Source organism: Nuphar pumila, chromosome 6, assembly GCF_984573655.1.
Source record: "Nuphar pumila chromosome 6, dmNupPumi1.hap1.1, whole genome shotgun sequence".
In the NCBI taxonomy this organism is placed as follows: domain Eukaryota; kingdom Viridiplantae; phylum Streptophyta; class Magnoliopsida; order Nymphaeales; family Nymphaeaceae; genus Nuphar; species Nuphar pumila.
In genome coordinates, this window is record NC_143254.1 from 99,779,120 (window position 1) to 99,851,208 (window position 72,089).

The 72,089-nt window shown below is 39.3% G+C and overlaps 2 protein-coding genes, 1 long non-coding RNA gene and 1 pseudogene across 7 annotated transcripts; 2 read left to right on the forward strand and 2 right to left on the reverse strand.

Annotated features, from left to right (window-relative positions):
• Positions 1 to 12,273: 12,273 nt before the first annotated feature.
• LOC149835391 (receptor-like protein kinase 7 pseudogene) lies at positions 12,274 to 15,788 on the reverse strand (annotated as a pseudogene). Its single transcript, XR_016432446.1, has 2 exons — positions 13,241 to 15,788; positions 12,274 to 13,106 (listed from the first exon to the last, which is right to left on the reverse strand). The product of XR_016432446.1 is annotated as a receptor-like protein kinase 7 pseudogene (transcript).
• A 14,492-nt stretch (positions 15,789 to 30,280) lies between these two features.
• LOC149835392 (malate dehydrogenase, glyoxysomal) lies at positions 30,281 to 42,128 on the forward strand. 4 transcript variants are annotated; one of them, XM_090008465.1, is made up of 10 exons: positions 30,636 to 30,708; positions 30,775 to 31,065; positions 32,118 to 32,432; positions 32,676 to 32,765; positions 32,900 to 32,983; positions 41,268 to 41,303; positions 41,431 to 41,520; positions 41,599 to 41,693; positions 41,850 to 41,924; positions 41,955 to 42,128. In XM_090008465.1, exons 2-9 carry the CDS (start codon positions 30,850 to 30,852, stop codon positions 41,920 to 41,922), a joined length of 999 nt encoding a protein of 332 aa, XP_089864591.1. In that variant the 5' UTR covers positions 30,636 to 30,708; positions 30,775 to 30,849; the 3' UTR covers positions 41,923 to 41,924; positions 41,955 to 42,128. The 4 variants fall into 4 exon arrangements, with proteins under 4 accessions (XP_089864592.1, XP_089864589.1, XP_089864591.1 ...); XM_090008466.1 differs by having other exon boundaries at positions 30,281 to 30,712; positions 30,847 to 31,065; positions 41,850 to 42,128; XM_090008463.1 differs by having other exon boundaries at positions 30,384 to 30,708; positions 30,847 to 31,065; positions 41,850 to 42,128.
• Positions 42,129 to 57,451: 15,323 nt separating this feature from the next.
• Positions 57,452 to 58,616, forward strand: LOC149835393 (uncharacterized). The gene is made up of 2 exons (XR_016432622.1): positions 57,452 to 57,599; positions 58,422 to 58,616. It is a non-coding gene; the product is annotated as an uncharacterized LOC149835393 (long non-coding RNA).
• Positions 58,617 to 64,689: 6,073 nt separating this feature from the next.
• LOC149835394 (uncharacterized) lies at positions 64,690 to 68,131 on the reverse strand. Its single transcript, XM_090008458.1, has 2 exons — positions 65,456 to 68,131; positions 64,690 to 65,313 (listed from the first exon to the last, which is right to left on the reverse strand). Exons 1-2 carry the CDS (start codon positions 68,040 to 68,042, stop codon positions 64,856 to 64,858), a joined length of 3,045 nt encoding a protein of 1,014 aa, XP_089864584.1. The 5' UTR covers positions 68,043 to 68,131; the 3' UTR covers positions 64,690 to 64,855.
• Between the last annotated feature and the right edge of the window lie 3,958 nt (positions 68,132 to 72,089).

A 72,089-nucleotide genomic window follows, 5' to 3' on the forward strand; every position in this document is an offset into this window, starting at 1 on the left:
CTCATCTTTGCAAGCTGATAAATATCCTTCTCGCCCTCTTTGGTATCCAACTTTTCATAAACCTCCTTATATACCTTATCCCTCGCGTTTCGAACTACTTTTTTAGATTCCTTCTTTGCTATCATATGCTTCTCTAAATTCTCATTAGCACGACTCTTACTTAAATTTCTATAACACTCTCTTTTAACCTTAATAGCTAATTTGACATCCTCGTTCAACCATGGTGTATCCTTACCTAGAGGTGCACCGCCTTTAGACTCACCCAATACCTCCTTAGCCACCTTTCTCATGCCACCCGCTATCTTATTCCACATTTATTTTGAATCCTCCTCGAGACACCAATCAGCTTCCTTAACTACCTGCTCTACAAATATTCCTTGTTTAGCTCCTTTCAGTGCCCACCATTTAATTCTAGGATCTATCCTATGTCTATCCCTTTTGCGGCATTGTCTAATTCTAAGATCTAAAATTAAGACTCTATGTTGTGTAGCTACACTTTATCCCGGTATAACCTTATAATCGATGTAACAACCCCTATCTCTCTTTCTATAAGTTGGAAAAAATCAATGTGACTCGTATTAACCCCACTTTTAAATGTTACTAGGTAAGACTCCCTCTTCCTAAACCAAGTGTTTGCTAAGATCATATCATAGGACAAATCAAAATCTAAAATCCTTTCTCCACTTTCGTTTCTTTCTCCTATACCATGGCCTCCATGGATACTCTCAAATTCATCCCTACTAATGCCTACATATCCATTAAGGTCACCGCTGATGAAAAGCTTTTCTCCATAAGATATCCCTTGTACTACTCCATCTAAATCTTCCCAAAATTGACGCTTAATGAAATCATCTACACCTACTTGAGATGCATAAACACTAAAAATATTAATAATATCCGTACCTAATACTAATTTAATAAGTAAAATCCTATCACCCTTCCTACGAACATCAAATATATTATCTATAAACTCACGACTCATAACAATCCCTACTCCATTCCTATTCATATTTATTCTTGTATACCAAATCTTATATCCCCAAGGTTCTCACTTTTGCTTTCTCACCTACCCATTTGGTCTCTTGTAGACATATTATATTTTAGTTTTATATTTTATTTTATTATAAAACTTTGTTGCCCCTGGATATATTTTAGTTTTATATTTTATTTTATTATAAATTTTTTTTTACCTTAAGAAAGTTTTGAAATTTTTTATTATTTTATTATAACATTTATATTGCCTCCCTTTATATTTTAATTTTATTTTGTTTAAAATTTGTTTGGCCCCTTTAAGCAAAATCCTAGATCCTCCACTGTTTCTGGTTGTTTGTGATTTTGTGTAACCCGAGTATTTGATTCCGTTTGGTGGGACGACTGGTGCTCTCACTGTAACACACGTACACACATGCATTTTTGTTTGTTATGTTTGGTGTTCTCACATCAATTTCAACGCTTTTCAGATCTTAAACAGATAAAAAGTAGTCTTATGCTCTTTTTGGCAGGTCCAAACCATCTTCAAACATAATCCTTGATCCCTCAAATTGAAAATAGTCAGATGTGTTAGAAGACAAAAATAAGTTGAATCTGATTGACAAAATACTTGAATACAGTATGTTTGATCAGAATTAGAACTTAATATTATTAGTCATGCTATCAAGTCAAAGACTAATTTCTGATGCATACAGATAACATTGCAAACTCTATAACTTTTTAGCATTTGCTGGTGATTTACAGAAACCTGAAAGATTGGGAAGCTCCAACCATCTCCTGGCATTTTCAATACTATAGATTTTCTTTTGGAAGGTTGAGAGGGGAAAAGCCCTCCAGTTGGATTTGAACCTGAGACTCCTTTGATCTTATTACTTCATAGTGCAGCAATCACACTTGATGTTTGCAATTGCAATACTAGACTTTCTCATAGAACTTTAAAAAAAATCATATTTTTTTAAGGTAGTTGATGTGATTTTGCAGGGGGTAGTTGGAATGATTTTGGGGTGTTGCTTTCATGCCGGGTTCCTATCCTGATATTACATCTTCTATCCTGTATTCCTGGTACAGAATCTCCTTCAGTACATGGTGAGAGCTTCATCAGTCGGAACTCATGCAATTCTTGTTCATTTTGCACGTATCTCGAAAGATCAAATTCTGTTGCTATGTGCTAGCTATTTGTTGGACTGTTGAGCTATGGAACCAAAATGTAATTAATGATTTGGATTTGGGAGGATTTTGTGTTGCAGATTACATATTTGTTGGACTGTTAGGATGAGATGAGCTATGGAACCAAAATGTAATTATTGATTTCGATTTTATGCGTTGCACATTGCATATTTGCTTTTGATGTGGTCAGTTAGATAGAAACAACTTAGCATATCTGAAGTTAATTTGAGACCTTCTCGATAAAGTTCTGTATAACGAGCAAGATCACCCAAATAAATAAGACAACTGTGACAAGACATGGGACCTTTCTTCTTGTCAATAGACCTCTTCTCACCTTTCATTAAAGCCATCTGATCCTCTAGAGTCTACACCATCTGATAAATGGTCCAATGGCAGCCCATATTTTGACTTAATCTTAAGAATCAGATCATTTTAAAAGCCGGGTGGCCTCTGTAAGGAAGCTTTTGAAAAAGGAATGGATTACACTTCTTGATTCACGTCCAACATAGTCTTCACCACCATGTGCATGAATAGTTCTGTTGTATCTGTCTCCATTTAATAGGATCAGCAGCGATCTTTGAATGGACGGATTTCCCTAGTTTCTTTTCCAACTCAATATTCTGTAGAAAAGACAAAAGACAGAGCCTAAGTCGTCCATAACCAGTAAAAGGGAAATTAAAAAAAAAAAAACTAAAGTTTTGGAAATTTTCACATGCATTGGACATCTGTAATATTGTTTTAATGCTCTTTTTGACGAAGATGTTGTTTCAATCAAGCAATCGCCACCTTCACAACGGCAAAGAATCTTTGAATATTTATTTTTGTAATCCATGAATCTACACAAAACAACATATTAATATGCACTTTGTCTAAACAAGAGAGAATGTTGGATGGCAGAGTAATAATCCCCAAGCATAAAGGGCTATTGTTCCAGATGTTATGAAAACATAGAAAATCAACCAACAACCATCCAAAACCCAAGATCATTCTATGAGCTTTTAATGCCACCTCTGATGTACTTAAATAGAACATGTACTCTTTGGAAGCTTTTAATGCCAGTGCTTCACATTTGTAGTGAGGCACCCAATTCAAGACCTTTGTTAGAGGATGACCTACATTATAGTGAGGCACCCATGAATCTACATGTTTTACAAGGTGTCTGTGGTTCAAATTCACATTCACAATTTTCCAAGAGCAATTTATATGATACAATGACCACTTCCAACTTAGTAGTACACTGTGATTTCTAATATAACCTACATTTTGTTAAAAACCGACTGCTTACTGCTACATTATGATTTCTTATATAACATGCTTTCTTAGAATCCAAAACAACAATCTTAGGAATGCCAATTGTTTTGGCTGATTAATCTTCTTGAAGGTTATCAAACCACCACACTGGTGGAAGAGCGGCAAGTTTTCTGGCCAAAGTGTGAGTGGACAAGAGATGAGTCATAAAAAAATGCTTTAAGCTTTAGATCTTCGACAAGCAGACATTTCCACCACAGGAATTTTTTTATTAATGAAGCCTAAAGCTCTAAATATGAAACAAATTCATTTTCGAAAAAATGGGACTTCTTCGTTGAATGCTACCCAAAACCTAATGCCAATCTATAAAAGGAAAATAAATAAAATGCGTATTTGCAAGGAAAGGCAATCAAAGACAGGAACTTGCTGTATGATTCGCATACCAACATATTTGATGCAAAAATAATTGCAGAAGATTAGCTAGCAGAGATCGAGAGAAGATTAATAGGGTAACAAATTCATATGATTGTCAAGCAACTGTCATAAAAAAAAGGATCCTAAAGACAAAAAAACCCATTGATACACTAGGATCAGCCACACGCATAAAGTAATAAGAAATATCAAAGCAGCAAAACAAACATAATAATAGGTGTTCATCAAAATGCATGTGTATTTGTGCTCAACAAACAAAAATGCATGTGTGTATGTGTGTTGCAGTGGGAGCACCAGTCGTCCCACCAAACGGAATCAAATACTCGGGTTCCACAAAAATAATTGCAGAAGATTTATGAAAATCTCGCTATAATATCACGAGAAATTGCCTGAATGTCTAAAACGGCAATTTCTCGCGAGATTTTCAAAATATCACAATATTTATGAAAAAACATAAATACCGTGATTTAAACACGATATTTATGTTTTAAACGGCTATTTATCGCAAAAAAAATCAAGTATTTTTATTTTTAAATAAATTTTATTAATATTTTCTTATAAAAATATTTTTAATATTTTTTAATTAATTTTTTTATTGCCAATATTTTGCCAAAAAATTGCAAGATTTATGAATTTTGTTTAATTTCTCGAGAGTTTTTGAAAAACGAGAAATTGCCGATAAAAACGTTTGTCACTATGCTATCAATTTGCATGACCTTAACAGTTACTCTTGGGAAGGCGAGGACCGATTTGTAAAATGGCATACGGCAGGGATTACTTTGCAAATAGCAAATATGGCAAGGACCAATTCGCTAAAATCCATATATAAAACGAATTGCAACAAATCCCCATTGCATCATTTGTAGAGAATCATCATTTAGTGTTTGTTTCTTATGAAAGAGGATATCGTTCGTAGGAGATATGTAGAGCATGAAACAAACATATGTCTAAGATAAATATGTGGTGGGACCCACATAATAAATACAAGAGAGTAGTTTTCCTGTCAACATAGGTTCATACCTAGGGGTGTAGCTAGGTCAGCTCAGGTTTGGGTTTTATCATATCCGGTATCTAAAAGTAAGACCCAAACCTGACTCAATCTAGTTAGTGTACAACTAAAAATTATGGATCCCATATAGGTTAATGGGCCTGGGTATAATTGGGTTGGATCTTTAATAGACTCACTTTGATTCAGGTTGGGTTCAAGTCTGGGTATGGCTGAAAAAATTAGACCCATATGGGTTAATGGGTTTGGGTATGATTGGTTTGGATCTCAACGGGTTCAGGTTTTAGCTTGGGTCTTGACATGATTGGTATCCTAGATCTTTTTTTATGATACAGAACTCTAGGTGAGAACTAAGTCACTTAATGGGCCTGCCCCTGCGAGGTAAACCCCCCAATGGGGTCACCGACACCAAAGCCCCTACGGAGCCCACTAGTTAAAGACACTAAAAAATATGTAAATTAATAAAATTAACTATTCATTAATAAGATTATATTCTAACAAATGAGAAAATTATTAACTATTCTAAATAATGTCAAAATTTAAATATAAAAAAATTTACATACCAACCAATCATTTCAAGTTGAAATAAAAAGACATCAAAGATATATGATGTTCAAAATGTATTGATTTCAATGAATTCTTGAGTATCATACTTTAGAATTGGGATTCACATCAACCCAATAATTTTCACGCCATAAGGGTAATGGAAAGTATCCACAAAAATGAATTCAAGTTTTGATCACTGAAAGGTAATACATATGAATTCTAAGTTTATAAACTTCTTTAAATTTTAATTGATTATACATATAACATAATATTTACAAATTATTTTAGTTATTTTCTATTACTATAAACTATAAAATGGGCGGTTTGGGTTTGAGTCGGTTCATGTGCAAAGTAGGTTTGGTTCAAGTCGGTTCAAGAATAAAATGAGTTTGATTTCATAATCGGGTCGTTTCGGTTTTACAATGTAGAGAACCATTTGGGTAGGGTATAAAAAGTGGGTGGGATCAAAATGGGTTCGGGTCTTCATTTGCAATACCCAAGACCGTACCCGCCTTCATTATGAGTCTATATTTTGGACCTGACCTGATCCTGTGGGTCCACTAAAACTGGGCCGGGTTGGGTATAATCGGTTTGTAATGATGGTTCGGGTTGGGAATACCCAACCGTTCTGATGAATGGTTGGGACTGGATGTTGGCGCCCTAGCTTCTCTTCTGGGTCCAGATCTTAATAATTCAACATTGGCCCCAACGGGGGCTCGGCTTGTGTGGTAGGAGCAGCTAGTGCACGTCACCTTGTGTTCAGGTTCAAAACCCAATGGTGTAGTCGTATAACGGTAGGGTCTGCCTAACCCCAGCTTGCCTTTCTAAAAGAAAAAAATATCTAACATAAGAACCTTACTTGTGCTTGGGTGTTAAATTAAGTTAGACCTTTTTAAGGTCCGACAAAATCTAAATCTGTTAGATTTGAGATTTTAACCTAAAACTACAAGTTTAAACCATCAAATAGTATGTTTCTCATATCTCAACGCTTGGGTGTTAAATTAAGTTATTTTTTATTCAATGGATTTGTAAGAAACATATTTTGTGAAACAATTTCTAGGATTTTGGAGTTATAGTTACATACAAAAGTTGTTGCTGTTGCATTACAAACCCAACACATTTTTTTTAATTATTATGTACTACCTCGCGCGAATCCTTGGCGTCCCAAACATAGTGACAAATATTGTGAGATTTATGGAAATCTCTTGATAATATTGTGAGATATTGCTTGAAAGTTAAAAATGGTAATTTCTCGCAAGATTTTCAAAATATCATGAGATTTATGAAAAAACATAAATACCGCAACTTAAACACGATATTTACATTTTAAACGGATATTTATAGTGAAAAAACATGTATTTTTATTTTTAAATATTTTTTATTAATATTTTCTTATAAAAAATATTTTTAAATTTAATTTTTATTGCTGAGATTTTGCCAAACAAATGCGAGATTTATGAAAAAATTTCGATTTCTCATGAGTTTTTGAAAAAGAAGATTTTGCAAAAAAAATGTTTGTCACTAGGATCCCAAATATCTTAATCTTTGATCTAAATCCATCTTTCAACTAGCCTAAGTTATATTGTTGTTGCCACCAAAGGGGTGTAACGTAGTGGGATGGGACCTAGGCTGCTAAGCAGGTGGCCTAGGTTCAAATCCCATGGGCATCACCTCTTGTGTAAGCCAAAGTACGGCAACTCTTTGAGGGCAAGGGGTAAGCTCACAGAGTTTTACACTGTCCTGGCTAAGTCTCTGATCTTGGAGGTGGTCTCTCGGCGTAAATATAAAAAAAAAAAAAAGTAATTTCAGTGCACCAAACAACCAAAAGTAATCTTGAGAATCCTTGATTGTCAAAAACTGCTTTCTTTATCTCTATTTTCTTTCCGTTGAGTCCTCTTAAATTTTTTTCTTTGATGACTCAAAACCCTCATGGAAAACTGAGTCACTTAATGGGACCGCCCCCATGCAAGATGTTCCCTGGGTGGGGTTCACAAACACCTTGCCCTAGGACACACTCACACTCCAGTGGGGTTTAATCCAGTGTCTTCATCTTAACGACTTCATGCAATCCCTGCTGACCACATGGGGGACCCCATGGACCATGGTAATAGCAAGCCTTCATAAGTCGGGACACCCTTTCATGCCTTGGGGTTAGGCAGACCCCTACCAGTTATACAACTGCACCATTAAGTTTTGAACCTGTAACGTCCCAAGTACACAAGGTGATGTGCACTAGCTGCCCGTACCACACAAGTGGAGCCCCCATTGGTGCCCATGTTGAATTATTAAGATCTTGGGACAAAGCTTGGGCGCCAACATCCCGTCCCAACCAATCATCAGAACAGGAGGACAGATCAGTGCCATTAGGGAACGACAGCTGGATCCAGCTTCTAAAAGCAGGCCAGGTCTTCGCCCATCTTTAGAACAGAATGGATCCTGCCAATCAGTATTTGGATTTGATGAAAAGGGTCCAGTTACAAACTTTGGTGGCCAGAAGCCACCACCACTTGGCCAGTAAAGATAGAGAGCGGATCCTGTCAAATGCTAGGTGAGATTAGCAATCTTACCCAGCTTTTTACAACCACAAAACCCACCCCAATCTCACCCAGCGTTTGACAGGATCCACTCTTATAAAAAGAGTGAAACCAGGCCTCCTCTGTCAACAGGTTGAGCGAGGCTCACCTACCTCGACTCACTAAGCCGTTCCAAAGCCAAACCTTTATCAAGATCACTTATCTAAGTCGGTACCAATGCAACCCTCCCTCTGTCAAACCCCCAAAGCCCCCCTTCTCCCCCGACCAAAAAAATAAAAAATAAAAAATAAAAAATTGTGGATACTAGAGCTATCCATCATTTATTTTGCTCTAAAGTTTGGATGATCAAGCTAGGTTTAGGCACTTCGATGTCACACATATATATATATATATATATATATATATATATATATATATATATATATATGAAGCCACTGTAACTATCCTTGCACACAAATCAGACTTTAAGTAGCCAACAAGAATTGGTAACCCTAGATATTGTATCTCATCTTTCCTTTTATCCTTTGAGATAATTTTGATCTCTACATTACTCCCTTGAAAAATTAATTGCAACAAGTGCAAAGAGAATTTTCCTCATAATTCTATTCTTCACCATTTCGGTCTTATCTCTAATAGAAATGGCACATAAATGAGACGCAGCCTTACACCATAAAAAAACTTTGAAACAATGTTGTTAGAATCGGTTTTTGAACCGAGTCAATTTCTCCAAAAAAAAAAGCCCGAATCAGTCTGATCAAATCGAATTTAATCAGCTTGAATCAGTCTAAAACAAGCTAAAAAAAACAGAAAAAATTAAAAACTTATATATAGGCAGATTCACACTTGATTCACGCAGAACCGGGCTTGAATCATCCGATAAGGGGCCGATTTGATTTATTTCTAAACACTGCTTTGAACAGTTCAACGAACAATGTTTGGGCTCTTACCAACGGGGGCTCGGCTTGTCTGGTAGGAGCAGCTAGTGCACGTCACCTGTGTCGGGACTTTGCAAGTTCAAATCCCAATGGTATCGTTGTATGACTGTTAGGTAGTTTGCCTAACCCAGCTTGCCTTTCAAGAAAAAAAAAAAAGAGAATGTTTGGGCTCTTGCTGGCCGTCTCATCCCATATTGCTTCCCTATACTTTAACCATAGATGAGGGTTTCTCAAACCCCAACCTCAGCCCCTCTTCCTTGAGGAGAAAAGGTGAGAAAGAAGGCTACTCTACCGGCTTGGTTTTGAATTGGTTCAAGTGAACCAATCCCTTGCATTCTATAGTTTTAACCTAACCAGAGACCTGTTCTTATATGCAAACCTGGTTCCCACACCACAGGTAGCATCCCTTACCACAAGGCCAAAGCTGGGTGTATTACTTGGTGGGTAGGGGGACCTCAAGGGTTTTACCAACTAGAGGCCAGTCAATATGCAGTGGGTGATGGGGTTTTTCTTTGTCTCAACACACACACACACTCCTCGCGCACAACTCCCCCCCCCCCCCCCCCCCCCCAAAAAAAAGAAAAAAAAAGAAAAGAAAAGAAAAAGAAAAACACTTTGGACCTTAATTTCAAATATGAGTCACAAATTTTGAAATTTCTAAATTTGAACCAACCTTTAACTGAAAACTGCCAAACAGGGACCTCATGTTAACATCAATCATAGGGATGTCAGTGGACCGGGGCGGGGGCAGGGGACAAGGTCTCCACCCCCACCCCGTCTCAAAATCCCAACCTCCATTCTTGCCTTCATTCCCGCATGGGTTTGGATTTTAACCTCCATCCCTGTTTCATGTCCTCCATCCTCGATTCAAATGGGGGCAGGGCCCCGTTTCCCCTTAGTCCATTAACATCTCTTAAAAGGATGGGGGACAAGACGGGTACGTGGGGTGGGGGCAAGGCAGAGATCATGACGGGGTGAGGGAAAGCGTAAGTTCATCCATCCCTGCATGGGTTTTGATTTTAACCTTCATCCCCAATCTAAATAAGGTGAGGCGGGGCGGAGCCCAGTTTCCACCACCCCGGTCCACTGCCATCCCTAATCAATCATCTTGGAAAGCATGAGTTTTTTTTTTTGCTTTATGATATTGTCCCCTAAAAGTTAAAAAGCACTTATTAATCCTCATATATAAAAAAAATAAACAGTTTAAAGTTTAAACTCTTAATGATGATGAAGGTCACTATTATAATTTGACTTATAATTTAACCTGAGTTAAAAGACAACAATAAAGAATTTAAAAATGTGTAGCCCATGTTTGAAATTAAGGGCAGCACCCCTAAAGCGGATTTTCCCTTTTTATATCCTTTTTTTGCCACAAAACCCACCGTCAGTTTGCATTTTGGATGAATGCCACGTGGTTTTGTTGACGTTTGAGATTTTTAAAATGCAAATCGGATGGCCATGATGTCAGCATGACCTGGTCCGCTTTGAATCCAACTTATTTCAACTCAAATAATTGTTAATTCATCCATCCGTATCAACTCAAACTCAGGAACACCTAAGTCCATCTTTAGGACTACTTATAGCTGGACCTATTTCAACTGAACTTTTAACCCTTATGTCTGTTACATATGCAGATCTGCTATGGTGTATTCTAGGTCCAGCTAAACCTAATTGGACCTACAGCATCTTAAACTGGAATAAACTAATAAAAGCTTCGTTCCATATATGGATCCATTTGTGATCCCTTTATATCAACCGCCAAGCAATAGGAGCCAATCATTCATCTGCCAAACCATTTGATATTTAATGCCTAGCAAATCTGCATTAAAAAACTGCAATAATTAGATGGTTTGGAAGGTTGAATGAAATTAGAAGAAATGCAACAAAAAAGATGAAGTCTCAAGGTCAAATCCTTTTCCAACCTAGAAAGGATGACAAAGATCCAGAGCATGGCGTGCAATTTAAATAGAGGTTCAATGATGTAAATTAAGGACAATAATTGGGCCAATTGTCTTTGGATCCTATGTTAAGTTTCAATTTTATTTAAATATTTTAGTTTTCATTTAGATGTGTTCCATATTATTAGATTCAGGTTAAATTTTTTTATTTTTTTCTTTAGGTTTCTTCCCCATGGCTTCAGAGATCGTTAGAATTGAAACTTATTTATTTTTGCATTGATTTCAACAAGTTTTAGCCTATGGTAGATTGTTTTTCGTCTTATAGATCTTGGGTCCAGCTTTGATCCTTCATCAAATACTCAAAACACACGTTTCATTCTTTATTCATTGGCTTTAGGAAAATGGTGTGGAAATTAATTTCATCTATCTATGTCATACAAGACTAATCATTTTCCACGTTAAATGATATTTTATAAGAGATGTTTTGACTAACTTAAGCCATATATTGCATCACGTCAAAGTCATCGTCTTCCCGAAAATAGTTTGTCACACATCTTGAACAAATTTGGTAAGAATATAAATCGCCCATAAATGCCTTGAACTTATTGTAACTTAAAAAAATGATTTTTGCCCCACAAGGATTCTGCCTTCCTGGTTGTTGGCGACCATGGTTTGTGACTTTCACATATAAAAGCCGTGGATTGAAACTAGGGGTGTCAACCGGTCCGGTTTGGTTAGGACCCAAGTGGAACCAGACCTGGCCCTAATTTTCGGGTATGGTATCGAGTTCAGATTCCGGGTTAAATTGGACCTACCATAAGAGAAATCATACCCGGACTGGATAAGAACTACATGAACCAGACTCTGGCCATACCCAGTAAAACCATATTGTTTATCATTTTACATTGAAAAATTGCGGGTTCAGAAGCAGGTCTGACTTGTCCTGTTTAATATATTTTACAAGAAAATCAATGTATTTGGCCCATTTTTTTGAGGATCCAATGTTAGAGAGGGGCGTATCACGATATCATATCCAAATCAGAAACTCCACCATGTTTTCTGATTTTGGATCTGGATCTATAACGGGATGCACTCATGGAAGGCTGGATCCAATGTCGGGTCAACATAGATCCGATCCGTTTTTGCAACATTTTCTAGAACGGAGAACGGAGAACGGAGACCTACGATGCTCGTGTAGAAATCGCGAGCCACATCACCAAAGGAGACGAGATATGGCGTTGCACACGCTCGATTCTTTATAGTTCCCACAGTAGCAGGATTAGATGAGCATTAATTGCATGCACAACCCGAAGGAGATCAATGTCGAGAATTTATATAAAAAAAATACCCTTTAGTTCTTTATCCATTAAAGTAACGCTATCGTTAAAATAAGGAGCAAGGTAAATACCGGATCAGTGATAATAAATATCGAAAATACCCTCCGCAATTCTCACACTGAGCATGACACACGTTCCAAAGAGTATTGTAAAGCTTTTTAATGAGCCCCCCACTAAGTCTGAAAACTCAAAAGCGTCGACATTACATTATTAATATAATTCCGAAGGTCGGTCTATCTGATTCTGGTTTAAGACGCATGCTACTATGTTTTTCCTCTACCAATGGAAAATTCCAAAATTGGCCACCACCTGACGTAAGCAGCAATTTTTATTTTATTTTTTTAGTAGGGCCCGCGTTCCCCTCAATTGCTGTAGGGCCAAAGGAATGGCCTTCACTGTGAGGGCATAGTCCAAATGAGCTGATCCGGCTTGGTGACCTGACCCGAAATCAGGTACAATCACATTGCACACTACTTTTGAGTATGTTTTTGGACCTCAACTGACAGGCTGTCAACCAAAGATGAAGGGCGAGCTGAGATATAGGTAGAGAGAGGCTAAGTGGCGAGGCAATTGCACGACAAGTGATTGGCTAGCTAGTGGCACTATTAAGCGGCTCCTTTGCTCTCAACTTACAGGTGCAGCGGCTGACTCAAAGTGTGCAATGTGATTTTCCGGGTGCGGAGTTGGGGAAGGCTGGAGGTCTCCACCAACCTCCTCCAGCAATTGAACCACCCTCTTCATGCTGGGCCTCAAACTTGCATGACTGACCGTACAAAGGACTCCCACTCTCAGCACCTTGATGGCGTCCTCCCTAAACTCTTCTGGGATCCTGGGGTCCACCAGCCCCTCGATGCTCTGCCTGCTGGCGATTCTACCCAATATCCAACGAACCAGGTCTTTGTCCTCGCCGAATTCTGGCTGGATCGGCCTTTTTCCGGTCACAAGCTCCATCAGAACAACCCCGAAGCTGTACACGTCGCTCTTCTCGTTTATTCTGTACGTGTAAGCATATTCTGCAAAGAAGACACGTATATAATATTAGATTTTTCACACACAGCACGAGTGAGGTGAGCAACTGATCTTTTTCCCGAGACCGAGAAACCGATTCGGTTCACGATTCGTCTCGGAGGGTTTGATGAGGCTTTACCAGGAGCGATGTAGCCATGCGTCCCGGCAACCAGATGGGTGGTGGACTCATCCCTGGCGACCTTGGCCAGGCCGAAGTCGGCGATCCGCGCCCCGAAGAACTCGTCCAGCAGGATGTTGCTCGACTTGACGTCGCGGTGGATGACCGGCCGGTCGCAGCCGTGGTGGAGGTACTCCAGTCCCCTGGCCGTCCCGACGGCGACCCGGTAGCGGGTGCGCCAGTCGAGTCCGTCCTTTCCCCGGCCACCGTGCAGCTGGTCCCAGAGGCTCCCGTTCGGCAGGTACTCGTACACCAACAGGCTCGACCCGTACTCGCTCGTGATGCTGCAGAAGAGCTGCACCACGTTCACGTGGCGGACCGAGCTCAGCACCGCTACCTCCGCCTCGAACTCCCGCCGCTTCCTCGTATCGGTCCTCCTCCGCAGCATGGCCACCACTGCGCTGCTGCTGCTCGTCTCCGTCTCGGGGTTCGCGAGGTACTTCACGGCCACCGTGCTCCCGTTAGCCAGGTTGACCCGGTACACCTCACCCGATCCTCCCATACCGATCAGGTTCTCCTCCTTGATGGCGTTGATGATCTCCTGCTCCGTGAACGTCAGGACCCGGAACGCCTTGACGTCCCACGAGTCGTCTCGGGGAGGGCCGCCCTTCGATCTGCCTAGCTTAAATTGGAGGAAGAAGCCAAGAGACACGAGGAAGGCGGTGCCGACGACGAGGCACGTGATCAGGATCCGGTACGAAGACCTATGGGAACCGGAAGAGCACGGCCGGAGTATCCCGACCTTCTCGTCGCAGAGGCCGGGGTTTCCCGCGAAGCTTCCGTTGTACGCCTCGTTGGCGAGCCCCGGAGGGATGGGTCCAGTGAGTCGGTTGTCAGAGAGGTCCAGAATGCTCAGCTTCAACGACGACAAACTCGCCGGGATTTCGCCGGAGAGTTCGTTCCGCGAGAGGTTGAGTGCGTTCAGTCCCTGAATGTTTCCCAAGGTGGACGGAATCTCGCCAGAGAGGCTGTTTCCTGCGAGATTTAACTCGTCCAAGGCGACGCATGAGCTCAGGGCGTCCGGCAGGCTGCCGGAGAACCCGTTATCCTGGAGCACGAGGCTGTTGAGGTTCTGGAGTTTGCCAATGGTTGCCGGAATCTCGCCGGAAAAACGGTTGAAGCTTGCGTCGATCGACATCAAGGACGTCGCTTGCGAGATCTCTGACGGGAGGCTGCCGGAGAAGTTGTTGTTAGAGATGAAGAGCTGAGAGAGTGACAGCGCGTTCTTGATATCCGAAGTCACCGGCCCTTCGAAGGCATTATATCGGAGATCGATGATAACGATTTTCGGCAGACCCCAGATTCCGGCCGGAACAGTGCCGGACAGCGAGTTATTCTGCACTCGGAAGCGGATCATCGAGCTACAATTGGCATAGTTCTCCGGAATCCCGTCGGAGAACATGTTGTCGAGGATAAGCAATTTCGTCATCTTGCCCTTTGCACACATGTCCGGAGGGATCGGGCCGGTGAGGAGGTTGTCCGAGACGTCGATGAAGTCGAAGTCCGACCAGCTGCCGAGCTTCGTAGGCAGAGTACCAGTGAGCCAATTCGAGAACAGAGAGATGTTCAGGAGGTTCCTGAGATCACCGAATTCTGGCGGGATCGGGCCGGAGAGATTGTTCTGATAGAGCTGTAACGATTGGAGCTTCGTTAGGTGCCTCAACTCGGAGAGATCTCCCTCCAAAGAGTTTACGGAGGCGTCGAAGTACTCCAGATTCGAGAGGTTTCCGAATCCCGTCGGGAGTTTCCCGGAGAAGTTGTTGTTATAGAGCTCCAGACGCCAGAGGTTCTTCAGCTTCGTTATCTCCACCGGGATCTCGCCGGAGAGCCCATTACTGGCGAGCTCCAGGTTTACGAGCTCCGTCAGGTTGCCGATCGCAGGCGGGATCCTACCTCCCAAGTTTGTTTCCCCAAGGTAGATCGAACGGAGCTGCAGGAGGCCGAGGATCTCCTCAGGGAAGGGGCTCCTGTCGAACGGGTTATCTCCGAGGCTCAGCCATGCGAGGGTCGTTTTGTTCCGCAGGGATCTAGCCGGAAACGGGCCGGAGAATCCGTTGTCCGAGAGATTGAGAACCCTGAGGCCGTAGAGGTTCCATAATTCCGGCACCGCACCGGAAAACTGATTGTAGGACAGGTCGAGATGCTGGAGACCGCTGCAGTTGTTGATCCAAGGGGAGATGCCTCCCCACAAAGAATTCTTCGACAGGCTGAGCTTCTCCAGCGTGGTAATCCTGCACAGCGAGTCCAGTGCGAAGATTCCTGTGAGGTTCCGGCCGTGAAGGTCGATCCCGATCACGTATCCGGCGGAGTCGCAAGAGATTCCAGTCCAATTACAGGGAGAAGCATCCGATTCCCGCCACGTGTCGAAGACCTGGGTGGGTGAGGAGGCTCTGAGAGCAGACTTCAGGTCGAGCAGGGCTCGGGTCTGTTGGGAGCTTTCGACGCCGGAAAAGCAGCAGATAACGAGCAGCGCCGGGAACAACCCTCGCCGGAGGAAATCGGCGGTCATGGTTGTCGGTGGTGGGGGTGGGGAGCAGAGTCCGAGAGGAGTGCGAGAGTTGTCCACTTTTTAGCTCCCTCCCCTCAGTCTCGGTTGTCCTCATGCGATCCGTTTTCTCGGGCACGGTGGGTCCACTGCCGTCTTCTTTTTCTCCGAGTCCTCGTCCGTATCGCGGGTGGGCCATCACCGAAAGGCCCGTTTCGAAAGGATGATGAGTCGGACGGGGGAGAACGATTGGAAGTTTGTGGCCTCCGTGGTTGACCCGAACCAAAAGAAAACAAAAAAGGGAGATGGTAACTCCGACTTGACTTTACAGAGGGCAAGGTCTGAACGTTCTATGGTGTCTCTCTCAGCGTAAGGGGTTTTGCCTTTTTACTGTTGTCTTTTTTTGTCGGGCAGGAAGGGCCAAGCCTTTACTTAATGGTTCTTTTGCATACAGGAGGAGGGGGCTCTACCTCCTGTCGTGTTTTTCTTTTTTTTAGAAAGGGCGAGGTGAAGCCCCTTGCCTGTGTCTTTATCTTTTTTTAGAAAGGGCGAGGTGAAGCCCCTTGCCTGTCGTGTTTTTCTTTTCACATGACAGTCTTTGTCATTGCAGGTGCATAGCAGAGCAAAATAAGTGATGCTTAATGCTAAGCATTGTATGCAACTTAAAATGTCATGTAAAACGAAAAAAGAAAAATGCAAATGTAAATGCAAATGCAAATACATGTAAATCGAGTAAATACTCGTGGTGAGTAAATGATGCAAACACATCACATGTTATTTACTTTCTTTGATGCAACACTTTCTTGCTCACACACCCACTTAGTTGTGGATATCTAAAACTGTTTTGCTAGAGTTTGGAAATCATGCTGAGTATGATTTGAATGCATGAGAATAGAAGTGCTCTTATTTGTGTAGTTTGGATTTCATGTTAGGCATGATAGTAGTTAGCGGGATATTGGAGTGTGTTTGTTGCAGGTACATGTTTGACATTATTGTGATATGAATGATTGAATGTATTATAATGTTTGACATGATTATCCATGCTTGCATGAAGTTATTTTGGATTTGATTATGCATTCTATATAAAATTGTATCATGAAAATATGCTTAAATTGAATGTATCATGTTTATGAATGTAATTTCATCTTTCTAAATATTTCTCTCTCTCACACATATTTTGTCGTAGGCTTGGCCGCTCTATTTGAGAACGTGAGCCTCTTTCTCTTTATCTTTATGGTTAATGGCTGAAACGGACTCAGAAACTTTATCTCATTTTTCTTTGAAGGGGCCAAGAAATATTTTATTTATTTTTATTTATCTATGTTGGGAGCAGGTAAGGGCTCCAACGAGAGTTTCAAATTCTTGGGGGTGGCTCCCCCACTCTCTGGCTAACGGGTCGGGTTTTGTTCAAATTCAAGTTGAATAAAACCTGGCCATGATTTTTTGGTGTGATATTAGTCTGAATTTTGGGTCTAATCAGATCCACTATAAGAGAAACCATATCTAAACCCGATAAGAACTACATGAACCAAACTCGGGCCATACTCGATAAAATAATATTTTTTTTATTATTTTTATATTGAAAATTTGTAGATAGGGCCTTGGTTTGGTATAAAATTTCACAAAGTCGGGTCCACACCTAGATCTTAATCAGATTTTTTTATTTATAACCATACCTGAACCCTATAGGGTTTGGTACGGGTCGAGTCTGGGTAGACGATATATATATATATATATATATATATATATATATATATATATATATATATATATATATATATATATATATAGAGAGAGAGAGAGAGAGAGAGATGAACACTTTGGCTTCTCCGTGTGGCACTCGTCCGTAAATAGTCTTAACTCAACTATATTAGATACCCTAAATTAAAGCATGTGTAGGTGTATGTTTAATCTTATAGACATATATTAATCGCTTGGTTGAAAGCATCCATTCATGCATTTTGACACAAAATAAATCTTTCAAGCTTTGAGGGATTCCCTATTTTTATGGTCATGTTGTTTAGAATATGCAGTTTTTAACCTGAACATCCATTTACTGCAACATTTGGTAATTACCACATCACCCTGGTGGTACTTACCCCAAATGAAGAATTGGAACAGGCAAAGGTTAAGGTCATGCTAGTTACTTTTTTTTATCCTTTTTCTTAGCTTCCAAATAATTTCGACAGTGGGGATTCTACACTTACCACTCTGGTGACCTTCGACGGCCACTTTCTAAACAAAGCCAACCGTTGTAGTTAAAATTGATTTATTATCAATTTATGGTTTAATTAAGATTTGATAAGCATTGATAAATACATATAAATGTTTAAATTATGCAAAAGATGCTGATAAATTCCATTTTTTGAAATGGCTAGGATGGTTAGGAGATAAAGCTGTCTAACATCTACCTATATATATATATATATATATATATATATATATATATATATATATATATATATATATATATGAGTGAGTGGTAGCTGGGCAACCCTTAGGTGCGCAGGGTGTGATGAACAGCAGAAAAAAAAAAAAGGGGCAAAAATGTGATATTTACGCATTTTGTCCATTTAGGAGCTGTTAAAATAAAAACCGGGACCTTTAGTGGTGGTCAAAAACAGCAAGTAAAAATGAACAAATAGCACATTTTAACATTTTTTTAGAATTTTTTGCACCGGCGGCCAACACATTTGTGCAGCTACCACTATATATATATATATATATATATATATATAGATATATATATATATAGAGAGAGAGAGAGGATTCCTAACTCTTAACTTACTTGGCGCAAGGTGAATAAGATAGGATCAAACAAGGTTAGAAAGGAAGGAATTAAAAGATAACAAAAGACTTGTGGACAAAGAGGGGAAGCATCATAACTAACTAAATGATATGATTCAAACTGCATGGGTGAGAGCTAAATCTGACTTATTTGAAATAATACCAATATATACATATTAGAAAGTGGATTGTCCTCCCACTAAATGGTCTGCTCACTTGTTTTCAAGCACCCTTAGAAATTATATTTAGATATGTTTTTTTGGCAAATTTGATCATATGGACGTGATATCCATGGTAAAAAAACCTATCAATAAACTCTTTTTGTCAAAAATTTTTGGTGTAGCTCAGAGTTTTATGCTAGACAGCGATAGTAAGTAAAACAAGCAAAGCCAGTGCGATTAGGTCTCTGATCCTAGAGAGGTGTTTCTTCCAGTAAAAATTAGAAAGGTAGAATTTTATAATGTAGAAAATTTCAGAAATGTTAAAACTATTGATTTTTAGATTATTGTAAAAATCCTATCTATATATAAAAAATTGATTGAAGAGTCTTCAGTCTGTTTGTAGGTTTTCAGACTATGTAGATCACATCTCTATGGTCAGATTTATCAGAAAACATCTCAAATTGAAAATATTGAAAATATGCAAGATGGGTGGACTATCCTCTCTCTCTCTCTCTGCATGGCTGGTAACAAAAAGTCTGCCCCACGATGAGGAGAACAAATCCAGGGATCGATTGAGTACCTTGCAAGGCAGGTATGTGTGGCATCCATTGATTGGATGGAGTACCTTTCTTTTTCTGTCTTCGACAAAGAAAGCTGGGGTTAGGCCGAGCTCTATCAGTTATACAACCATGCCATTAGGATTCAAACTTGCAACTTGGCAACACAAGGTGACGTGCACTAACTGCTCCAGCCAGACAAGCAGAGCCCCCTTGGTGATTAGGAGTATCTTGTATCTGCTATCCGTGGTGAGAATTGGGGTTTTGTAAAGATTTGGGTAAACCAAGTGCGGATGCAGTCTCAAAAGGGTTAAGCCCGGTCACCTTGTAAATTATGCAATGGAGAACAGGGAAGGACAGTCTTTTTTTTTTTTTTTTGAAAGGCAAGCTGAGTTTGGCAGACCCCCACCAGTTACTATTCAAAGTACCACTGGATTTTGAACCTACAACATCCCACAATAAGGAGACGTGCACTGACAGCTCCTACCAACCATGCTGAGCCCTTGTTGGTATGGACAGTTCTTAAGGCCGATGTTCAGACCCGTGAATGGGTCTGGGGGAGGGAGATTCTCATTGATGATGTAGATGTACGTCTTATCGTGAAAAGCCATATAAGAGATCTTATGTGATGGATGAAATAACATGAATTTGATCAATCCTAAAATGGTTATATACTTCCCCAGTTTAGATCGGTGCTTTCATTTCCCGGTGCAACTAGAGAAACCCGGCCCCCAACGCGGGCTCCGCTGTTAGGAGCAACACCACCTTGTGTTGGGACATTGCAGGCTCAAAACCCAATGGTATGCTGCCTAACCCCAGCTTGCCTTTAAAAAATGCATTCAAGTAAAAACATACCATCAGGGGGCTCCGCTTGTTTGGTAGGAGCAGCTAGTGCACATCACCTTGTGTTGGGTCATTGCAGGTTCAAAACCCAATGGTATAGTTGGAAAACTGGGTAGGGGTATGCCTAACCACAACTTGCATTTCAAAAAAAAAAAAAAACTAAAGAAACCCGGGTACCTTGGTAGTGGTCATTTGATAAGCCACCTGATTGGTTTTCTTTGTCATTATAGTGTAGGGATGGCAGTGGACCGGGGTGGGGGTTAGGTGACGAGGCCTCCACCCCCACCTCATGTAAAAATCCTACCCTCCATCATCACCATACGGATTTTGATTTTAACCTCCATCCCCATTTCAGATCCTTCATCCTCAGGTCTAAACGGGGCAAGGTGGGGCAGGACCCCGTTTCCCCCCGGTCCACTGCCATCCCTATTGTAGTGTGCTCATGAATTACCCTTTTTTTTTAACTGCTCCAGCCTAACCCCAACTTGCTAATAATAAAAAAAAAAACCAACCTTGGCCAACTGTATTTCAAATGGGCCTAGTTCAAGTTATCCAGTTCTTGAAACAGTCACGTTTTGAATTTATCATGAAAAATTATAAAAACACTAAAATCTTCATAAATTTAAATATCATTGTTTACAATATTTTGAGATTTTAGTGAGTTTTTCAAAATCGGCTGGTTCCATTATACAAGTTGCACATAGCTCATAAGCACTATTTCTGCTTCCTGGATGGCTATTCAGGATACAATTAGGTGGTCGTTCACCCTGAGAACCAGGAGAAGACTACCTTCACTTGTCCCTATGGTACCTTAACATTTAGGAGAATGTCGTTTGCGCTCTATAATACCCAACAACATTTCAGATGTGCATGATGATCATTTTCTTCCACATGGTTGATGACGTCCTGAAGATATTTATGGATGACTTTTCAGTTTATGGCTCTTTATTTGACGATTGTCTCTAAAAGTTAGCGAGAGTGCTAAAATGATGCATGTAGACAAATCTATTGCTCAACTGAGAGAAGAGTCATTTCATGGTTCGTCAGGAGATTGTTCTTGAACATATTGTGTCTGAGAAAGGGATTGAGGTCGATAAGGCCAAAGTAAAATCCATTGCCAAATTATCTCCACCGACCTCAGTGCGGCAGATGCGATCATTCTTAGGATATGCAAGTTTCTATAGGTAGTTCATTAAGGATTTTAACATAATTTCTAGACCGTTATGTAACTTGTTCATGAAGGACCAATCATTGCCTGTCTGAAGGCATTCTTATCTCTGAAAGAGGCCCTAACCACAACTCCTATTCTTTGATCTTTCAATTGGTCATTACATTTCAAAATCATGCATGACACTTCTAATTATGCGGTCGGAGCCATTCTTGGCCAGAAGATCAAACAAAGGTCTTATATCATCTATTATGCTAGTAGGACCCTCTCTGATGCTCAGATGAATTATATGACCACTAAGAAGGAACTGTTAGCTGTAGTATTTGCCTAAGAGAAGTTTCATTCATATTTGCTGAGTTTCAAGGTTATTGTTTACTCAAATCATGTTGTATTGCAGTATCTGATGAGTAAAAAGGATACTAAATCACACTTCATTCAGTGGATCCTTCTGCTATAGGAATTTGATCTCGAGATTCGAGATAAGAGTGGATGTAAGAACCTTAGAGCAAACCATATGTTTAGATCGATGGTGGAGGCATCCACTGATCAAGGATAGATTGATGATTCATTTCCAGATGAGCAACTTCTTAATGTCAAGCATATGCCCTGGTTTGCAGACATCATCAACTATTTGGTGATCGGAGAATTCCTTGCGCATTGGAACAAAAATGAGTGAGATCGTTTTATGGCATAAGTGAAACATTATTTTTGGAAGGATTCAGAGTTGCTTCGATTATGTCCCACCAAATGATTCAAAGATGCATCCCCGAGGAGGAGTTCGCATCCATTCTCGAGTTTTTTCATTCCTTGTCTTGTGGAGGTCACTTTTCTAGTCGAAAGACCTCTTCAAAGGTCCTCTAGTCTGGATTTTAATGGCCAACACTGCATAGAGATGCTCATGATTTCTGTAAGAGATGCTTATGCTGTTAGCAAATAGGGAGTATTTTCAAGCGTGATATGATGCCTCTTCTTTTCATTCTTGTCATAGAGATTTTTAATGTTTGGGTTATCGACTTTATGGGTCCCTTCCCGCCTTTGTTTGGTTATGTCTATATTTTAGTGGGGGTCGAGGTCGTGGCCACACGAACCAATGATCACAAAGAGGTGCTTCGATTTATCAAGCACAATATCTTTAGTAGATTTGGTGTCTCGAGAGCTTTGATTAGTGATGGAGGTAAGCACTTCAAGAATATGCATGTTGCTTTACTTAGGAAGTACTCTTTACATCATCAGATTGCTACACCATATCATCCACAGACGAGTGGCTAGGTCGAGATCTCCAACAGAGAGATCAAACAGATTCTTGAGAAGACAGTCTGACCAGACCGAAAGGACCGGTCTCAACACCTAAACGATGCATTATGAGCATACATGACTGTTTTAAAGACTCTGATTGACATGTCCTCTTACCGATTGGTTTTTGAGAAGCCATGTCATCTCTCTATTGGTTGGAGCATAGATCATATTGGGCGATTAAGAAGTTCAATTTTGATATGGCCCAAGTTGGTGCAGAGCACAAGTTACAAATAAGTGATCTTGAGGAGTTACAAAATGATGTGTACGAGAGCGCCAAAATCTACAAGGCTCGAACTAAGCATTTTCATTATCAACATATTTTGAGAAAATAGTTCAAGCCTGGTCAAAAGGTTTGGCTTTTCAATTCGCGACTCCAGCTATTTTCACGAAAATTGAAGTCTAGATGGGATGGCCCATTTATAGTCCAGGAATTTTTTCTGCATGGTGCTATTGATATCTTGGACTCACGAACGGGCAACAATTTCAAGGTCAATGGGTAGCAGATGAAGCCCTACATTTTTTAGGTCGTTACAAGTCAGAACATCAAAGTCATTGACTTCATTGATGTGTGAGGCAATGCACAATGTATGTATGTTGTACCATTAGTATTTAGGTTGATGTCTTTTATAGTTTTTCATAGTCTTTTGCATAATTCTTTCTGTCTTGGTTTATGAGCATATGTGATAGATCATGTATACATTTCATTCTGTTTGAATATAGTTTATGAGGTATATGTGACATGACAAATTCCATAGCACGGATCAGGTAACTGCAAATCCTTTTCTTGCATATCTTTTGTGTCATAGTGTGCATTCATTTAGTTCCATTTAAGCATGAGGGAGTGTCACTAAGGACAATGTCATTCATGCATGAGGGAGAGTATAGTCTACACACCCAAATTTTTTTTTCTTTCTATGTATTTGCATTGATGAAAACTCATAAAAATTAAGCTTTTAAGGAATGAGTCTCAACCTATATGAATGTTTTACATAATCTAACATTTTAGAGAATTTTCAAGCCCCACGAAAAAATATTTTTTCTTAAAATAATCTAGAAAAATTTGGTTATTTATGTGGATTTCAAAGAAAAGAGGATAGATGCATGTTAGAGTTTTATTTTGAATCACAAGTATGAATATGCATGGTTTATTTTTGAAAACTAAGCAAATGAACAACATTGAAAATAAGAGCCCAAAAGTCAAAAAGATCATATGTTTAGTGATTTGATCTCTTCGTATTCTCCAATAACTAGACTCAGACACAAGTTGAAGTATTTGATTCCCATGTCGAAAAGGATAACGAAGAAAATCACTTCTTTGACTAAGTTGATATCTGTGACCTATTTGGTTCGAGCAAGTAGAGCCTGAGGGGTGTTTACACCTGGTGCCCTAAAGCCATCTGGTTTGGGAGCCACCGACCCGAAAGCCCATTGCATAAACTTTATAGAGAGCCTAATAGATGTTGATATTGCACATAACAAAAAATAAGTTATACGTAAAACTATGAAAATTGAAGATTTAATGACTTAAGTAATTAAGTTTGAGTGATACTTTGTATCTGGTTCCCTAAGGTCGTCTGGTTTGGGAGTCATTAACCCAAAGCTCGTTACATGGGTCACAAAAACTGAAAATTTGAAATAGTGCTCAACAAAAAAAAGAAAAAGTGTAAAAAATTGAAAATCTGAAAAAATAAAAAAAGAAAGAAAATCAAGAGTATAAAGATAAAGTTTACTACTTAGGAATAACTTGTGAGAAACTTGTGCAGAAAACATATAAGTGAGGAAAAATAAACAATGACATGCGTATATTTGATTTTCTGAGAATAAAGCATAAATGATTATGGTTTAAAGAAAAGTAAAAGAAAAAGTTTTACTCTGTGGTGGCATGTAAAAGACTCTAAATATGTTTTGAAAGTGTAATGACATGAAATATTTGTGAAAACAACTCATTAACTGCCTAATACTTCGTGAAGTTGAAATCTTTATGTATACATGACTGAGATGTTTGTGGGTAGCATCACTGCAAACCCTCATGAGACCTTACTCGTCCATTAGGGTAACCTAGGGGTTTGAAGAACTTGTTGTATATGCTAAATGCAACCACGATTCCTATAAAAGTTAGTTAGGTTTTTGCTTAATTTAGTTTGTTAGTTTGCTCTTTGTTATTTAAGGTCAGTTTGCTCGAGGACTAACAAACAATAAACATGGGAGAATTTGATAATATATAAATTTTGCATTTTATACATACAATTCTATACATGATCTATCAAAAAATTGCATTAAAAATCCATTCTTGTCAACATTTTCGAGAAACTACTTTAAATTAAAAAATAAAGATAAAATTACATATTTTAAGCGCTTTCCTGTGTTTTCAGTGTTTTGTTTAGTTTAAAACTTTTTAATTATTAGTCAAATTAGTTTAAAAGTTTTCAAATAATATTTTATTTAGAAGTGTCCTTTTTATGAAATACGTTTTTTTGGAGTGTGTTTTAGAAATTTTGAAAATTAATTGAGGTTTTTAGAAAACATGTTTTTGACCTAATTTTTTTAGTATAAAAATCAAATTTCCAGTCATAGGGAGTGTCTCCCTCTTGAGAAAAAAAGGTGTTCCTCTTCTCCCTCTTTCTCTTTTCTTCCTCCTTCCTCTCGTTTTCAACTGGTTCTCCCTTTTGCTCTTCCTCTTTCTCCCTCCGGCTCTTCTTCTTTCAAATCTCTTCTGGTGTCGGTTCTTCTTACCCCCCATCGATGGAGGCACGTGCAACTCAAAGGTAAGACCATTCTTTTTCTCAACCCCTCTATTGGAGATGGACCGTGAGGTTTGTTTCTTCTCTCTCTTCTTTTTATTTTATTTAGATTGATTGCAAGTAGTTTAGTTTATTTTTATCATTATAAGTAGATTTAGCCTAGTTTGATATTATACTTTCTCATTTATTTTGCATTTTATATGTATAGTTCTATGCATGATCTATCAAAAAATTGTATTAAAAACCTATTCTTGTCAACATTTTTTAGAAACTGCTTTAATTTCAAAAATAAAGGTAAAATAACATATTTCAAGCTTTTCCTGCATTTTTCAAAGTTTTGTTTAGTTTAGAACTTTTTAATTTTTAGTCTAATTAGTTTAGGAGTTTAAAATAATATTTTATTTAGAAGCATCCTTTTTATAAAATACAGTTTTTTGGAGTGTGTTTTAGAATTTCTAAAAATTAATTAAGGTTTTTAGAAAACACATTTTTGACCTAATTTTTTTAGTATAAAAACCAAATTTTCAGTCATAGGGGGTATCTCCCTCTTAAGAAAAAAATGTGTTCCTCTTCTCTATCTTCCTCTTCTCTTCCTCCTTCCTCTCATTCCCAACTGGTTCTCCCTTTTGCTCTTCCTCTTTCTCCCCTCGGCTCTTCTTGCTTCTAATCTCTTCTGACACCAGTTCTTCTTACCCCCCCCATCAACGGAGGCACGTGCAACTTAGAGGTAAGATTATTCTTTTTTTTAACCGTTCCATCGAAGACGGACCATGAAGTTTGTTTTTTCTCTCCCTTCTCTTTGTTTTATTTAGATTGATTACAAGTAATTTAGTTTATTTTTAGCATTACAAGTAGATTTAGCCTAGTTTGATGTTATACTTTCTCATTTATTTTGCATTTTATGCATACAATTCTATGCATGACCCATCAAAAAATTATATTAAAAACCCATTCTTGTCAACATTTTCGAGAAACTGCTTTAAATTAAAAAATAAAGGTAAAATCGCATATTTCAAGCTCTTCCTTGCATTTTTAGTGTTTTGTTTAGTTTAGAACTTTTTAATTATTAGTCTAATTAGTTTAGGAGTTTTCAAATAATATTTAATTTAGAAGTGTCCTTTTTATGAAATACGTTTTTTTGGAGTGTGTTTTAAAATTTCTAAAAATTAATTGAGGTTTTTAGAAAACACGTTTTTAACCTAATTTTTTTAGTATAAAAACCCAATTTCCAGCCATAGGGGGTGTCTCCCTCTTGGGAAAAAATTTATGTTTCTCTTCTCTCTCTTCTTTTTCTCTTTCTCCTCCCTCTTGTTCCCAACCGGTTCTCCCTTTTGGTCTTCCTCTTTCTCCCTCTAGCTCTTCTTGCTTCTAATCTCTTCTAGCACCAGTTCTTCTTACCCCCCATCGACGGAGGCACGTGCAACTCAGAGGTAAGACCGTTCTTTTTCTCAACCTCTCCATCGGAGATGGACCGTGAGGTTTGTTTCTTCTCTCCCTTCTCTTTTTTTATTTAGATTGATTGTAGGTAGTTTAGTTTATTTTTAGCATTACAGGTAGATTTAGCCTAGTTTGATGTTATACTTTCTCATTATTTTCAGTAGTTAGAATCACATATTACATAGAGTAGCTATTTCATATCATTGTATTGTCATTTTAGTAGTGTTTGATTTTTTTTTATAGAAAATGCAACACCTCGTTATTCTTATTGGTGCGTGAAACAAAGCCCAACGTGATCCTTCGTGTTTATGCAATACTTGAACCACAAGAAAATTATAATATTGCTTGCTACTAATGAGTCTGTCTATACAGACCCGACCTGCGTAAGCAACCTGTTAATCTGGGTTCACGGTTAGCATAATCAAACTCGGGTCTGCTTGCTTAGTTTATTCAGTTTAACTCGTTACTAGATGGGTTATTTAAGCCAACGGTTTTGTTAGATGTCCAACCATCGTAAAGTTTAGTTCAAGATTGTTTCCTTAGAGTTAACGTTTGATTATTTTTCTTTTTTTCTTTTTTTATTTTATATGTTTTTTTATTACAGTTGATTCGGGTATAGCCTCGTTCAAGTTTTTATTTTGTGATAGTGCATTCTTTTCTGGTAGTAGTTCATTTGTTAGAAATCGTTTATTTGAATAGTTAGATTAGGATCAGTTATGTTCATGCTTTTAATTAACCAATTTTGAATTCACGTTTTCTTAAAATAGAATCATTAATTTGCTATAGTTTATTTTATGGTTAGTTAAATTAGTGATATTCACAGTTCCTGTGTTTTATAATTAATTAGTTAAATAGTTTCTTTCATTCAATCAAATAGACTAGATTAATTTCTTTCATCCAGTAGCTTGATATTTATGTTTTTACTGTCTTTGTTGAGGCAAAAGTTTGTTAATCAGATTGTGCATGCTAGTTTTTTTATTTAGTTAGATTAACTTTGTTTAGTTGTTTTGAAACTAGTTAAACTTAGTGGTTAGTTTTGCATTCACGCATTTCTTTTCTTCTTCTTAAAGTAGAGTTATTAATTAGTTTATGCATTAGTGCTACCTACAGTTTTTGTAGTTTTTAATCAGTTAGTTGAATGGTTAGTTTTAGTTATTTCCAATTTAGTTACTTGTTCATAGTTGCTATTAATCTAGTTAGTTTGTTAATTAGTTTCATAAATTGTTATTAGTTGGTTACATTAGTTAGTTATTTATTGTTATTCAGTTAGTTAGTTTGTTATTTTGTCTTTTAGTAAATTTGTTTGTGACATGTTACTTTCAAGTTAGTCATATGTTAAGTAAATTGTTATAGGTTAGTTAGATTGTTGTTTTTGTGATTTTTGATCAAACTAACATTGCATTTTTGTCTAGTTTTTTTTTTTTTGTATTTTTGTTTTGCAAGGAAGCGGTTGGATCTGCGGTAGGCCCTCAAAAGTACCCCTTAAGAGCCCTCTGAAGTCTCCAAAAGGCCTCCTCAAATACTGAAGACCCTTTTTCTCTTTTCTTTTAACTTAGGTTTATTTATTTTATTAATTTGAATTTATAATAAAATCATTTATTTTTCTTTTTGAGCCATTTGCATGAGGGTAACATATTGTAATAGTTAGTTATTTTTATTTATTTTTATTTTAAAAGCAATAAAGCTTGCAATTTGTGTGGAAAATAAAGTTTTCTCCCGTTCCTTGAGTTCGTCCCGGATCTCACCCTAGTGTGAGCCTGTTTTTATTATTTGGTGTCTGGCTTACACAAAACATTTTTTATCAAAAATATATCTTTAAAAATTCATTTCATAAAACTTACACCATGTTTACTATGCTTGTGGGCAGGGAACTTCCTAATTAAAAAAACCATAATATTTTTTTATTTTTTACTTTTTTGTATATTTGACCCTTCAAATGTGATCTACATGTTCGGGTTAGTAAAATTTAATGTTTGGATAGAAATCGGTGTTTGGATCATGTTATTTTAACGTGCATGTACAATGTTGCAAGGGTTATAAAATCAGCAGCGTATAATATACCAATTTTTTAGCCTTCATAAAATAATATTTTTATGTTGAAAAAATAAGATCCAAGAGTGAATTAGATTTGTCAAAACAACCTCCCATTGTAAGCTCCAACTAAGAGGTTCCTTATCCACTAGGATACCAAATACTTTCCCAAGGTTATTTATGATATTTTACAGAATCATATGGTAGCTCAACTAGTTTGATCTATGCTTTGGAGTTCCATTCTCACTATGGGACCCTTAAATAAAAATGTTGTTTTATTTAAACAAGCCAGCTCGGGCTGGACTTGGCTTGCACGAGCCATAGGAGCAGAGTCCGTGCAGTATCTCCGGCTGTAAACAAGCCGAGCCCAAACAGCTCGGGTTGGTTCAGCTCGTTTACCAGCCCTAAATTTATGAACCATATGAGATCCCATATGGATCATTGTCCACATTTTCTACTGCAGATATGAATCTGATTGGATCCAAGTTAGGAATTTACTGTAAAATGAGTGATAACCATGTGAGGACAGAGCCAGATCCATGTCCACATCCTCTACTGCACATATGGATCTGACTGGATCCGGTTCTCCATCCAACAAAACTGGGAGGGGCCTTCGTAGTTTTAGAGAACTCAGCGTCTGTCTGTCAGCCCCCAAGAGAAACCGTTCCATCACTCATGTTTGGATGATATCCATTAAATCCCCAACTGAGGAGCTTGGGATAAGGAGAGCCACAACCACCGGATAAGCACTTTCGGTTCAGCCCCATATCTTTAAATCCACCCCATGGTCACCTTTGGGTGGCTAAACAATCCCCTCCATTGGCAGAAATCACAAAAAATTTTCTGTTTATTTTTTTCTTAAAATTCTTGGACACCAAAAATGCTGGCGCTAACTTACCCTCTTGCATCCGTTTAGCAACGCACGGACACGGATCATGATTCGACAGGTGATGCGAGTTTGCAAAACAGGACACGAGGACACATTTTTACTCTTTATTAACTAAGCTTTTGAATACTTTACTATATACAAATAGATTTATTAAAAAGAATTACTAAAACTATTGAAAATAATCATGCAAGGGGGTATATACTAGCTAAAAACGGGCTTTTGAAGGCAAGTTGGGTTAGGCAGACCCCCACCAGTTACACAAACATACCATTGGGTTTTGAACTTGCAAAGTCCCAATACATGGTGACGGGCATTAACCGCTCCAACCGAACAAGCCAATCCCTGGTTGGTAAGCCTAGTGAAAGTTGCCACAACGCTACTGTATGTAATGGTAACTGAAATACGTCTACTGTAGGGACCAAGATTTTTATAAGTGTTTTTACTCTTTTTTTTTGAAAATTTTAGCGTAAGAATATGATGTAGACGCTTAGTTTTATAGAAACAGACTCTTGGATCATCCAATTACGATGTATAAGAAGGATTTTTAAGGGTTGAAAATCAATGGTTTAGAATTTTCATAAATATTCAAACATAAAAATCACATTTTTTGATTTATAATCCAACACAATCAATTTCTAGCAAATGAACCACGCCCGAATGCCGGGTTAAATTTTTCAAAAAAACGTATGAAAATTTCAACGCAAACATATTTGGTTGGTAAAACATATTCCAATTTTCCTTGTACATTTGAACAAAGCAAATAAGTATGCATACGTATGTGTTGTGGCCATCCAATGGCAACGTGTCGTGTCATTATCTGAGTAGGCAACGAGAGCGGATCCTGCAACCACGAAACCCACCCCGACTGTACACTGGGACTGGAAGGACCGCTATAGTTTTAAGTGCCGTCTTCGCTCTTCACTCCTGAAAGAACGGAAGGAACGAACAAGGAGAGGAGGAAGGATGCAGCAGAGCGAAGAGATGACGCAACGCATCGCCAGGATCTCCGCTCATCTCAACCCACAAGCCTCCAGGTCCGTCCGATCCAATTCTCTTCAATTCCCCGATTCCCTCCTCTTTATGTTTGGATTCATCTTCAGAATTGGGCCAAAAATTCTTGGAATTTGGTTTCCGATGGGTGAATTGATCGGTGGGTGTTGTTTGGAGGGAAGGCGATGGGCGGATGGAGCTCGCTGCGGAGGGAGGAGTGCCGGGCGAAGGGCGGGGCGCCGGGGTTCAAGGTGGCGATCCTCGGCGCTGCCGGGGGGATCGGCCAGCCACTCGCGATGCTCATGAAGATGAACCCGCTGGTCTCTCTTCTCCACCTCTACGATGTCGTCAATTCTCCCGGCGTTACCGCCGATGTCAGCCATATGGACACCTCCGCTGTGGTAAAGTCTTCTGTTCTCCTCTTTCTTCCCTTTTCCTTTTTCAGTATTCTGAATTTGGGATGATGAATTGGATGTTGGGTCATGTGATTTTGAGGATGGTGGAGTGTGAGGTCGATGTGGTTCTGGTGTTTGGTTTGGTTTCATATGTTGGAGTATCCATGTTGCCTTCTTCTTTGAATTAATTGATGTATGTAATTGGAAAATTGGGCTTGTTTTTGTTTTTTCCCTTGTTTTGGATTGGGTTTATTTCTGTTTTTGTGTGAAAAGCTCCGAAGCTATCGGGTGTTGTGTTCGGTGTTGATATTTCCTAGTTAATGAATGCAGTACAACTTGTTCTTTTATGCATGGAATGGAGGAAGACTAAGAAAAAGAACACGCGAATTTTCACAAGTATTAATGATTTCCTCTCTTCTTCTTTTATGCATGGAAGGACTAAGAAAAAGAATATGCTATTTTTCACGAGCCACGGATTAAAGAAAATGAACTCTAGAAACTTAGAAATGGATTAACTGCCAATGGCATGTCGCAAGGTAACACAGTAATATTGATCTGCCAACAGCAGCTAGGATGTGTCAGAGTTATCAGTAGAAGGATGCAGTACTTCTGTTTAATGTTTAACAACGCTTCAGTTAGCTCCTTCTGAATAATTCTTGGTTTTGGGGATACTGCTCTAATAAAATCCTATAGCTTTTCTTTTTTACATTTGTTTTGGCTTCACATTTCAACGATTTGAGAAATTTTCAGATTGTTTCTTGTTGTAGTCTTTGTCGTCAATCTGGTTTTCCTTTGTGTTTGGTAGTAAAGTATGTGGACTTCAAATCCAGTTTGTAACTTTGCATATGCTGGAGTTTTAGAGAGTGGTACGTTTGCTGTTGTTATTCATTTTCGCTAATCATTTGAATTGAGTTTCATGTTTGATTGTTCTATATTTTGCACAATGTCTTTATGGGATTTTGATTGCAGGGTTGATCATCATTCAGGATTTGGATCTTTATTTTGGGGTTAAGAATTGAAATACTTTTTTTAATTCCCCCCTTTTTCTTGGATTTCAGGTTCGTGGATTCTTGGGGCAGGATAAGTTGGAAGCTGCACTTACAGGAATGGACCTTGTTATTATTCCAGCAGGTGTCCCTAGGAAGCCAGGCATGACTAGGGATGATTTATTCAACATAAATGCAGGAATTGTTAGGACGCTTATTGAAGGTGTTTCCAAGTACTGCCCCCATGCCCTTATTAACTTGATAAGCAACCCAGTAAATTCAACTGTTCCAATTGCTGCTGAAGTCTTAAAGAAGGCTGGCGCATATGATCCTAAACGTCTGCTGGGAGTGACAACACTGGACGTTGTGCGGGCAAATACTTTTGTGGTAATGTCTTGCTTATATTGACTTTTGATTTTTTGACTCATCAGCTGATGCTTCTTTGTGCCCTTTTCAGTTCTCTTGTTATAGATTCAATTGAGAATTTTGATGCACTATTCTTATCGGTGGTTGACGGAGTCAAAGATTGCTGAAAACTTTCTAGTTTTCTCTTGTGAAAAGCATGAGTCTTTTCTTTGTCCTTTTTATCAAAATGTTTTTTAGTCATCATTTGATGCTACATTTGCACAGGCTGAAGTCTTGGGTGTCGATCCCAGAAATGTTGATGTTCCAGTTGTTGGTGGACATGCTGGCGTCACCATTCTACCTCTTCTTTCACAGGTTATCAAGATTATATGAATAACCATGGATTGTTATTGTAGTTTGTATTTTATTTGTTCTATCCATCCAGTATTCTCTTTGTTGGTGTTGCTAGAGTGGTCTTTTCTAACATTCATTTGGAATGTCTTGTGCAGGTCAAACCTCCATGTTCATTCTCTGATGAAGAAATTCACTACTTGACTGACCGTATTCAAAATGGTGGAACAGAAGTTGTTGAGGTGATGTATCCTTTTAGAAATAGAATATCATAAAATAACCTTTTTTTTATCAAACATTAGTATCTAACCTTATACCTTTTTCAAGGTCTGGGGAAGTTATTTGGTGCCATCTACTTGATGATCTTAGTTCTTTGTACAGTGCTAGCTGCCATCTGTGACTTGTGGGGGTGACTCTTACACAATTAATGTGTGCACTGCAAGTCTGGAACAGTCTGCACGTTTTATAACATATTATTGACATGTTCCTTAATTGATCTGTTGATACTGGTTTTGAGCTTTCTTGTTTCAGTAGGAATGCATGTAAAAAATGAGAAAATATCTGATTGCCAAGAAAAGCAAAGAAAGAGATGGGTTGGAATTGTAGTATCTGATTAGTTAGGGTGAATGTGGGTTTACTTAAATTTCTCCTACAATTCTTTTTAGTTGAGTTTCTCGATCTGTCACTATACCTGTGGAAGTAGAAAGAAGACACCCTTAATGGACAGCAACAGTTTCACTATGAGAATTGCATGGTTATAAATGAAATATAAGATGACATCATTTATATTTTTAGAAGCTGGTCCAGTGTGAATAGATACAGTTTTTAAGTTTTCAAACTGCACTAGAATCTTCTTTTAGGTCATTGGTAACCTTTGCAAGGCAATAAACCTTCTATTTAAAATTACAGTTGTGGTTGCATGGATAACTCATGCAATAGTTATGAAGGGGGTCTGGATTTGAAAGGGCACAATTTCACCAAGTAAGGTGTAATAGTCCTATCCTTATGGTTCTTATAAATAGCATGGACATGACATGTGAAGGGTAATAAAATGAAAGAGACACTGAAAATCAAGTGAAAGCGAGGGATCATGACTACCTAATCTTGGAGATCACCAGAGGCTCATGCCCAAACCCTTATTTCAGCAATCCCCATCATAACAAGTTGAGGGACCTATGATCCTATCAATGGTAAATGATAGTGCTATGCAAAGATCAACTCGACACATTAAAGGATAAAAGAGACTTTCAACTGTCCGTCACCCTAATTTGCTTCAATGCAGACTGAAGGCTAAGTTGGCTGGAGTATTGTATTCACATGCCTAGAATTGAGCTCCAACTCCTATATATTTTTCCATAATTTAAACTTTCATCTATAAATAAGAGAAGAGATACAATTTTTAGTTTTGTGAAATTGGTTATATTGTTTCTTTTGTTTTTGTTATTTCCTGTTCTTAGTTAATTAACATATTTCTTTGAGTTGATTTGTAGATCTTCCCTAGATTTCTTTGGTATCATGGCTGAAAGTCTAAAGAATGATCTTCTTGATTTTTGTGTTGGGAGTGATACTTTCTCCAGAGTTACTGGTCATGGTAGAAGGTGAGTTTATAAGATTTGACCCACTTTGGTTCTAAATACCCCATGAGATCTTATGGAAAAAGGAGAAAATGCAATAAAGCTTGATTAATTATGGAAATGAGACTAGTGCACCTAAGGATACCTTATGATTCTCAATATAGTCTAGTGTGTGAATTTGCCTTAGCATGCATTTAGTCCTTTCAGCAAGCCAGAAGCCTCGCCTCATAATGCCACATGGATGGATGGATTGAAACGTCAAGCTATCAGAAAAACTATTTTGTGGATGACCTCTAGAGTTCCAAAATCCAATCTTTATTGCATACAATTGTTTGATTTGTGTTGTATGTTGAGACAGGTTTTCTCCCAAAATGTCTACCATATTCATTGTTCATTTCATACAACCTTGTTTTCCTGCAAGTGGCTGAAATACATTGCAGGCTTGCTTTTTAGGCCCTTTTCTCGGTTGTTGTATTGCTGCTATAACTAACATAAGGTATGCATGTTGCATTTAACAAGATGCAGTTCATTCATGCATGGTGATTCATAAGCATTTTATATTTAGTGACTTTTATCTAGATGATTATTCACATTCACCTGAGTGGCAATTTAGAGGTCTGGGAATTCAATTGCTTGAAAAATTAAATTTCATATGTCATGCATTAAAAAATGAAAACAACCAGAAAGTTAAAATGGGAAGTCCTAAATTAAATTAATAGAACAAGAACAATGATTAAGAATACTGGGAACACTAGAAAATGAAAAACTAGGTTGTCAACTTTATAAAGAATTATGGAAGTCAGTTTCTTCTTGTAATTTGACGAGTAATCAAGTTTTCAATATGAATTTGTTGAAATAAAACATATTAGTATCATCACTGATATCTGCCTTGGTCTATCTCAATGAGGCAAAACTTTTTAGGATATAAATATTTTTCTTTGTTCTTTTTTAAAATAATATTAGAAAACATGAAACTACAACAGACAAAAAAGGAGAAATCAAACAAAAATTTTTGATTAAAGTTTAACAAAATTTAGAAAAGAAAAACATCACATTTTCTCTCCACATGTTTATATCTTTTGATATTTTCTAGCATTTTGTTATGTTTTTGCTACAATTTCAAAGTACATACTGAGGAAAATACCCTTTTCCTATTATCTTGTGTAAGTATGGTACTATTTTTACAATTCCGACTGTATACTACTATGCATCTTAGGAAAAGTTTTTTGCATACTTGGTTCCCTTTTGGGGTTAAATTACACATGGCATCTTGTCTTATAACCAAGTTATGTTCTATTTCGAGAACAATGACACAATTGATCCTATTTCGCTGTTTTAATGATGTGTGAAAATTTTCCTACTGCAGTTCACCAAACCAAATGGCAAAGATATTCCCCTTATTTCAGTCATTTTGACTGTGTAACAGGGATACTCCAATAGTCCAACTATGTTCCAATGACATATCCCCTTATATATTTTTTAACGGAAAATTACACAAGCATGGCATCTCACCTTGTCCTTTAGCCATGTTCATGTGGCATGGTCTTTCCTTTCTAAGCATGTGACACATGATAGTCGTGAATGTCCAGTTATGGGAAATGCCTAGGAATGAAGCCAATGGAAGTCCAGATTGCTAGGTTGTGGAACTTGGTGAAGACAACCATGGTGTGAAAATGGTGAAAAGGGAATTAATGTTAACTAACATTTAAAATAGGAAGAAAATTACCACTTTATATTCCAAAATGAGATATTTGAGTTGTTGTGAAAGGGAGATGATTTAGTGCATCAAAAATCAAGGAGGCTAAAATATATTTCCGTGAAAAAGCTACTCAGCCAATATGGTTTAACCTTGTTTTTAATAGGAACAGTTATATATTTATTAGCAGTAAGTATAAGGTTGGGTGGCCCATAAGCCACAGGCATCCCAGCCTGGATGAGACAGGCCTGAATCTAATTTTTAACCTAACCCAGCTTTTGATGGGCTGGGTATGGATTGCCGCTCATCCTGGACTGGCAGCCTGCAGCCTCAATAAATTTTTAATTAAGAAAATTAGAAATAATAGATGGGGGATAACTAGGGTTCTTCCCATCCCCTTTTTTCCACCTCTTGTGTTCTCCCTCATCTGGCAATTCCCATGGCAACAACACCCTTCCTGCAGTAGCTGTATTTTCCAGTGAGTCATCAATACCATTGGTATCAAAAAATTAATAGAACCTCTCTCTCTCATTTAATTATGAAAACACTTCTGAAATGACTTTGCCTTCTTCATCATGTCAACCAAGACATTCAGGTTCTTTAGTTGCCGTCCAAGTGCACTTCATAATTAGTCTTGTTCATGTCATGTAGGACCCTAATTGTTGAACAAAAATATGTATTTGTGTGTGATATGTAAATATTGTGTGGTATGCCAGGTATAAACTGGGTTAGATTGGTCTGTATCTATATAGCAACAGACTTGGCCCCAATTTTGGGTCATATGCCAACTTTCCAAGCATCAAGTCTGGTCCAAATTGATCTCTCTCTCTCTCTCTCTCATAAGGCCAAAGGAAAAAATAAGAACAAGGAGTGATGCTTAGAGTAAAAGCAAGGCTCGTGGGCTGCCTGCACAGCCTAGGCCTATGGGCCACACAGGTGGGCAATCCAGACGTACATTCTAGGCCAGCTGCCATTTTTGGCTAGTTGGGCTTAACCAGGCCACAGCCCATCCAATTTCTGAGTAGGACCAGGCCAGCCTGTTGTCCACTCCTGATACGTGTCATAGAAGCTAGTATCAAATATGAGTATGTGTAATTATGTAATTTAATAGTTAAAATGTAGGATTCATTTTTATTTAACATTTTACAAGTCTATTTGCAAAAGTGATAGAACCTTGGGGATATAAGATTTGGTATACAGGAATAAATAGGAATAAGAATGGAGTAGAGATTGTTATTAGTCGTGAGTTTATAGATAATGTAGTTGAGGTCCGTAGGATGGGTGATAGGATTTTACTTATTAAATTAGTATTAGGTACGGATATTATTAATATTATTAGTGTTTATGCACCTCAAGTAGGTTTAGATGATTCCATTAAGCGTCAATTTTGGAAAGATTTAGATGGAGTAGTACAAGGGATATCTTATGGAAAAAAGCTTTTCATCGACGGTGACCTTAATGGACATGTAAGCATTAGTAGGGATGGATTTGAGAGTATCCATGGAGGCTATGGTATAGGAGAATGAAACAAAAGTGGAGAAAGGATTTTAAATTTTGGTTTGTCCTATGATATGATCTTAGCAAACACTTGGTTTAGGAAAAGGAAGTCTCATCTAGTAACATTTAAAAGTGGGGTTAATACGAGCCATATAGGTTTTTTCCTACTTAGAAAGAGAGATAGGGGTTGTTGCATCGATTGTAAGGTTATACCGAGAGAAAGTGTAGCTACACAACATAGAGTCTTAATTTTAGATCTTAGAATTAGAAAATGCCGCAAAAAGGATAGACATAGGATAGATCCTAGAATTAAGTGGTGGACACTGAAAGAAGCTAAACAATGAATGTTTGTAGAGCAGGTAGTTAAGGAAGTTGATTGGTGTCTCGAGGATGATTCAAAATCAATGTGGAATAAGATAGCGGGTGGCATGAGAAAGGTGACTAAGGAGGTATTGGGTGGGTCTAAAGGCAGTGCACCGCTAGGTAATGATACATCATGGTGGAACAAGGATGTCAAATTAGCTATTAAAGTTAAAAGAGAGTGTTATAGAAATCTAAGTAAGAGTCGTGATAATGAGAATTTGAAGAAGTATATGATAGCAAAGAAGGAAGCTAAAAAAGTAGTTCGAAACGCGAGGGATAAGGTATATAAGGAGGTTTATGACAAGTTGGATACCAAAGAATGCGAAAAGGATATTTATAGGCTTGCAAAGATGAGAGATAGAGAATCGAGGGATCTGAGTATGGTTAGATGTATCAAAGATGAAACACAAAGGGTTTTAGTCAAAGATGAGGAGATTAAAGAGAGATGGAAATATTATTTTGATAAGCTATTTAATAGAAGTCATGCTCAGGATCTTGGAGACTTCTCCATTCCTTTTCATGAGATGAATCGTGACTTCATGCGCAAGATTCAAAAGAAAGAAATTGCAGAGACTTTGAAGAAAATGAAATAAAGAAGGGCAATTGGCCCAGATGGTATACCTATCGAGGCTTGAAAATGCTTGGGTGAGAAAGGTTTAGAATGGTTGACAAATCTTTTTAACAAGATTTGGTAGACAAATAAGATGCCTAATGAGTGGAGGAAGAGTACTTTGGTGCCTCTATATAAGAATAAGGGTGATATACAAGATTGCACAAACTATCGTGGTATAAAACTCATGAGTCATACTATGAAACTTTGGAAGAGGGTGATTGAGTATAGGTTGAGGAAGGTTGTCATGATATCGGAGAATCAATTTGGTTTTATACCTGAAAGATCAACTATGTAAGCTATACATCTTCTTAGACGACTTATTGAGAGATATAGAGAGAGCAACAAGGATTTGCATATGGTTTTTATTGATTTGGAGAAGACATACGATAGAGTACCTAGGGATGTTTTCTGGTGGACAATGATGAAGAAAGGTGTTTCTCTCAAGTACATTAGTATAATTAAAGATATCTACGAAGGAGTAATAACCAATGTCCGTACTTGTGGAGGGGTGACAACCAATTTTTCTATAACGGTTGGGTTAGATCAAGGATCTGCATTAAGCCCTTTCCTATTTGCTATAGTGATGGATGAGCTTACGAGATCAATTCAAGAAAATGTGTCGTGGTGTATGTTGTTTGTTGATGATATTGTTTTGATTGATGAGTCTAAAGCTGGGGTTAATGCTAAGTTAGAATTATGGAGACAGACATTGAAAGCAAGAGGTTTTAAGTTGAGTAAGAGTAAGACAGAATATATGGAATGGCGGTTTAGTAAGCAACGAAGTAGTGATGGGAGTGTAGTGAAGCTTGGTGAGAAAGAAATACCGGTGGTTGACTGTTTCAAATATTGAGGATCTATCATTCAAAAGTATGGAGAAATTGATGGAGATGTAAATCATAGGATAAAGGTTGGGTGGATGAAATGGAAAAGTGCAACTGGAGTGTTGTGCAATCGTAGAATGCCATTGCAGTTGAAGGGAAAGTTTTATAGGACCACAATTAGGCCCGCTTTACTATATGGTACAGAATGTTGGGCTGCGAAGAGACATCATATTCAAAAAATGAGTGTAGTTGAGATGCGTATGCTTAGATGGATGTGTGAAAATACAATAAAAGATAAGATTCGAAACGAGGAGATACGTAAGAAGGTAGGCGTTGCATCCATTGAAATTAAGATGAGAGAGAATCGTTTACGGTGGTTTGGACATATTCGGCGAAGGCCTAATGATGCTCCAGTTAGAAGGATGGAGAAATGAGAAAATATATTAGTTAAAAGAGGTCGGGGTAGGCCTAAGAAGACTTGGATGAAGATGATAGGAAAGGATATGAATGCTTTGAACCTCACCGAGGACATGACATTGGATATAAATGATTGGAGAAGGATTCATGTGGAAGACCCAGAATGATTTTCTTTTTTGATTCATATCACCGACACCAATTGTTTTGGGATGAAGGCGTAGTTGTTGTCGTTGTTGTATTTTACAAGTTTATTTCTTTTAGCCTAGATGATTGACCATATTGACTAGAGCTCGTGAATTTAATGGCTTGAGCTATTAAATTTGTATATGATGCATTAAGAAATGAAAAATGGTAAGAATTAAAACTAAAAAATATAAATAGAAAGTATGGAAATTTATCAAAGATTTATAAAACTTAAGAAATAAATGTGTCTATAAATGAGTTTTTTGATAATGTGCTGAGAATTTGTCTCTCAGTCTATAAGACTTGATGTCGAAAAATCAGTCATTCCATTGTTCTGACATAACACTATATCTTATCTGTCTTTCTCTGCTGAGCAATTTCCTAATTGTCTTCTCTTTTCGCCTCGTTGTACACCAAAAACGCACACCGGGTAGCTAAGTTACTCCTTTCTTCGCACTGGACGAACATGTGCTAATGCTCCCGCTGCTCTAATTAACAGAAAAATTTGTACAAAGCAAAGATGCTGGAATCTTATGTATAAAGGAGTGAAAGGTCATTGTACAAGGAGCTTTGTTATCCAGATAAGGCAGCCCAATGTCAGCCATCTGCCTTGGGTTGCCTGTGATGGTCAGACTGTTTTAACTGCCACATTGATTTCTCAACTGTTGTTTGTTTGGTGTCTGGTTAGATTGGGCCTTCAGTCAGTTTATATTGTGTTGACACCTTTATGTGTTCAGTGTCATATTTTTGGCATCAGGTTTATTTATTACACTACACGTGACTTAGAAATTTATTCCACAATCTTTTTTCTTAATCTTTTTCTGTTTGTGTTTGTCTGTGCACGCATAGTAACAGTTTTATAAAAGTACAATCATACATGCTCATTGATATGAATTTAAATTGCTCAAATTGCATCCGTCTAGTAAAATCTGGAGGCATATCTTATTGACACTGGCAATCCAAGTGGAGTTAGCTATGGGCATTGAATGGGTTTGTTGAGCATCTCCTGTGATGGTGGTCCTTGGTGAGAATGAGTTCGATTGATGCGTAGAGGACATTAGTAGATGTTGAACACATCAGGGGAAAATAAGAAAAATCCTCTTGTTTTGTTGTCAGCTCTTTGGCTTCTTGTCTAGTTTGATTGATATTATCTTTCTGATAGGCTTGAACTTATTAATAAAGTACTGTTTTTGTTGGCTTGTTCTGATTCAGGTTTAACTGAATTTATCTTTCTGTTCAAAGTATGCACTGGTTGCTGTTTGATTTTGATGAGTTTTTGTCAAAGTATGTACATATACATGCTCTTTTCTTAGGTGGCGATATTTTTGCATTGCTGCACTTTGACGTCCCTTCCCACTGCAGGCAAAAGCTGGAGCTGGTTCTGCAACACTGTCAATGGTTGGTCCTTTCCTGTTTTCTTTACTTTTTCCTTTTTCCCTTTTTTCTTTTGTGGTCATTATAATTGTCCCCACCTGGAGGTAAAAAATAATGCTACAGATTTTAATTCTGACCTTCATGACTACAGGCATACGCAGCTGCTAAATTTGCAGATGTTTGCTTGAGGGGATTGCGGGGTGATGCGGGCGTTGTTGAATGTGCATTTGTTGCTTCTGGGGTACTTTGCTGCAATGTCATCTTATCTTCCCTGTCCCTTTTGTTTTAGTACAGCTGTAATTTATTAGTTCCATTGCAGGTGACGGAGCTGCCATTTTTTGCATCCAAGGTCAGGCTTGGACGAGGTGGTGCTGAGGAGATCTATCCTCTAGGGCCTCTTAATGAGTTTGAAAGGTGGTTATATTTATTTTTAATGCAAAAATTTCCATACATCTATACCTGCAGGCATTGTGTGTGTGTGCGCACGCATGTATGAGGGTCTTTATAATGTAAGCATCGTCAAAGAACAAAACTCCTTGATTCTAAATGCATAGTTTTTTTTTTTTGCAGGGCTGGCTTGGAGAAAGCAAAGAAAGAACTAACCGTGAGCATTGAGAAAGGAATTTCCTTTATCAGGAAATAAAACTCTCTCTCTCTCTCTCTCTCTCTCTCTCTCTCTCTCTCTCTCTCTCTCTCCGGCAATCAGTTTCACTTTGTAGCTGCCTCTTTCATGAATATTCGGTTGAGTATATATGTAATAGTTACTTGCTCCTAATAAATCTCGGACAGGTTTCTTTGTAATTTTGTCAGATGAGATAAAGAGCCTATGCTAACACTCTTGAAAGACAATTCTATAGGACAAGTTTGACACATCTGAACAATGTGGCTCAGTGGTTAGAGGGAGGATCAGGTGCAATGTATTATGTAATTGCACACTTTTAGTGTGATGCTGTACCTGATCACCTTCCATCATTGCTTGGGCCCCACATCTGACAGGCTGTATCCCAAAGATGGATGGTGATCAGGTACAGCAGCACACTAAAAATGTGAATTCACAATGCACCTGATCCTCCCACACATTTCACCTGATCCTCCCTCCAGTGGTTAGGGCGGTGCGTGTAAGATGGTGGAAACCCGTTTTACCCAGGATTGATTCTACTTGGGATCATACCCGTGACTTACCTGGTGGCTGTCCCTTGTGGGCCAATGTTATCAGTATAGGTGCGTATACAGAATGATTCAGTTGAGTATTGGGAATCGGTGGCCCAACGATTCAGGGCCTATACCGATACTGACAAACATTGGGCTAGAACACTCGCTCAGGATTTACTGTATATTACTACCCTTGTTCTTAAGCTGGTTCCTCATAAAAAAGAAAAAAAAAAATCTGAACAAAAGATAGCACAAACCCGCAATCTTTTTTTTTTAAACTAGGATATTGGGTCATGGTTGTTTTTATAATTTAACTGATAAAAGTTCTTTTAAATATTTTATGCTATGAAAATATATTCATTAATGAAAATATTAATGAAAACTATTAAAAATTACTCGTTATTGTTGAAAATATGATTGAAAAATCATAAAAGTTTCACATTAATGTTCTGGATGCATTATAGCATGTAAAGTGGTGTCGTGTCGTGTCCTCTAAACACGGGACCTTAAATGGCATGTGCTTGTGACATGGCAGCTGAGGTACGCGCTGCCTGCATTTGGATCTGGGCATGTGCTCGCTGTGGGTACCATGTTCGCTGAACTGGTTCCACCATTTCTGAATCTGCATTGCCGTGCCTGGAAGTTGATGATGGGTACTCATTTATGTGTCCTGGAGCGGTGGTTGTTCTTGTACCATCTCCATTTGGGACCATCTTTGTATGCAGTCTGCTAATTTTATGGTACTGGATCAGGGATCCTCATGGCTTAATCAAGTGGGCAAAGAAAAGCAAAATCATTCTTCCAAGTACTGTTGTCCAAACGGAGCTGGGAAGAGGTGATGAGCGATTGTCAAACTTTCTAGAAATCCTTTTCTTTTTTGCTTTGTTTTCCCTTCCCAGATAGCTTAAACAAACCACCTTATTCACGAGCTCATTGGTGTAAAAGCCTTAGATTCCCCTTTGCCCACCAAGGATCACACCCAGCTTGGGCCTTGCGAAGAGAAACACTTGGATGAGATTTATTAGCTAATAAGGGTACGTTCGGGTGCCTCAACTAGATGGGATTTGGAATTAGAATATTTCAAATCATTCTGAGTCCAAATCCCAGGGCAACCCGCTGTGATTTCGAATCAGAATGATTCAAAATCACAGGCTGCCTGAAATCTCATGTTCTGAACATGAGATTTCAGAGAAAGCGATTCTGCGGAACGAACCGAACCGAACTGAACCAAACCGAACCGAACCTAAGTGTGCTCTTGGATACATTTCAAGTTCAAATCCCAATGGTATGGTTGTATAACTGGTGGGGGTCTGCCTAACCCTAGCTTGCCTTTCAAAAAAAAAAAAAAGTGTGCTCTTGGATGGTGAGATAGGAAGGAAGCAGAACCTGAAAAAGACACACTACTTCAATGTTGGGTCAATGCTCATTCTACAGCATTCAATGATAGGAGACTTGGTCTTCAATGTTAGAGTTTAGACCCTCTCTGCACTGAATGCCAGTTGCTTAAAATGGTGTTTAGAGGCTTCCTCAAGCTTCAACGATACGCATTGATTGTGGTCCAAACTTTGGAGTGTACCAACGCTGCATGGCTCATGGTCTCCCTAGTTTCTACGAGGTCGTGAATTAAATGACATTGTGTTATGGCAGAAAGTGATGGATGACCAAACCAAGCTCATGTTTCTGCCACCTCTATTGACATGGTGGCGTTTCAAGTAATCCCTGACAGATTACTATAAGAATTATTACTAGGTGAGTCAGTTTAAGGTTTTCAAGTTGAAGGAGGTCGGAGATTCAGTACCCAGGCCGAAGCTAACAGAAAACTATCTCCGGCGAGTAGGGAAGGAGTACCAGCGGAGTTTTACATCACAGACACTAAAATACGGCCACAGCCAACGTGACACCTCTTGGCCTATAACAAGATGTCCAAACCAACATTGCGGTTTCTCCCCGTTATTAAAAAAAAAAAAAAAAACTAAGCTAATAGCTTATCTAATGGCAATGTAACATTATCACCACCACCATCACCACCACCACCACCACCACCACCACCACCACCACCATCATCATCATCATTGTTGCCATCATTACATATTATTATGGTCATGATTATCAACTTCTATTACATGTATAGACACAATAACCGATCAGACATTGGTTGATTTGCAACTAATCTACATTGGCATCCATCTAATATAGGTAGATTAAGATACAAAATAAGTTACATTTCTTGTATCTTATCGAATATGCAATATCCTCTACCATATCTAACTAGATCAATCCACATAACACCCAATATTTAATTTGTATATTTTTACTTAATCTTTAGACGTATATACGCACTATAATATAAAAATAACAGTTGGATGCATAAGATGCTATAACAAGGATTTGATCACATATTCGAAACTACGTCTATAAAAAATGGTCAATGTCCAGAAGGATAACACATCAAACATCTATATCTTACTCATTTTATATATGGGTTTTGGTACAATGCTACATATCCTTGAAATGGATATGGTTTAGATAGGTAACCGACCCCTATCTTGTTTTTATGTTTAATATGACAGTTGGTTGCTTGAGCCACATGCAAATGATTCGGTATCACCTGCCTCTGCAAAGGTGTTAAATGACACTTGGTGGTTTGGATCTATCTAAACCATGCCCCAAAATTCTAGATGCATTTAATGGATGAGAAACAAGCACCAATATTTGCCACATGTTCTGTCCCTAGTTAGAATTCAATAGAGAAACAGTGGCCAAACTTTAATGGAATACTGTCCTGTAAATATCAGACCATCTGAAAGCCCCTTTCCCCAATGCATACGATAATGTGTAATATTTAAGGGATACATGAAATGGGGTATGTTGGGTGGTCCAAGTGCTTGTCGTCGTGATTTATTAACAACCAAAAGAGCCAGAACGCAGGTCTTTGGCAATAAATCTGAGACACGGATGTAACCTGTCCATTGAATTGCCCCAAGGGGGTTGGCTTAGTGGGGTAGGGGCCTTAGCTGCTAGACCGACAGTGAAGGTTCGATTCTCATGGGCATCGCCCTTCTGCGCAAGCCAACATGTAGCATAGGCCCTGAGGGCAGGGGTTGTAGCCTCGGAGTTTTACGCTGCAGGCACGACGAGCGTAGGTATGGCAGACTGAGCCAGCATGACCAAGCCTTCGTGTCGGGTGGATGTTTATGATTGAATGCTCATTCTTTTGGTGAACTGAGCCAAGATTAAGCTTATGGTAAGCCTCAGTTATACGAGCTGAGTTTGAGCTGGCTTCTTAAAAAAAAAGAATATATATATATATATATATATATATATATATATATATATATATATATATATATATATATATATATATATATATATATATATATATATATACACACACATTTTTAAAATCAAAATAATGGAAATTGGACTCTAAAGCTACCGAGACAAGCTCAAACTGACTCATTTACAAAATAATTGTTTCAAAGCTGTATGCAATAAGATTTGAACTATAAAGTTATTGCTTACAAGCCAAACATTTCAGTCATTTACACTGTATAATACAAAATATATGAAAAATTATATTTATTATTAATTAACAAGCCTATATGAGCCAAGCTGAGCAGAACACTCATTGTTCATGTTCAGCTTGCCGAGTCTATTTCACTAGTTCCAACAAGCTCTTTACTAGCTGAGCACAAGCTGAGTCACGTGTGGCTGATGTTATTTTCCTGCCCTACTGCCTGTGGTTAGAAAATAAATAACATTTTTTTCTTGGTTATCCAAAAAAGCAAAAAGAAAAAGCTGCTTGTTCTGAAAAATGGGATTAATATACGTGACCTGCACTGACATGTAGTGCAAATTTCTAGCTCACCTTTTGCCAATTAGGTGGTTGCATAGTGACAAACGTTTTTTTCGGGCAAAATCTAGTTTTTAAAAAACTAGTGACAAATTGAAAATTTTTCATAAATCTTGCATTTTTTTGGAAAAATATCGTCAATAAAATTAAATTAAAAAATATAAAAAATATTTTTATAAGAAAATATAAATAAAATTTATTTAAAAATAAAAATACATGATTTTTTCATGATAAATAGCCATTTAAAATGTAAATATCGTGTTTAAATCGATCAAGATATTTATGTTTTTTCATAAATCTCATGATATTTTCAAAATCTCCCGTTTTAAACTTTTTGGCAATTTCTTGTGATATTATAGCGAGATTCTCATAAATCTCGCAATATTTGTCACTATGGGTGGTTGTATGCAAAACACCCTCGGAGTGTGTGGAATTTCTATGCATATATATGAGTTTGATCTGAATCGTGGGAAGGATATAAATCAGGTTAAAAGGCCAAAACCAAGTCCAAATCCAAAATGCAATGCCATATGGACCCAATTGATAAGGCTGGGAAATGAGATTAGCAGCTAACCGTTTGGCTTGGAAATTGGGGTCGGCGACCCAATATATGAGTCAGCTCATCTAGGTTAATGAGCAGAGCACGAACATGACAAGCTCAGCTCATTTTACATATTATATACTTATATATATTATATATGTTATATTATATATTATCAAGCTTAAAAATAAATTTTTTTTTAAGAGAAAACAAGTCAGCTTGACAAGCTCAGCTCGGAATGAAACGAGCTCATGTCCTGATCTCGAGCTGGTGTGTGCCCTTAATGAGCCGAGCCCAAACATCCCTAGCTCGGCTACTTCGGCTCATTTAACAGCCCTACCCATTGACATGGTTTTCATTCAGAGTTGTTCCAAATCTGATTAGCATCAATAGATTGAATCAAGTGAATTGCATAAAACGCAATCAATTGACTGCCTGAGCTACTAGGATATGGTTAATGCAACTGATCTAGGCAGATTTATAGATGATCATGGTAATATGGGACAGGCTTGGATCAATTAATGAGCAAACTGACAAATTCCACTTCAACAAGGTGTAACTTTCAAATCCTTGTTAGAATTATATGATACTATCATTATATAAAATATCACTTTTAATGCATGTTTGGACTATTAATGGAGTTCATCAACCACCATCTTTGGGCTGTTTTACATAATAATATTCCATTTCAATCAAATTAAAAGTTTCAACTTATTGAAGTTTCTGATTAGGCTTTCATCTCCAAATCTAACAGTTAGTGAACTTGATCCAAAAGGCAAAGTTAATATAATTGTGAAACTCTCTTTTATTGTGACTTTGATTAATATGGTAATCCATGTTTTTTACCCAATTACTACACATTTGAAAACAAGAAAAACTATCATAGGAAAAAAAAATTGCCTATAAGAAGTTTTGATATGATAAGTTTTCTAAAATGAAAAATTCACTTGTTTGGGTAGCATGAGAAAAAATTCACTTGGTGGTGAGGTACATGATGGTGGCGAGGACGGTTTTTCGAGAGGTGGGTGATGGTGGTAGTGGTAGAACTTCTCCTTACTGCATTTTACGAAGTGGTTGATGGTGGGTGGTAGTGGTGAGATGGATAGTGAAAAATCACCGTGAGGGCAATTTTATGAGAGGTGGGTGATGGATGGTGAGTGGTGGTGGTGGTGGTAGTGACATAGGTGTTGGGGAGTGTAAATCACCATTTTCTCTTGGTAGAAAAGTTCTTTCACCCCTCTACAAAGGAATGTTTTCTGTCAAAAAGTGTACTTAAAAAAAAAAAAAACTTAGAAAAAAGTTTATATTGTTTGGAAGAGTAAAAAATCATAAGGTTTTACCGCCTTATATAAATTTTCCTACATCTTTCTCACTTCTCAATGTGCCATAAGTACAAAGGTAATGCATAGTTTAAGAAACATGTTCAAGATGTTTATGAAAGCAGAACATACGTACAAACCTATTTTCGATTTTCTTTAACATTTACAAATTCTTTATTTTTTTTTCTTTGGTACCTTGGAAGTTCAATCATTTAGAAAAGTGGGTTCCTTGTGATATGATGGGATCCACACATGATGGTACGCAAATAATGAGTTTGGTTGGAGCATCCAGGTTTGCCTAGTAGCACTAGATCCACCCTGGGCTTGAAGACCTAGGCTTGCAAGTTGGTCGGATCTGGATCAGATATCCTATCCAGTCTGCTTCGGAATCAGATGAATAAATAGCCAACCCATTTTCTCTATTTCACATGAAAACCAATATGCTTAACTCGTTTTCTGATTATGTATCGGTAAGGGTCAGATGATATCCGGATAAAAATTTTTACCATGTGTTTCAAGTTGGATCTGGACCCGATCTGAAAGTTGGATCCAGTATCGGACCATCCCTGACCAATATCCGACCCTTTGCAAACCTAGTGATTGGGAGTGCATGAGGAGGTCCACCTACCAACTCATAGGCAGGTTCTGGTTGGAAGAGAATCAAGGGTCACAATGTTCAGTACAAATTCTTACATGGAAAGTAAGTGAGGTGAAGGACGTGACGCCCTAAATACTGAATATGTCGGATCTAGGTGGGTCCAGATCCCTTTAACTGGTCTTGAATATTTTTCTTTTGTCGTTTTGGTGTCTTTCTAAATAATATTATTACTACCTGCTGATTTGCACTCTTTGCAGAAGGATTTTATTTGCACGACCCATAGTGACAAAATTTTAAAGCAGCAAAATATCGACTCGCAGTTAAAAAACTCATGAGAAATAAAGAAAAAACAATATAAAAAAACTTACATTATTTTGCAAAAATATAGGCAATAATAAATAAATAATTTAAAAATATATTTTTATGAAAAAAATACAAGTAAATCTATTTAAAAATAAAAAACACATGATTTCTTCACCGTGACAAAAGTAAATATCACGTTTAAAATGCAATATGTATGTTTCTATGAAAAAATGTGAGATTTTAAAAGTATCATGAGAAATTACTGTTTAAAACTTTTAGGTAATTTCTGGCAATATTTTCATAAATATCGTTATATTTGTCACACTAGCATAACCTACAAAAAAAAAAAATAAGGCTAAAGAAATTTATGATTTAGTCCCTGTCCACTAAGAGGTCACTCCTATCCAACCACTTTTCTTTTTTTTTCTTTTGGACTAGGACAAGGGAAACACAATCTCACCCAGCGTTTACAACCACAAACCCTACTCCTTTGTGGGACTTGTACTAAGTTACAGTAAAGATTGCTAATCTCACCCAGTGTTTGACAGAATCCGCTCTCTGTCGGTAAAACCCTTGAGGTCCCTCCTGCACACCGGAGAGCACTTCAACCACCTTGCTGCATTCCAAAGATACTCCTTGAGTTTCAAACTTGTGATGTTCCATCAACTTGATTACCCTAAAAAGTAACCCTTGTCGAATGAGCAGAGCCCGTGTAGACCCAGTTAATGTCGTCGGTATCGTTGCGAATCGGCCGATTTGTAAAGTGTCGACAGAAAATCGATACCAAACTTACCCGAACCGGCTAATTTTCAAATAAGTTTAAAAGAGATCAAAATAGGGTTTTAAATATTATTAAATTTTTTTTTTTGAGACTTGCCTTCTGTGGTTAAGACTTGGCTGATTCAAAACTATTCAACCCAGAATCGATTCAGGATCCGAGACAATTCTTACATTGGGCCCAACCAATTACTACTTCACAGTTGTTAATTTATTAATAAAGGAGTACGATCAGTCCCATGACAATGGTGTTTCAGTGAATTCCATGTCTTTTAGTTTATTATAGACAACACTAACACTAAAAGATTTACTGTTGCAGATTCTTTCTTATTCTTAGTTACGGAAAACAAAGGTTGTTTCATTTTTAATTACTTAATTAATTTACTTAACAAGGAGAAACCCTGAGTCAGGTGGTGGGCCCAGCGGAGAATGAAATGTTGCCATTTGGCCTTGTCCTCGAGCAACTAAAACCTCATTGTGTACCCTATGGCCCGCTGGTGAGCTTGTTGTTTTGACCTTGTGGCAAACAATGTAATGGTACGGAACAATAGTATGATTGGAGTAGATACACGAATCACGTTTAATACAAGAAGCCAAATAGGTGGATTGGTTCCAGTAGAGAAAAAAAAAAAGATTGAACTGAAAATCTTTTCTGGAGGTATCCATTTTCCTGGAGAAACAGATAAGATATCCCGACACATTGGTATCTTGATACCACCATGAGCGAGAAAAAAAATGGATAAGGGATCAAAGGGAAAAAAATGGGAAGGGAAAAATTGGGTCTATGTCCAACGGATCACACCTATCAAGAAAAAATATTTTGTTTCAGTACGACCCGTAGTGACATATATTGGATATAGGCATTCTTTAGCTTGAATAACTTAAGGGTATGTTTGATGGTTTATCAAAGTTAGATGAAATGAATAAAAAAATACAGAACAGAATATTGGTTATGTTCATTTTCGTAATTAAGTTCAACGTTTGTTTGGACCATCCTCAATACTGTGTTCCAAATGTCCATTATTTGATTATAATGTGCAAACAACTTGGACCGTTGTGATTCAACCGATAACAGTGAATAAAACATATAGAAAAAAATGGTCCCAAAACATAAAAAAAAAAAAATATATATTTAAATCAAAAGGCACCCACCTCACAGTCAATCAACTATAAAGTAATCAAACATATACCACTCATCCAAGACGGCAATATCGCAAACCATAGCATAAGCCTATATGAAAATAAGTTTGACCTAATCACCAAAAAAACATGAGAGAAAAAAAACTGTCAAGACAAAAAACCAAAAATACAAATCTTCATATCATAAAAGCAAAAACTAGGTCAAAAAACTCTAAAAAAAAAATAACAAGAGAAAATGGATGCGCTAAAAAATAATTACAAAATATTTCATGTCAATCAGAACGTCACACGTGTTAAAGCCACTAAAATAATATTACAAAAATTAATGATAAGTATCTTTTATATTTATTAAAAATAGCTGATTCAAGTTAGTATCGTGTTGATTTTCTGCCGATAGGCATCGGCCGATACTGAACATTGTCTGGACCTACAGGGAAACAGCGTGATTTATAATTGATTCCAGACCTGTGACCCACCAAATATAGAGATTGGCCTGTGAATGCATGTAAAGTTTTGCAGCGAATAAGTGGAATATTTTACTGTTATTGAAGGTATATCGTATTATTGGTCAGCTAGAAATTAATTACATACCCCTTTTTCTTCTTCTTTTTTATGACTTAATGTAATTATCATGTAGATGTGCTCAACATACCCTTTCTTTTTTTGCTAGGAATAGTACCATAGAGCTTGTTTAGTTTTCTTAATGTAATAAGAACGCCTTTTTTAAGTCATGATCAATTACACTGTCAGCAGTTGATTTTTGAAGCCCTTAAAAAACAACTCACAAATGCATAATCCAAAATTTATTTTCTACTAAACAATTTATGAAGATTACACTTGTTGAGAGTCTAATCTGCATTAGGGGTGTCAACGGGTCTGGTTTGGTTCAGACCCATGTGGAACCAGACTTGGACCAGTTTTTCAGGTATGGTATCAGGTCTGGACCCGGGTCTAATTGGGTTTACTATAAGAGAAATCATACCCAGATCCTATAAGAACTACATAAACCACACCTGGACCATATATACCCAGTAAAATAATATTTTTTTTTTATCATTTTTACAATATTGAAAAATTACGGGTCTTAATCGAAATTACTTGGATCGGGTCCAGGTCTGGTATAAAATTTCACAAATTATACCCAGGTCCAAGTATGTATTAATTGGACCTTTGGGTCTGAACCTGGATCTTAATCGGGTCTTCTTATTTGTCACCATACCCGGACCCTATAAGGTTTGGTCCAGGTAAATCAGACCCATTGACCCCCCTAATCTGCACACACACAGGAAGGTATAAAACATCCAAACTACTTTCGACAATCAACTTTAAAAGTGTTTTTTGGCAAATATGACTGTACAGATGCAATCTCCATGCTCAAAACCCTAAGAACAGGCTCTTGAGCAAAAATTTTTTGATGTGTATCACTACAAGAAAATAGGTTGTTAGCGACGGACGTTAGCGACGGAAAGATTCCGTCGCTAGTTAGCGACGGATTGGCGAGCGACAAATATTCGTCGCTATTATCACTGAATCTTAAGAAAGTAGCGACGGAAGATAGTCCGTCGCCTAGTCCGTCGTTAATTAGCGACGGATGTTGCGACAGATTGTTTTGTCGGTACGATCGCACCATTTACCGACGACGTTAGCGACGGAAACTAGTCCGTCGCTAACTAGCGACGGATGTGGCGACAGAATATAATCCGTCGCTATTTTCGTGAATTTGATTTTACGTTGGCTTAGCGACGGAATTAATCCGTCGCTAAGCCGTCGCTAACTTTCGAATAACCCTAATCCCAACCAGGTTTTCCTTTTCTTCTTTCGCTGCTCCTGCGCCGGTCCCGCTCCCGCCGTTCGCCGGTCCCGCTCCCGCCGTTCGCCGGTCCCGCCGTTCGCCGGTCCCACCGTCCGCCGGTCCCACCGTCCGCTGGTCCCACCGTTCGCCGCCCGGAGAAAGGTAACGCCCTCCCCCTCCCGTTTCCGGCAAGGGGTTAACCCCCTGCCGGAAAACGCAGGGGGTTAACCCCCTGCCGGAAACGGCAGGGGGTTAACCCCCTGCGTGCCGTTTCCGGCAGGGGGTTAACCCCCTCCCGGTTCACACAGGGGGTTAACCCCCTCCCGGTTCACACAGGGGGTTAACCCCCTGCCGTTTCCGGCAGGGGGTTAACCCCCGTTTTCACACAGGGGGTTAACCCCCTACCGTTTCTGGCAGGGGGTTAACCCCCTCCCGGTTCACATAGGGGGTTAACCCCCTGCCGTTTCCGGCAGGGGGTTAACCCCCATTTTCATGCAGAGGGTTAACCCCCTGCCGTTTCTGGCAGGGGGTTAACCTCCTCCCGGTTCACACAGGGGGTTAACCCCCTGTCGTTTCCGGCAGGGGGTTAACCCCCGTTTTGACGTAAGGGGTTAACCCCCTGCCGTTTTCGGCAGGGGGTTAACCCCCTTCCGGTTCACGCAGGGGGTTAACCCCCATTTTCACGCAGGGGGTTAACCCCCTGCCATTTCCGGCAGGGGGTTAACCCCCTCCCGGTTCACAGGGGGTTAACCCCCTCCCGTTTCCGGCAGGGGGTTAACCCCCTCCCGTTTCCGGCAGGGGGTTAACCCCCTCCCGGTTCACAGGGGGTTAACCCCCTCCCGTTTCCGGCAGGGGGTTAACCCCCTTCCGGAAAACGGAGGGGGTTAACCCCCGCGTTTTTCGGCAGAGGGTTAACCCCCGCGTTTTCCGGAAGGGGGTTAACCCCCTGCATTTTTCGGCAGAGGACCCTTGCCCCTTGCCTTTCCGGTAGGGGGTCGACCCGGGCAGGGGGTCGACCCCCTGTCGGAACAGCAGGGGAGTCGACCCCTTGTCAGAACAGTTTTTTTTCCGTGGTGACTTCATTTTAAAAAATTGTTTTTTTGTGCAGATTTCTCAACGGAACCAACTCGTGCTCGGCCACCTGTGGTAAGTAAATGACAAAAACAATGCAAATCGGGTAAATACCCGTGGTGAGTAAGTGATGCAAACGTATCACATGTTATTTAATTTATTGAATGCAACACTTTATTGTTCACACACTCACTTAGTTGTTGATATCTAGGACTGCTTTGTTGGAGTTCGGAGATCATGCTGAGCATGATTTTAATGTAGAAATATGGAAGTGTTCTTATTTTTGGAGTACGGAGTCCATGCTAAGCATGGTAGTAGTTAGTGAGATATTGAAGTGTGTTTGCTGCAGGTACATGTTTGCCATTTATTTGATATGAATGATTATGATGTATTGCAATATTTGATGTAATTGTATCCATGCTTGCATGTAGTTACTTTCAATTTGATTTTGACTTCCATGTTAAATTTTATAATAAAAGCATGCTTCAAATGATTGTATCATGTCATTAATAGTTTGCACATGAAAATATTAAGTTATCAATGCATGCATCAAAATTCTTGTTATTGTTTGACATAGTATATTGCATGATAAATTTGATATTTTCTTCATCGTCGCATTCTGATTGTTTTTTTCTTAATTCGTTAGGATACTATTCGTAACATCATACGACAGAATGACTGCAAACCGTGAATGGATGTACCGTAGGATAGTGGACAATGAGTTATCGCATGAATATATGGATGGTGTCGATAGTTTTATTGAATTTGCAACGGCGAGTGTCAGTACGGTAGATCCCACAGGTCGGATTAGGTGTCCCTGCAAGATTTGTAAGAATAATCGATTTGTAGAACCTCATGGCGTTAGACATCACCTATACAGGAAGGGTTTTGTGAGTGATTATCAGAACTGGGCGTTTCATGGAGAAGAATTTAGAAACGATTTTGATGCACGGGTGAATGTGGTGCACGATAATCCATATACAAATTTGATATTTGATGCTGCAGGAACAGAACTGGGTTCTGCTATGAGTTCTAGTGATGTAAGAACTGTCGTAGATGAAGAATCACCAAACGATGCAGCTAGTAGATTTTATGATTTACTTAAAGATGCTGATGAGCCACTTTGGAACGGTTGTGAGAGTCACACTATCTTGTCTGCAGTTCTTCAACTAATGAATTTGAAGTCCGAGTATAATTTGAGTCAATCATGTTTTGACCGTTTGTGCATGATTGTGAAACGTCCAAATCTTTTCTTGTCTCTGTTGATCCCTGGTCCGACCTCACCTGGCCAAAATCTTGATGTATATCTAAGGCCATTGATTGATGAATTAAAAGTACTGTGGGATGACGGTGTTACCACGTATGATGCCCACAAAAAACAAAATTTCAACATGAAGGCCGCTGTTCTATGGACAATCAGTGACTTCCCTGCATATGGTATGTTATCTGGTTGGAGCACACATGGGAGGTTGGCTTGTCCGTACTGCATGGAGGATTCCAAAGCTTTTAGATTGAGGCATGGAAGGAAGCCTTGTTGGTTTGATTGCCATCGTCGATTTCTACCCAGCGATCATCCGTTCCGACGTCAAAAGAATGCATTTACAGCAGGCACAACTGAAATGGAAGGTCCATCCTCAAGATTGTCTGGCATAGAGATTTTAAGAAGATTGCGATAGCTGAAGACAGTGATTACTATCAATCAGATGATGTCTGTGACTTCGCTTATGGTCACGATGTTGCGCATGATATGCATGTCATATCTCTATTGGCTGATGAAACATTCATAGAGGAATGTGATCCAAATGATGTACCAAGTGGATGGGCAAACAATGAAGAAGAAGAAGAAGAAGAAGAAGAAGAAGAAGAAAGTCAAACTAGTGACGAGGAAGAATTCTCAAGCTAGTGAAAAAAATCTTATACTACAAACCTCTATTTAAATGCATTGTAATACTTGATGTGAGTTGTATTGCAATACTTGGTGTGAATGATTAAAAATTTTATTTCAATGTATTGTAATACTTGATACGAATGATTCGAATGCATTGTAATTTATCTGAATGTATTATAATTTATGCAATTAACGAATGATTTGAATTAGTGCAATACTTGATGTCAATGATTTGAATTATTTGAATGCATTGCAATGCTTGATGTGAATGACTTGAATGCATTGTAATACTTGATGTGAATTATTTGAATGTATTGTATGACATATGTTATTTGTTAGAATATGGTTCGTGGAGGTTATAGTGGTCGCTCATCCAGTAGTAGCCAGGCTCAACCTTCATCTTCACGGGCTCCTGTGATAGGTATATCATATAACTAATTAGATGCTTGATTAGTTCAAATGCACATTCTGAGAACTTGGTGTGTATTTTTTTACAGATGATGTTGCGCCTGTATACGACCCACCTACACCAGTTGATCGCACAAGTCAACAGCCAACACAGGAAACAGGGTCTTCACAGGCTGGCACAAGAAGACTCATTCGAATAGTGTATATCGATAATCGACCGTAAGTATTTTGTTTTCAATTATTGCATATCTTTTAAATATTTTATATTGATATTTACTGTGTAACAATTCATGTGCAACACGAGGTTTGAGCCACAAGAAGTAGTACGGGAGATTAGGAATTCACTTCTTCAACATCTACCAGGACCAGTTGCTCAATGGAAAGAGTACCCAAAGGAGGTATTAGACAGATTGTGGTCCTCATTCATGGTATACAGTTGTTCCTCATAGTTAATGTGTTTCATATTTAATTTATTTAAGCAATGTCTACTAACTTTCTGAAAATATTTGTAGGCTTCGAATCGCTTTGCAACTACGGTGGAAGAAAATGATGCAAGGAAGGTGTGGCAGAAGGTGGCTGCCAATCGATTTGCAGACATGCTGCACACTATGAAGACTGCAGCAAAAAAAGCATCTGGCGTAGTAGATGATCCATTACTGTGGAAGGGCCATGGTCCTATTACTATCAGGAGAGATTACTGGGATGAAATGTGCGATATGTGGGCGGGAGATGCATTTAAAAATCGCTCTGCGAAGGCTTCACAAAATCGATCGAAGATGCCCGAAGCCCATCTACACACAGGTGGATCTAAGACATTTGGGAGCCACCTAAAGAAAATGGTAACTCATCAATATATAATATTAATTTTATAAGTATAGTTGCAAATTTGTGTACTAAATCTTTTGTCATTTAACTTCGCAGGAAGCAGAAAAAGGAGGCAGTGTACCATATAAGGATGTGTTTGTAGAAACACATAAACGGAAGACCACGGGAGTCTTCGTATCAGAGAAGGCGAGAACGACAACGGTATGTATTAATTCTATTAATAATCATTGCAATATATATGCAAGTCATCATAATGTTATCATTAATTATTAATGAATACTTTAAACATTATTTTGTAGGAGGCATATGAGCAACAAATGGTAGAGCGATATGGTGAAGACGCTACTCAGCATCCATCATTTGATCCTACAGCATGGGTGACTGCAGCAGGTGAACCCAAAAAAGGTCGCGTGTTCGGGTTTGGGAGTAATATGAACACTTCACCAGTTATTGGTTCTTCCAGTTACGGCTCACCAACTTCTTGCGCCGACATAAGCTCCAAGCAGCCGACTATTCTTTCCGGTGATGATGTACGCGAGATCATTAATGAATCACTGAATAACTACTTCCAATACACCGTCGCCCCCTTTCTCCGAAATGAGATCAAGGCCGCTGTTCAGGATAGGGGATCTTCGATTCCAGGTCCCTCTCAGGTATAATCACATATATAGTTTTTTTGACTATCTTAAAGCACATCTGAGCATGGTAGAATCACATATAGAGTTTTTCTAGATGCCTTAGAACACATATGAACATGCTATAATCACATATTCAATTTTTTTACTGCCTTAGCACACATATGAGCATGATAGAATCACATATATATATATTTAACTTTTTGTCTGTCTTAGAGCACATATGAGCATGATAGAATCACATATAAAGTTTTTTTGATTGCATTAGAACACATAAGCATGCTATAATCACATATTCAGTTTTTTTACTGCCTAAGAACACATATGAGCATATTATAATCACATATTCTGTTTTTTGACTGCCTTAGCACACATATGAACATGCTATAATAACATATAGAGTTTTTTAACTGCCTTAGAACACATATGAACATGTTATATATCATTTATGATAGAATCACATATAAAATTTTTGGCTTTGCCTGCCTTAGAGCACATATGAGCATGCTATATTCACATATTCAATTTTTTTACTGCCTTAGCACACATACGAGCATGATCGAATCACATATATAGTTTTTTGCTTGCCTTAAAGCACATCTGAGCATGGTAGAATCACATATAGAGTTTTTTTATATGCCTTAGAACACATATGAACATGCTATAATCACATATTCAATTTTTTGACTGCCTTAGCACACATATGAGCATGATAGAATCACATATAGAGTTTTTTTATTGCCTTAGATCACATATGAGCACATGATAGAATCACATATAGTGTGTAATTTATTTCATTATATTTTGTTTATCAATACTGACTGTTCTTTTCTTGTGTAGGCTGCTAGCGATAATCAGGGTAGTGGAGCTGAAGGGACAGATAAAGACAATGAACAAGAAGACGCACAAAATCTTGGCGATGATTAGAGGACTGTGTTGAAGAAGTTCTATTTTTTTTATTTTTCCTAATTGTAATTGTTGAATTGTAAATAATTAAACTTCTTAGTTTTAAGGTGGAACGATTAATTATTATAGATACTTGTTATATGAATTTTTTTGTGTGGTTTGTTTTTTATTTACAGGAAATATAAATTGTACAGGAAATATAAATTGTACAGTTCTCCGTAATTAATTTTTAAATAAATTTTTTTTGATTTTTTTTCGTTTTTGCGACGGATTAGCGACGGATAATTCCGTCGCTATTCATATTAATCTAGCGACGGCTTAGCGACGGAATTAAATCCGTCGCCACGCCGTGGTCGCCGTTTAGTACCGGCGGATTGGCGACGGAATATAGCGCTCGTTATTCCGTCGCAATTAGCGACGGACTTGGCGACGGAATAATTCCGTCGCCAGTTAGCGTCGAAATATTCGCGACGTAAGCATACTGTCGCCGCGTTGTCGCTAATCCGTCGCTAACATGGTTAGCGACGGATTAGCGACGGATTAGCGACGAAAGGTGGTCGTCGCTAATCTACTGCTCTGTTGTAGTGTATGTGTGATTTTATAATGTGTTAAAAATCAAAGGTTTGAATTTTTTGAAGTTTTCAAGATATAAAAAAGTTCTCAATAATGGTGAGTTCTTAGGTTTTTAATAATGAAGATCACATTCGTGTGGTCAGATTTGCTAAGAAATGCTTTTAAATATGATTTTTAAAAGTAGCTTGAACGGTTGGACGTTCCCCCTTCCCATATATTTTTTTTTGAAAAGTGGTAGCTGCTTGCCACATTTCTAGCCTACCGCCAGCCTATCATATGCAAACAAGTATTTTTGGGTTGTTTTTCACAAATCTAATCTTACAAATTTGTTTGGCATTGTCAATTTGCTACAAAATGATACTTGGTATGTTTTCAATAAAAAAACATGATTTTTCAAGCCTGGAATATTTACAAAAATCTTAACTATCAGTTTTTAAGTCTTATAACAAGAGTAGATTAATATAAAATCAACAATGTAGAACACATTTGTATAGTCAGATTCAAGAAAAACCCTTCAAAAGCTTGGTAAGCTGGTGGTAGGCAGCTACCACCTAGGGGTGTCAACGGGTCAGGTTTGGTTCAGGTTGAACCAGACCCACATCTTATTTGAGATGATCGTACTGGGTTCAGACACATTATAAGAGGAGCCATATCTGGATTCTATAAGGATTACATGAATCAGACCCGAACCATACCCAATAAAATAATAATTTTTTTATCCTTTTCTACATTGAAACATTGTGGATCTTAGTTGGAACTTGGGTTGGGCCTGGGTCTGGTATGAAATTTCACAAACCATGGATCCATATATTAATCGGACCCTTAGGACCTTATTTATCACCAAACCCTAACCCTATAGGGTTTGGTACGAGTAGGATGCAGGTCAAATCCGACCCATTGACACTCCTGCCTACTATATATATATATATATATATATATATATATATATATATTTGTTTACTAAACTAAAGGAAAAACTCCATTACTGACCGTACATTGTCAAGTGGCCGGTTTAAGAGTGGCCATCGGGCCGGCCCGACAGGCCTGAGCCAGTTATAATTAGGCTTGGGTTGGGCTCAGGCTGGGCTTATCTGGCCCATGTATTTTACACACGGGCCCGCACCAATTCGGGAAGGGCTTGGGCTACACCCGACCCTGATCTGATACGGGTCAGGTACCCGACAGTCTGTTTGGCACCTGGCCTGATGGCCAACCCTAGTTCAGTTGGTTAAAGCCTATGAAGTCCTCTCAGCCCACCTTGCAGCAAGAGAACCTTGGTTCTCCCATGTTAGGTGACAAACCCCGGTTGCTCTTAGCTGGAAGGTGGAGCCCTTGTGGGCTGAGTTTTACATAGTTTATTTTTTGGTAAAATAAGTTAGTTTATACTTTTATTGACACTAGTATTTTACCCCATGCATGTAAATTACTCTTTCATTTTTTTTTATGATAACAGTGAAAATATTTAACAGGACAAAGATTTCTGCCATGGGCTTGTATCACTTTAATACTAATATATGGTGAAGGCACTTTTTTCAGATTCCCTTTGAATAGAGAAAATTGTTACCTTTTTGTCTTTGATGTAAAAAATAACAATAATAATATCAGTAAGCCAGTAATTATTTTGTTTGAATAGCTTAAGATGTTACCTTTTGTATTAAATGATGTAAAAAAAAAACTTATCAAAATGATAACCCCTTTAATCAGGGCAATCGCTGAAAAGGGTTTTCAAAGTTCAAACTCCAAAAGTCTTGAAGAAGAAAAGTAGGAAAAAAAAGAAAGAAAGAAAAAAATTCATCATTTGAACGCAACTTTTGCAAAACTAAGCTTTAGTAATTGCATCTTTTCAAACACTCTGGCCTATTAGACAGTCAAGTCTCCCATCAACCACGCATTTTAGAGTGGCAGTTTCTTGTCCATCTCTCTATGCCTTGACAAAATAATCCCATCGTCAACTTGCTCATAATAAACAAGTCCATCACCATTCAAACATGATACATCAATCACTGGTTGGTCCAGACCATAGTCAGAAATCTCGTCCATTTTCTGAAAATCTTGAGATTTTCAAAAACTGCTATAAGCTCAAAAAGTGAGTAAAGAATGACATTTTTCAAAATATTGCATTTTTATGGCAATATTAGTGCATTATCAACGTGCTGTTTAAATTTATATTCATAGTGATGCCTTTTTCTTTTACTTTTATATATTCTTAAAATTTAAACATACCAATTTTTAATTTACTGTGACATTTTCCTATATCAGGATAATGAGATATATATATGACCATGGTCCAGAGTCCATACCACTGAAAAGGAACAACACCCAAGAGTTGGTGCGGACAAACTCACCAGCTATAGCCCACGAGCAACCCCTACTCCCATCACCATCAATCCATTTCTCAATGTCGATGTCACATTTTGCTTTTCCATTTTCATCTTTTCCCATCTTTTTGCTTGCCCACCATAGAATCGCAATTGTAAGTTATATAAAGTTCTAGTTTTAGCCAATTTCAGTTTTTCCCAGATAATAATAGAAGTTCCCACATGTCTCTTACCATCATTTTAGTCCAAGAACAAAAGATGCACAAAGGCCAATTTGATTTTTCACCCGATGAATATTACAAATATGGCCATATTTTCAAACATATACATAAAAACATTAAGATATTTTATCAGATTTTATTTTTAATAATGAAAAGAAACTGTCCTCATGGTTTGGAGAGGTGTCATATTGACCATCACCCTGTTTTGACATCCACAGTGTAAAACTCTAGTACTCCCTCTTACCCCAATAGTGAAAGCACATAGATTTACGTGAAAAAGCCTCTTTTCAAATTTGAGAGGGAGTAAAAAAATCACGGCCGTTCAAAGAAAATTTTTTTATTGCTCTTTCTCAACAGATACAAGAGAGAAAAAAAAGAAAGAATTTATACAAGACAAGAGCAACAACCCTAAAGCTAAACAAATCGGGTTTGATCCATAAGACATCGGGTATCAAACATAAGCCCAAGAGAAAAAACTTTTGAAGAGCGCTGCGAGACCCTCCTTACTGCAAGAGCAAAAACTCTGAATCAAGCTCTACAACTCATCACAGTTTCAACCTTGCCGCAAAGGATGAGTGACTTGTGAGGTCAAGGGGTAAGCCCACGGAGTTTTACGCTGCCAAAACAGTGATCATAAGTATGGTAGGCAAAGCCAACGCGGGTAGGTCTTTGATCTTGAGGGTGTTTTTTTCGATAAATACCAAAAAAAGAGAGTGCTTCTGGGACATCAAACTCTTCGCATTCTTCAACTTCAACACTTTTAAACCAACCCACTTAGCCAGGTGTGTAGGCATTTTACCAATCATTATAAACAGCTAAAATATCATGATATTATTTCGTTAATTTATATATTTATCGTGATATTTATGTTGTATCCCCAATATCTCGAGATAAAAAATCGACATTTACTTTTTCATATATTTTTTGCTTTCCCTTTTTTAGACAGTTTTTTTTTTTAATTTATGAGGATATTAAATTAACTATGGACCATAGGGATCAAGCATATTATAAAAAAAATAAGGAAATGGTGAAGGGAATATGTAGGGAATCCAAAGCTTATCCAAAAAAAAAAAAATCCCCCTTTCTATACCCGTTATTTAAGTCTTTTACAGTAAACATACCCCACTCGTTCACCTTTTGCTTTTCTTTTGTCACCTTTCATCGCTTTGCCTGATGGAAAAGATAAGGAAGGGAGGACTCAATGATTCTTCATGCACTCTCCCATTATCATTGTCTTCCCCATGATTATACCCCTAACCTAAAGCCTTCTTCTTTTTGCCTTTCCTTTTAAGTTTTACCTTCGAGTGTCCTTTTCGGGTAAAAAAGAACTGCTCCCTTTCTCTTACTCCACTCTGTAAAATAAAACCACATATGATAAATCCTGTCACATGCCAATGTGAACCACACACGTGTTCAATGTGGCCCCCACCACTTGTTAACGGACATATGTCATAATCTGAACGGTGGCAACCCACGCGGCGTCCCGGATGCAAACTAGACAAACCATAGTGTGATGGTTGAGAGCAGCGATGTGATTCTGCTCTATAGATATTATTGTCCCATTCTTGGGGCAAAAATTTGCTTAATTCATGTTACCATTTCCCTTAAGACATGCATGCATATATCAATCAGATTTACCAGGAGATGCACTATGATTGATTTAATCTTATTGTACCACATCAAAGAACTGCTGGTTGGTTGGTTAGAAGATGATGAAACTTAAATCATGTTTATCAACATTGTGTTATTCCTTATATTTTAAGCTTGATGGTTGATGGTTATACTTCCTAGATATGATTATTGGAATTAAAAAAATAGAGTTGATTTTTTTTCACATGTAAAACGTAATTTTTTAATCAGTTTGTTTTTATTTATTTTTGTAATTTTTTGAAAAAAAAATTATTTGATTTTTTAAATTTTTTTCAAGAATTTATCAATAAAAACTCATGAAACATATTTTTTTTTTTTTTTAAATCTAGCAAAAAAAATTACAGCCCAGCCATTGTTCTCGTTCAGCTTGCTGAGTCTATGTTACAAGTTTGAACAAGCACTTTCCAAAGCTAAGCACTCTCAAGTCTCAAGTCCCAACTGTGGGTGCATTACCAAAACCAAAGGTCTAATACAACTTCGTCGCATAGTGACAAATCTCACGAGATTTATGACAAATCTCACGAGATTTATGAAAAATCTCGTGAAAAATTACATGAAAATTTAAAAATGCAATTTCTCATGAATTTTTCATCGAAAACATAAATATTATGTTTTAAATGTGATATTTATGTTTTATCGTAAAAAAAAGTCACATAATTTTTATTTTTATCTATTTATAAAAATATTTTTTTATTTATTTGTTTATTACCGAGATTTTACCAAAAAATGTGAGATTTACAAAAAAAAAATTACTTTCTTAATTTACATGAGCCACCAAGCTACGGTGAGAAAACCAAAACCCACTCTCAGAAACTCAAGAAAAATTCATGTTAGGATAAATCTACAACGTTTACGTAATTTACATGAAGCGCTCCAGCACCAGCTCATTGTGCTGGAACTAATCTGCGACACACACGTGAATGACCCTCGACCGTCGCAAAAGACAGGTCGAGACTGACTCGGGATAAGCACGCCCGACCCAAACGATAAGTTCGAGAGAAACAGATTTCCCACACCTTCCTCGTTTCTTTTCACTGTTCCCGCCAGAAAACGAAAGAGTCCTCACACCGCATTTACCGTCTCCCACGGTCAAATGTAGGGGTACGCATGAAATCAAAGACCCACAGTAAGACGCAGGCGATTACGTACGCCATCCGCCTGAACAGAAAGCCGGAGATCAGGGAAAACTCGCCGGAGATTTTCCATCCCCTTGGAAATTAAACAACTGAGGATGACTGAAACCGGAAACGAAACCAACCCCTCATTCATTGCAATGCAGACTGAGAACGAAGTCAGACTCTAAGCCCTACTTCTCTCTCGGTAATTGAAGGCTACCGGAGTCATCAGTTGGAAGTTAATGCGCCGCAGTCAAAACCCATTTCCCCACAACCCAACTCCCACCCATTAATTAACGCTCACATTTAGAAAGAAAGAGAGAGAATCAGAAAAATGGGGATCATCACTCATTCCAAGAAAGAAAGAAAGAAAGAACTCTGTACAACACTAATAGGCAGAGTAAAACCCAAACAAGGAAACCAAACTAAAAATAAAGAACCCGAACCCGAACCCGCTCTCTTCCGAGTAGAGTAGTGAGTAGAGAACCTCTCTAGATGCTCAACAGATCAGGCGGTGAAGACTGAGAAGAAGTTTGGAGGACCACCTCTTTGTTATCCTTGACCGACGAAGACGCAATCATGGGGTCGGCGAGCGGCGAGGTGGGTTGGTGGTTGGTTTCCGTGGGCTTCGGGGCTCCCTTGGGGACCTCCGTCAGCATCTGCACCACCTCTCTCATCGTGGGCCTCTCCACGCTCTGCTCCTCCACGCACAGCATCGCCACGTAGAAGACGTGCATGACTTCGTGAATCGGCACGCTGGGCAGCCTCTGGTCCAGCACCTTCAACACCCCTTCCTTGTTCGAATCCGTCATCTTTTTCACCCACTGAACGATGTCCACCCCGTCACCGAACTCGCCCACCGGCTTCCTCCCGCTCACCAACTCCAAAAGCACCACGCCGAAGCTGTACACGTCGCTCTTCTCATCCACCTTCAACGTATACGCATATTCTGATTACGAAAAAAAAGCAACCAACAAACTAAAGGAATCAATACGCACACACACACACACAAAAAAAAACGCAAAATTTGAAAAGAGAATCGAAGGAAACTTTGGTGGGGGTGGTTGATGGTAGTGAGTCTATCGACTGACCGGGGGCGATGTAGCCGTAAGAGCCAGCAATGGCGGACATGCACTCGGAAGTGCCGGAGTCCTGAAGGAACTTGGCGAGGCCGAAGTCGGCGACGTGGGCTTCGAAATTGGAGTCGAGGAGGATGTTGTTGGACTTGACATCACGGTGGACTATGAGAGGGGAGCAATCATGGTGGAGGTAGCAGAGCCCCTTGGCCGCCTCGATGGCGATCTTGAACCGAGTGTCCCAGTGGAGGTGCCCACCCTTCTTTCCGTGAAGCATCTCGCCCAGGCTCCCGTTGGGCATGTACTCGTATACCAGGAGGTTGGTCTCCTGGTTCGAGCAGAACCCCAGCAGCCGGACGATGTGGCGGTGGCGAATGCGGCCGAGCGTCTGGATTTCCGCATTGAAGCCGTGGTCGTGGGAGGAGTTCCGGCTCATCACCGGAAGCCGCTTCACGGCCACTTCGTCGCCGTTGGGCATGACCCCCTTGTAGACGATCCCGGCACCTCCCTTCCCGATTATGTTTTCCTCACTCAAACAGCTGAGGATGTCGTCGCAGGAGAAATCCAGCCGCTGGAATGCGGAGAGCTTCCACGAGCGGGCGGCCGCGGATTTCCGGAGGGATCGCGCCTTGATGATGGCCGCGACGGCGAAAGCTATGGAGCAGACGAGGAGCCCCATCACCAGGAGGAGTTTCAGTGTGGACGACAGCGGGCCCTTGACATGAGGTGGAGACGCCGGCGAGTCGCCGGATTTGCAGGGGCCCAAGTAAGGGCCGCAGAGGCCCGGGTTGCCCACGAAAGAGCTTGAATTGAAGTAGCTGAACTGACCGGTCCCCGGAACCAGGCCGGAGAAGTTGTTGTAGGAGAAGTCGACGGACGTGAGGCTCTGCATCGACGCGATGGACTCCGGGATGCTGCCTGAGAGGTGGTTCTTCGACAGGTTCAGGTAATTAAGGATCCGCATTTCCGTGATCTCCACCGGGATCCGGCCGGTGAGCTCGTTCTGGCTGAGGTCGATGAATGTGAGGACATCACACCGGCTGATCTCAGGCGCGATCTCCCCGGAGAGCTTGTTATTGCTCAAGTCCATCTTGGAGAGCTGCTGCAGCTTGCCGATGGTTGCAGGGATGCTGCCGGAGAAGGAGTTGCCGTTGAGGAGGAGCTTCTGGACGCCCGAGAAGTTGCCGATCGAGGAAGGGAGGGGGCCAGAGAGGCGGTTGTTGGAGAGGGAGAGCTGGCCGAGATTCTCCGAGATGGACGGCATCTCCGGCAGGCTTCCGGTGAGGTAATTGTCCTGGAGCTCGACCTGGACCAAATTGGGGAGCCTGAGGAACCCCTCAGGAATCGACCCATTGAGGTAATTGTCCCCCATTCGGATTCGGCTCAACGACTCGCATTTCCCTAACGAGTCCGGGATGGGGCCGAAAAGGAAATTGCCGAGCGTGATGAGCGTCTGCAACTTCCCACCGGCGCAGAGATCCGGCGGTATGTTTCCGGTGAGCCGGTTGGAGGATACATCCAGAAGGATGAGTTTGCCCGTCTTCCCGAGCTGCAGAGGGATGCTTCCGGTGAAGTTGTTGTCCCACAGCTGCAGCACCTCTAGCTCCGGAAGGTCGCCGATGAAGCTCGGGATAGAGCCGTGGAGCCTGTTCCTGAACAGGTCGAGGAGGGTCAGGTTCTGCAACTCGGCGAACTCCGCCGGAACCTCGCCGGAGAGCACGTTGTTGGAGAGATCCATGGATTTGAGGCTCCGGAGCTGCCCCAACTGCGGCGGGATTGGGCCAGAGAGAGCGTTCACCTGGAGGAACAGAGTGTCCAGGAGCGAGAGATTGCCGAGTTCCGGCGGGATCGGGCCGGAGAGGTTGCAGCTCGCCATGTCGAGCCGAACGAGCTGCGTCAGGTTGCCGAGCTCCGGTGGGATGCCGCCCTCGAAGACGTTGTAGTAGCCGACGTAGAGCTGCTGCAGCCTGCTCAGGTTGCCGATCTCCGGCGGTATCGGCCCAATGAGCGCATTGCCGGAGATCGCCAGGTACTCGAGGGAGTCCCACTGGCCGTACTCCGGCGGTATCCTGCCGGAGAAGAAGTTCCCTCCGAGATGCAGGTGCCGCAGGTCCGGCATCTCCATGACCTCCATCGGCAGCACTCCCGTGAGGTTGTTGTTGTACAAATCCAAGACCTCGAGGCGGTGAAGGGCCGAGAAGTTCGCCGGGAGGACGCCGCCGAAGAGGTTGTTAGAGAAGTTGAGCGACCGGAGCCCGGAGATCTGCGAGATCTCCGGCGGGATCGGGCCGGAGAACTGGTTCGCGGCGACGGTGAGGTTGACTATGAAGCGGATTCGGCCAATCTCCGGCGGGAGGGTGCCGGAGAGATTCTTGTTGGAGATGTCCATGGAGACGACGCGACCGAAGAAGTCGCAGCCGACGCCGGCCCATGTGCAGTGGCTGGAGGAAGCGTTCCAGGAAGCGAGGTAACCACCAGGGTCGGCAATGGCGGCCTTTACAGAGAGAAGGTACTGATATTCCGTCAACCATACGGATTCCGCCGTGATAATCAGCCGGAAAACGGCGAAGACCAAGCAGAGAAGGAAGAGGCGAGACCCCATTTCCGTAGAGAGAGAGAGAGAGAGAGAGAGAGAGAGAGAGAGAGAGAGAGAGAGAGAGAGAGAGGTCTGTGGGTTGGTATCTGCAAGTGCGTTCAAAACGAGAACGAGAGGGTGCACGCCTTTATCGTTTCGCGGCCCGTTAAAAAAACTTTAAATTAATTTATAACGATTAGTTTAAACTAAAGTTAGACCGATTATCAGCGGCCAAACAATCTATTAAGAAAGGGATGTTGGTTAGGGTTTGTTGTGACCCATTTGTTTTTTCACATTAGTTGAAAACAAGTTTTAGTGGGATATTTTTTTAATTCCCAACTTTTGGATATTGTAATTGTATGCTTAGATGCGTGTCGTGTCCCTCGAATACGATATTGGACTACCACTACCTTTTTTTTATTCTAGTGGGGACCATTACCATACAATCTTTCTCTGAATTATCTGCAATGAAGGTAATTAACCACTGAAAAAATTTGCAGAAAATACGGCCCTACCTTTTTTGTTATTAGTTTATTTACTTCCTTTCAAACCTCTTTTTTTTTTCTTTTATAATTTATTTCCTTTATTATGGTGATGATGATTATGGGAAAAGGGAGAGAGGGGGTCATGAAAATGAAATGGATTCCAGAGAGTGGCCAGATTGAGGAGTCAAATATATGTGTTGAATCAGTCTAAGAAATGACGATATGGAAAGGCCACGATAATGGCGTGCAGCTCTCCCCTTCTGTCTCCCTTTCAGTGTGTATCATTGCTCTCACTCACCAAAGTCTCTGTTCAAAACAGTAAGGACCAGTGCAAAAAGCTCATACTCCATTGCCATTTTGAATCACTCATACAGCTGTACCTTGCTGCAGGACACAGAGTTCGAATCTTGATCACCTCTCTAACTTGGCTCATTTGTCATCTAACTTGATTCGCGAGCGATCGGTCCGAACCCAGTTTTTTCGCGGATAAAATATGGTCTGCTTTGTCTACCAGGCCTAATACAAACATGGTCTGCTTTGTCTCAAACTTGAGCTGTGCTGGAGCATTATCTTGAGGTAGATTACAGTTTGGTATATGGACGATTTCTTTTCTTTTCTTGTCCCTTGAATCGTTTTTCAGTGTTGATCAGGTCGTAAGCCGCATCAGCATCTACTGGTAATAAGGCATCACCACCGTCCATTGGGCCAGAAGGGCAGTGATGGACGCTGGTGATGCCTTACCACCAGTGGAGGGTTATAAGGCTTATCATCACTTCAATGAGTCTGGACTCGAGAGCCAAAACGGTCGCCTTCCTCCCTTTTGTCCAGAACTTGTCTGCTCTGTCCCCATGCTTGTAGTCCTTTCGACATCCCGTGCCCCCCATTTCGTTGTCATCTCTCTCTCTCTCTTTGTTGTGCTTTCTCTGGTGCAGTTCTCTTGTGCTTTCTTTATTTGTTTTGGCTTTTGTTCTTGTTCAGTTCATGGGTTCAACATTTTGTTGATCTTCATGAGTTGCTAATGTTGAATTACTTTCGGCTCTCTCTCTCTCTCTCGGGCATTTTTTTCTTCTTATAAAACATTTTATAAGCTTCTATCTAAGCACCCCCATGTTAGATCTACTGTATGATGCCCTCCTGGGCAGATAGCTCCTTACGGCCGCTTATAAAATTGATATGAACGAAGGACTATCCCTGAAGAAGGGGCACCTTGTAATCATTCTTTCTAGGACTCTTACTAGGGTCACTGCTAAGCACCTTGTTGCACCCAAAAGTCTTCTTGTGGATGGTAGGGTAGGCTATGCTAATTCTACTAGTAGCAGGCACTGTACTATAGGGTTACCTTATAGTTGGAGGGGACCCCTCCAAAATGGACATATGGAGTCAATTAATAATAAAGGCTGTCCCCATTGTGACTTGCATTCCCTTGTAATAACCAAAGAGTTTAGAATTCCAGCTCGTACACAATAAAAAATAGATAAACAACCAATTTGCATCATGGAAAGTAAGTTTGGACTCCCTCGAAAGATGACCAAGTGCAGAATGGATTAGAATTGCACTTTTCTACTTATCTGGGTATAGCAAATCCAGTATAAAAAAAGTCTGGTTTTACTCTTAACCAGACTTGGGAAGTTGGGTGGTGGTCCTGTTTTTGTACCTTTGAGGCATTGAATAACTTTGTGCATCACACAAATCGAACCAGTGACTTGATGACAAACAGGTTTCCTTAAGGACTGTCATTGCTTTCTGTGCTTTTCCTAAACTTGGGGTTGTGATCCCAATTAATTAGCTTCATCACAACCATGTAGCATCACCACCTTCCATTTGCAGTGATGAGAGGTTGGTGAAACCGTTCATATGGTTGGACTCCTTTTCCTAGTGGGACTGGTGAATGAGCAAAACAAACCGAACTGGGGGTGTTCAAGCTGATCAGCTCATTCTTGAGGCGAGCTGAGTCAGGTTCAAGGTCATGACGAGCCCAAGATTGAGCCATGTTCAAAGGTGTAAGCAATAGGATTTTGAACTCTTAAACTTATTATTTACAAGCCAAACACTTAAACCATCTACTCTCTATAATAAGAAATATATACTATATACATTTATTACTAATTACAAACCTTTATGAGCCAGTCGAGCTGAACATCCATTGTTCATGTTCAGTTTGCTAGCTAGGGTTATTTCACGACTTTAAACAAGCTCTTTACGAGTCAAACACGAGCGAAGTGTTACTGACCTGCCCCAGATCCAATCTAAAGAAGCCTCCTCAGGATCCAATCCAGAAGAGCCATCCCAGCCTAGAGTTTCACTCATGCTAGGATTGTGCAGAGAAACCCACCTAGCATGGAGTTCCACCCAGGCTAGGATTATGCTAGTCGATCAGGCCTAGAATTCCATCTAGGTTTGGATACCTCTTATTATTTTTCCTCTTGTCTTCTTGTAATTCTATAAATAGTTGTATTCTGCTTAGTTTATTAATAGTGAAGTTTAATAAGATATTTATGTAAGCTTTGTTATTGGTTCATGTTTTTGTTATCCTAGAAAACATGTTTTTCTCTCGCTTCTCTTCTACGCCCATCATCGATCTAGAGAGAATGTCCCTCATCCACTTCATGTTTTCTTGTATAGCCCACCAAGAGAGATAATTCTCTTTCCCCAATGATGCACGCCATTCTGGCTCGTGGTGTGAGTCTCTCTCTAGAGCCATACCTCACGTTTAGCTCGCCGAAATCCGTCGAACCATCCTCTAAGAGCTACAAATGGCTTGTCTCATTTCTCAACCCTACTTTAATTGGAGACTTTCAAGCTCAACCCAACATGACCCACTTGGATCTAGTTTGAAAAAGGGAGCTAGGGGTAAAACAAGTACCATCAAAGGTGACAAGTCAAAAGATCAAGGTTGTTAAATGCGATGAGGCGAAGCGAGGCGTTGAGCCTGCACTTCGCCTCTGAGGCTTACGCCTCTCACAACGTGAGACTCTCAAGCAAGGTTGTAAATGCAATGAGGCGAAGCTAGGCATTGAGCATGCGCTTCACCTCTGAGGCGTACGCCTCTCACAACACTGCAAAAGATCTCCAGGTTTGGCCATTCAAGCACATTGGGACTCTAATGGATTCAAAGGGATGGGTGCCCTTCAAGTGGAATCAAATCCTTACTCCTAACTTGAGCAACAAGTATACACCATTGTACCTACATCCACTCTTTGGTCATTGTAATGATGCAAGGATGATAAGACGCATGAGACGTCCTCTTTTTGGCAGTGCACTGAAGTGGGTATGTGATCTAAGTACCAGTAGTACCAAGCGTTGGAGATACATAGTTCCCTAAACTGTTAAGCTTAATCCTGCCCTATGTCGAACTATCACCTCCATTCTGATATCCCTCATCTAATGTACAACTGTGTGGGTTATGCAGATATGTCCTTTTCACCATACATCATATCTGAGCATAGATAGTGAATCTTCAAGAGCGTGAAACCATATGCTTTCTTGTGAGAAGTTCATTTCTTCAATATGAAATTGAACTTTCAATTGTGCTGGAAACACATCGAAAAATTCATCTTTTTAACTCACAAAGATGTAGATGGTACTCACT

Excerpts from the sequence above, each read along its gene's own strand:
- LOC149835394 (XM_090008458.1), bottom strand. The coding sequence starts at position 68,042 with ATGGGGTCTCGCCTCTTCCTTCTCTGCTTGGTCTTCGCCGTTTTCCGG. Across the intron at positions 65,314-65,455 it reads TTACGGCTACATCGCCCCCG|AATATGCGTATACGTTGAAG; the intron begins GTCAGTCGATAG and ends TTTCGTAATCAG.
- LOC149835392 (XM_090008466.1), top strand. The coding sequence starts at position 30,638 with ATGCAGCAGAGCGAAGAGATGACGCAACGCATCGCCAGGATCTCCGCT. Across the intron at positions 32,433-32,675 it reads TGCGGGCAAATACTTTTGTG|GCTGAAGTCTTGGGTGTCGA; the intron begins GTAATGTCTTGC and ends ACATTTGCACAG. Across the intron at positions 41,694-41,849 it reads CCTCTTAATGAGTTTGAAAG|GGCTGGCTTGGAGAAAGCAA; the intron begins GTGGTTATATTT and ends TTTTTTTTGCAG.